This window comes from Nyctereutes procyonoides, unplaced genomic scaffold (genome assembly GCF_905146905.1).
Source record: "Nyctereutes procyonoides isolate TBG_1078 unplaced genomic scaffold, NYPRO_anot_genome, whole genome shotgun sequence".
In the NCBI taxonomy this organism is placed as follows: domain Eukaryota; kingdom Metazoa; phylum Chordata; class Mammalia; order Carnivora; family Canidae; genus Nyctereutes; species Nyctereutes procyonoides.
Window position 1 is genome coordinate 68,201,341 of NW_026575146.1, and position 72,089 is coordinate 68,273,429.

The 72,089-nt window shown below is 43.0% G+C and overlaps 2 protein-coding genes across 9 annotated transcripts in view; one reads left to right on the forward strand and one right to left on the reverse strand.

The window, feature by feature from the left end:
• The window catches only part of ZNF583 (zinc finger protein 583), a 16,231-nt gene extending 12,317 nt beyond the window's left edge, over window positions 1-3,914 (forward strand). For all 3 annotated transcript variants that reach the window (XM_055309495.1, XM_055309497.1, XM_055309496.1), the window contains one exon: window positions 1,778-3,914. In XM_055309495.1, the coding sequence (XP_055165470.1) occupies window positions 1,778-3,252 (1,475 nt within the window). In that variant the 3' untranslated portion in view covers window positions 3,253-3,914. The remainder of the gene's footprint in view (window positions 1-1,777) is intronic.
• Window positions 3,915-18,009: 14,095 nt separating this feature from the next.
• On the reverse strand, window positions 18,010-50,848 carry ZNF667 (zinc finger protein 667). 6 transcript variants are annotated; one of them, XM_055309481.1, is made up of 5 exons: window positions 50,746-50,848; window positions 28,719-28,810; window positions 26,849-26,975; window positions 26,249-26,341; window positions 18,010-20,321 (listed from the first exon to the last, which is right to left on the reverse strand). In XM_055309481.1, the coding sequence occupies exons 2-5, from the start codon at window positions 28,749-28,751 to the stop codon at window positions 18,742-18,744; spliced, it is 1,833 nt and encodes a 610-aa protein (XP_055165456.1). In that variant the 5' UTR covers window positions 28,752-28,810; window positions 50,746-50,848; the 3' UTR covers window positions 18,010-18,741. The 6 variants fall into 6 exon arrangements, with proteins under 6 accessions (XP_055165456.1, XP_055165458.1, XP_055165455.1 ...); XM_055309483.1 differs by lacking the exon at window positions 50,746-50,848 and adding an exon at window positions 50,551-50,643; XM_055309480.1 differs by lacking the exon at window positions 50,746-50,848 and adding an exon at window positions 50,365-50,527.
• Window positions 50,849-72,089: the final 21,241 nt, after the last annotated feature.

Below are 72,089 nucleotides of genomic sequence, written 5' to 3' on the forward strand. Positions count from 1 at the left end.
AGGCAGAGAGCCCGATGCAGGACCCAATCCCGGGACTCCAGGATCACGCCCTGGGCCAAAGGCAGGCACTAAACCGCTGAGCCACCCATGGATCGCCTGTAAATTGATTTTTATATTAACTTTGTATCTTACTATCTTATAGGTTTATTTAATAGCTGTTCTAGTACTTCTTTGTAGGTTTCTGAGGATTTTCTGCATAGACCATCATGTTATCTGCAAACAGTTTATTTCCTCCTTTCTGATCTTATAGCTTCTTTTTCTTGACTCAATGCAATAGTAAGGACATCCTCTACAATGCTGAATCAAATGATTAAGAAGAGATACACTTGCTTATTCTCAATATTAAGGGAAAATGTATTCAGTCTTTCACCATTAAGTTGTTTCATAGATGCCCTTTATCAGTTTGATATTTTTCTTTTAAAAATTTTATTTATTCACGAGAGACAGAGAGAGAGAGAGAGAGAGGCAGAGACACAGGCAGAGGGAAAAGCAGGCTCCCACAAGGAGCCCGATGTGGGACTTGATCCTGGATCTTGGGATCAGGACCTGAGCCAAAGGCAGACACTCAACCGCTGAGCCATCCAGGTGTCCCAATATATGATATTTCTATTCCTGGTTTGCTAACAAGTTTTATAATAAATAGATGTTGAATTTAACCAAATACTCTTTATACATATATTGAAATGATTATATGATTTTCCACCTTTAATCTGTTAATGTGGTGGATTACACTGTTTTTCACATATTAAACCAATCTTGAATTCCTGGGATAAGTTCTACTTGGTAATCATGATGCTTTCATAGTTCCTGGACTGGATTTACAGTAATTTTATTAAAGGTTTTACATTCATGTTCATGTATTACATTGGTTTTGTAAAGCATAATAGGAATTTTGGCTTTATTATAAATGTGAGAAACCATTGGAAAGTCTCGAGCAGAATAGATGACTGGTGAATGGAAAGAAGGCAACAAATTAAGACCTGTGGCAGGTTAATAAAAATCAAACAGTTTGATACAAACAAAAAAAATTTTTTTTTTTTTTTAAGTAGGCTCCACACCCTGGAGCCCAGTGTGGGGCTTGAACTTCATGACGCTGAGATCAAGACCTGAGCTGAGATCAGGAGTCAGACACTTAACTGACTGAGCCATCCAGGCACCCCTAATCAAAATTGCTTTTATGTGAAGGCATTTTAGCTTTGGGATCAATTAAAAGTTTACATTTGGTTGGAATATATCACATAGGAAAAGCCTGGCAAGAGACTTTTTTAAAAGTAGGCTGCATGCGCAATGTGGGGCCTAAACTCATGATAAAGAGTCGCATGATCCACTAAGCCAGCCATGTGCCCCCAAAAGACAGTTTTTAGGCTACAAAAGTTTAGCCATAGTTGCATGTACAACCTAAGGCAACCAATATTATCTGGTATATCTTTGGGTATATCATAGGGATCTTATATGGAAGTTTTTAGTCACATTAACATTATGGAATTGGCTTTTTAAAAGATAATGAACTTAGCTTGAATTCAGGATAACCTGAGGCAAGACAGGACAGTTGTTTGGAAACTGTAATATTAGATATAAAATTATTGTTTTTAGATAACTTCTTCAGTTCCTATTTATATCCTAACTCTTAAGTTTTTATTCTTTATAATCCCATACTTTTTAGACTACATCTTACAACTATTAAGTCCCTAACCTTCCTATTTTCAATTTTTGTTTGGAAGTTCTTCTCTTCGGATGAACAAATACAAAAAACCTTTGTTTTCTTGATACCTTTTAGATTGGGAGTATATATTGAAAAGCAATGAATTTTCATCAAAGCAAGTTATTTATGAAGAAACATCCAAAGTAGTGAAAATGGGAAGAAGCCATCTTACTTATAGCCTTGACTGCCCCAGTTTGAGAGAAGACTGTAAAAGTGAGGACTGGCTTAAGAACCAGTTAGGAAGTCAGAAGGTACATTCCAGACAACTGATCATCACTCATAAAGAAACCCTCACTGAAGATCAAAGTAATGAATATACTAAATCTTGGCAAACTTTCCATCAGGATGCAATATTTGATATAAAAAAGACCTGTCCCACCAAAGAAAGAGTACATAAGCATGAACCACAAAAGAGAAGTTACCAGAAAAAATCAGTTGAAATGAAACATAACGTTTATATACAAAAGAAACTTTTGAAATGTAATGAATGTGAGAAAGTTTTCAACCAGAGCTCATCCCTTACTCTTCATCAGAGAATTCATACTGGAGAGAAACCCTATGCATGTGTTGAATGTGGGAAAACATTCAGCCAGAGTGCAAACCTAGCTCAACATAAGAGAATACATACTGGGGAGAAACCTTATGAATGTAAAGAATGTAGGAAAGCCTTCAGCCAGAATGCACACCTTGCTCAACACCAGAGAGTTCATACTGGAGAGAGACCTTATCAGTGTAAAGAATGTAAAAAAGCCTTTAGCCAGATTGCACACCTGGCTCAACATCAGAGAGTTCATACTGGAGAGAGACCTTTTGAATGTATTGAATGTGGAAAAGCCTTCAGTAATGGTTCATTTCTTGCTCAGCATCAGAGAATTCATACAGGAGAGAAACCTTATGTGTGTAATGTATGTGGGAAAGCCTTTAGCCATCGTGGATACCTAATTGTACATCAAAGAATTCATACTGGAGAGAGGCCATATGAATGTAAGGAATGTAGAAAAGCTTTCAGCCAATATGCACACCTGGCTCAACATCAAAGAGTTCATACTGGAGAAAAACCTTATGAATGTAAAGTATGCAGGAAAGCCTTCAGCCAGATTGCATACCTTGATCAACATCAGAGGGTTCATACTGGAGAGAAACCCTATGAGTGTATTGAATGTGGGAAGGCCTTTAGCAATAGTTCATCACTTGCACAACATCAGAGAAGTCATACTGGAGAAAAACCTTATATGTGCAAGGAATGTAGGAAAACATTCAGCCAGAATGCAGGCCTTGCTCAACATAAGCGAATTCATACTGGAGAGAAACCTTATGAATGTAATGTTTGTGGGAAGGCCTTTAGCTATAGTGGATCTCTTACTCTACATCAAAGAATTCATACAGGAGAGAGACCCTATGAATGTAAGGATTGCAGGAAATCTTTCAGGCAGCGTGCCCATCTTGCCCAACATGAGAGAATTCATACTATGGAGTCATTCTTGACTCCTTCCTGTCCTTTACCCTCCATGTCCAGTCAGTTACCAAGACCTGTAGGTTTTATCTCCTAAATATGCCTCAAATCTGATTCCTTTAATCCATTTCCATCCCATCCTCTTTATCCAGTACACAGTATTGGTAGTCCTATTTCAGTATGGACTAAGGAAATACATTTCTGATTGGTCTCCCTGTATTTACCATTTCCTCTGTCAGTTGCCTATGAAGCAGTCAAACTTGTATTTTAAAAGTTTGATAATATCACTTCCTCATTGATACCCTTCATTGGTTCCCCCATAGTTCTTGGGTTGAAGAATATATTTCTCAAAATAGCCTAAAAGACCGCCCTGCCCCAAATTCTTTGGATACGTATCCGGAATTAACTCATATTCCGGAATTAAGAACTCGTATTCTAGCATCAAATAGATCTGGGTTCTAATCCTTGCTCTTTCCATTTTCTAGCCCTCTAGTTTCAGGGAAACATTTTGTTATTTTTAAGGTTCAGTCTTCTTATTTATATTATGGGAATAATAATGGTACTACCTCAAAAGTTGATGGGAGAATTAAATGAAAGAATGCATGTAAATTGCTCACAGTGCCTAGCATAAACTTAATAAATGTTACCATAAAATGAAAAGATACTGTGGTATACAAACAAGACTTGATCATCTCAGCAAGATTCATCTGAGAAGCAGCAGTTCAACACTTAAGAGATTAAAAGATTTCTGATTAGGAACAGTAGTTATTGTTCTAAAGGTGGGTAATAAGTGTATCTAATACAGTAGCATTGATGTTAAAGTCCATAATGATATAGAGTAAGATTATCTTTGTTCGTAAGAAAAACTAACTTCATTAGATACTCAGCAGTTCTAAGCCAGATTTTAAAAATTACTAGTGAGAAGTAGAACTTACTGAGATGTATTCATTTACATTTACACAAAGGCAAAATAGGTATTTTTAAAAAGAAAAAGATCAACCACCAAAGAATAGAAAATATAAGTTTGATGCCCTCTCTTTCATGTGGTTGAACTGTATGAAATCTATGTCGTTTAAAACTGAAAAAGTTGTTAGGCTAGTCCTAATCTGTAATTCCAAAACTACAGGGGAAAAGAAAACTATAGATCAAAACCAAAGAAAACTATTCATAAACTGGAGCCCCACAAACATGTTTGATTTGGTACTCATCAGGTTTAAAATGAATACAAAAAATATATATATCTTTATGTGGATATGTGTTTTCCAGTTATCCAGTTAAAACCACTCCTTCCCTTACATCTGACTTATTTTATGCTTTATGTTACTGCCTGAGTCCTGGAGGCTTTGAATATACAATCAATTCAGTAACCAATTCACATATAAATATAGGTACAAATAAAATAATGAAATGGAGGATAAAAAGGAAGACTTGAATAGACAGTTTATCCTTCTGCAGGGGAAGACTATTCTCAAGATGTTGGAGGCCCAAAATTAATCTGCAGATTTTCTGTACTTAACAAAATCCTAAGAATATTTTTTTTAAGGTTTGAAACATTGTGTGCATGTGAGTATACACACACATACATTCATACAAACACATAAAATACATAAATAAAGGTAATTTGTCACTGGCTTCACAGTATTGGTAAAATTGATTCTGTCCTGTACAAAACCAATTCCTTCATTCTTTTATCCAAATGTGAAAAAATTATTAGAAGACATAATAATATAATTTATAATCACAGAGTGAAAACAATCTTCCTAAACAAGACATGAGATCCAGAAGCCACACAGATTTAGATTCGACTGCATAAGATTTATGCTATATTTTATGCTATACTTTGACTACAGTCAAAGACAACAGTATTGCAGATGATTATTACAACATATATGAAATTCATACCCTTAACATAAAAGTGCTCCTACAAATCACTTAGAAAATGACATTATTCCCATGGGCAAAGGATTTAAAGAGGCAACAGGTGACTGATGAATATGTGATGAATACATATCTCACTAGACTTGGAAGAAATACAAGTTAAATCAATGAACTATCCATCTGTCAATATCAGATTGATACTGATTCCTGCAAAAGCAGGAAAGGAGATACATGTATGAACTGATGTGTGGGAGTATGAATTTGTATAAATTTTCAGAAAGTCAACTTGTCAATATCAGAATTTTCACTGGGGAAACCCAAGATTTTTTTTTTGCACTTAACAGCATACGAATTTATCTTTCTTCCATATCCCATAAAGTAGATAAAACAATGTAAGAGATAACAAGGATCAAAAAGGAGAGGGTCATCAATGGATGAAAAGAATTGAGCAAGTAAAAGACAAAATGGAGGAAAAATGTTCATTCATGAAATGTAGCAGAGGCTGCTTTGACCTGAAATGTTTGAATGACAGGGATTTCAATAAGAGGAACTACTCTGCCCAAATGCTGTGTACAGAGCATCCCTAGACAAGTTAAGGCTTCAAGCTGGTCGTGTATAGAGGCTGGGGAAGGGAAGTTGGAAATAAGGAGAAACAATGACAAGACTATTAAATGCTTTTCTATTTGGAAGCCAACAGCTTCTTCAGTCTACCCTCTTCTGTAAGTAAATGGATAGGATCCTTACATCACACCATCCACAAATAGATCCAGTTAGGGCAGCCCGGGTGGCTCAGCGGTTTAGCGCTGCCTTCAGTCGAGGGCATGATTCTGGAGACCCAGGATTGAGTTCCACGTCGGGCTCCCTGCATGGAGCCTGCTTCTCCTTCTGCCTGTGTCTCTCATGAGTAAATATATAAAACCTTAAAAAAAAAAAAAAAAAAGATCCAGTTAAAGAAAATCCTAAATGTAAAACTAATGAGTAAAAGTATTGTAGTATAGTAGGATATGTTTACTAACTCATGTTGAACATGTTTCTAAAAAAGAAAATGCTCTTAAAATTCAAAACAGGAAGAGAAGGGATCCCTGGGTGGTGCGGCGGTTTAGCGCCTGCCTTTGGCCCAGGGCGCGGTCCTGGAGACCCGGGATCGAATCCCACGTCGGGCTCCTGGTGTGTGGAGCCTGCCTCTCCCTCTGCCTGTGTCTCTGCCTCTCTCTCTCTCTGTGACTATCATAAATAAATTAAAAAAAAAAAAACAGGAAGAGAATATTTGTAACATAATACATAGGGAAAGATGTAAGAACACCTATAAAAAAAGGACACCTAAGCAATTATAAAAATGGACAAAATATGAGAATAGGCAAATCACAGAATACAGATGGTTGATAAATATAAGTCCCTGCTTAACCTCACTTTTATTGAGATGCAAATTTAAATAACGTACCATTAAAGTGATAGCTGTATGGAGCAATGAGTACTCCTCACTCACTTTGGAGGCAATGAAGTTTTTTCACATGTTCAGTATAGTACCTGTGGAGGGCAGTATGGTTAGTACATGAAACGGGAAAAAATCTAAATTTCTATGAGGGATGACTGGAGATATTAGTAGCAGTTGGAAAGAATGGACCGGTGATATTGACTGACATGGATGGATTTGACTAAAGGACATTGAAACAGCATATTCTGCAGATTTGCATGGTATTATATATTTTTAAAACATTTCTGGGCAGCCCTGGTGGCACAGCGGTTTAGCACCGCCTGCAGCCCAGGGCGTGATCCTGGAGACCCTGGATCGAGTCTCGCGTCGGGCTCTCTGCATGGAGCCTGCTTCTCCCTCTGCCTCTCTCTCTGTGTCTCTATGAATAAATAAATAAAATCTTTAAAAAATAAAAAATAACATTTCTAATATATTTAGATAAGTATGCAAATGCTTAGAAAAGGTTCTGGAGAGACACACCCAGAGAAGACCTAGTGTTATCTGTAGTATTTGAAGTTCTAATAATGTAATAATATAAGAAACTATGAAAAAATGAACTTCTGGAAACTTGGGTAGCTAGCATGAGAGATGGTGGCTAAGTCAAAATCTTTTTGGAATTTGGAGAATCTCTGACTTGCCAGCCTTTCCCATGCATACAGAGACCCCAGTAACCCTTCCTCTTCAGGAAAAATCATCTACAGCTTCCTGGGGTAATCAAGCCATATTTTTTAAAGTAATTTTTACACCCAGCATGGGGCTCAAACTCAAAGTTGAGATCAAGAGTAACATGCTCTGCTGACTGAGCCAGCCAGGCACTCCAAGCCATTCTTCTTCTTCTTCTTCTTCTTTTTTTTTTTTTTTAAAGATTTTATTTATTTGTTTGAGACATAGAGAGAGGGAGAGAGGCAGAGACACAGGCAGAGGAACAAGCAGGCTCCATGCAGGGAGCCTGAAGCGGGACTTCATCCCAGGTCTCCAGGATCACACTCTGGGCTGAAGGCAGCGCTAAACCGCTGAGCTACCCGGGCTGCCCATGCCATTATTCTTAAATGCTTACTAGACAGTTAAGGATCGTAACATATGAAGAAAACTATCAGCATAATAAGGACCAAGAGACAGAACTAAACCTACAGTCGAGAAAGTTTCTGTAATGACAGAAGAAAACTAAAAATTTATGTTAGGTTCCAACAGGTAAAAATGGAAAGCTATCAAAAAAGAATTCGATAATAGTGTATACTTGAAATTAATTTTTAAAATATTTCATCCATTTATTCATGAGAGACACAGAGAGAGGCAGAGACATAGGTAGAGGAAAAAGCAGGTTCCCTCCAGGGTGCCCAATGCAGGACTTGATCCCCATCCTGGGACTCTGGGATCACGCCCTGAGCTGAAGACAGACACTCAACCAACCACTGTGCAACCCAGCCGTCCCAAAACTAGTATTTAAATACTGTTAACTATACTGGAAATTAAAATGTTTAAAAATCACTTTTTTAGGGCAGCCTGGGTGGCTTGGCCGTTTGGCACCGCCTTCAGCCCAGGGCATGATCCTGGAGACCTGAGATCGAGACACATGTCAGGCCCCCTGCATGGAGCCTGCTTCTCCCTCCTCCTGTGTTTCTCTGTGTGTCTCTCATGAATAAATGAAATCTTTAAAAAAATGACTTTTTTAAAGAAAAACATGAATACAAAAAAAATTCATGTTTTCTGGAAAGAAAAAAGAGAAGTCAGAACTCCTGAGAATGAAATACTATTGCTGAAATAAACTTAATAAAAGTTTTAAAGAAAACAGAGGAAACTTTACAAGCTCATAAATTAAAAAGAAAATAAGAAACAAAAAAGACATAGAAGTTTAATCAATAGGAATTCCAGAAAAGTTTACATAGAAAATATAAGGGATATATCAAATAAATGATTGAGAATCTTTCTAAACTGAAGCAAGTTATGAATATTCAGCTTAGAACAACTCAGTGTTGGGCAGACTGAACTGGCAAAAACCACAATTACAATGGAAAAGAAGATATCAAGAATTATGCTTGTGAAATTTCAGAATACTGAAGATGAAACCATCCCAAAAAGCTTTTAAAATATGTGAATGTCTCCTAAAAAGAACATTAAAGTTAGTGTTAGTCTTCTCTCCTGTTAGCAATATTAGATAACAGAACATAGAACAGGATCTTCCAAGTTATAAGGTAAAATTACTTTGAATCTGGAAATCTATACCCAAAAGCATGAGGCCAAAGACTGATACTCTGTATATGCAGTTTGCTTCAGTTTACTCTCATTTACCCTTCTCTAGGGTATTAAAGGATTAGGTTTAGTAAAATTTGGATAGAACAGGAAGGCAGTAGCAAGAAAGGCTTCAATAAACAATAGATCTAACCTGAGAAAGTGGTATTGAGGATGATGAAGATAATTGTTTTTACAACCATCAGACCACATTACTGGTAGGGAAGGAATCCAGGGACTCAGTGAAGAAAATCTTCAGAAGGATTGGAATAGGTTACATTACATAAGTACGAAGTAGGATCATTTTAGCAATATGGTAAAGGCAAGTCTGTCCTTAGGAAAACGGAAAGAAAGGCAATTACTGGCTCTGGGAAAAACAGAGGAAACCATAGCAGTTGTCAGATCTGAATACAAAACAAGCCCCCATGAAATGTGGTATGATTTTGGAAAATAGAATATAAAAAAAGAAAATCCAGGGCACCTGGGTGGCTCAGTTGGTTGGGGATCTGCCTTTGGCTTGGGTCATGTCCCAGGGTCCTGGGATCAAGCCCTGAATCGGGGGTTCCTGCTCAGTGGGGAGTCTGATTCTCCCAATTCCTCTCCCCCTAATCATGCACTCTCAAATAAGTAATCTTTTAAAAAAACTCCATTTGATTGGGCAGCCCAGGTGGCTCAGCGGTTTAGCACCACCTTCGGCCCAGGGCCTGGTCCTGGAGACCCAGGATCGAGTCCCACGTCAGGCTCCCTGCATGGAGTCTGCTTCTCCCTCTGCCTGTGTGTCTACCTCTCTCTCTCCTTAATAAATAAATGAAATCTTTAAAAAAAAATTCCATTTGATTGATATTAGGAAGAGACTCACTCCTTTAAGCACATACCGGGATAATAACATTGGACCTACAGAGGATATGTAATCACATATTGCTTGGCTCTGACGCTTCAGAGAATATTTACATTGTGATAATGATCAAGTGCTATTTTATTTCCAGCTTTATAATATATAGACAAATCACTTAAGTCTGTCTCTGTATGTATATAGACCTACTGTCTACTTAATGTAAAAGGCAAAATGCAGCTGATAGACTGGATGGTGGGAGGTGGATAGTAATAATGAGACTGAATAAAGCAAGGGTAAGGGGCAATATTCCCAGAGAAGGGATTCAAGAGATCTAAAATTGAAGAAATTAAGAATGAAGATTAAGAAATATAGGTTAGTTATGTTTCAAAGTAAAATACAACACAGTAGTGAATATATAATCCATAATCATAATATATGATTATGAATATATAATCATAGTAAAGATTACTAAAAGGGTGCCTGAGTGGCTCAGTTGGTTAAGCGTCTGTCTTTGGTTCAGGTCATGATCTCAGGGCATCCTGCTCAGCGGGGAGTCTGCTTCTCCCTCTCCTTCTCCCTCTGTGTCTCTCAAATAAATAAAATCTTTTAAAAAATATTACTAAAGAGTCTATAAAGTTGATAAATGGAGAACAAGCAACTGTCATAAACATTCTGACAGAGGGGTGCACAAGTGGCTCAGTTCAGCATCTGACTTTGGCTCAGGTCATGATCTCAGGATCCTGGGATCAAGCCCTGCATCAGGATTCCCACTCAGGGGCAGTCTGTGTCTCCCTTTGCCCCTGCCCCTGGTCAGCTCATGCTCTCTCTCACAAATAAAAAATCTTAAAAAAAAAAAAATTCCGATGGAAACCTAATCCCAATTAGCTTAGAATAAAGGTTTTTATTAGTACCTTTAACTGAAAGGTATAATGTATATATTGTATAGCTTCAGGCAAGTACTAGACTCCTGAGATTAGTACCTCTGCTCTGTTTCATACTCGGGCAAGCTCTCTCTTTGTGAGGGAAAAAAATGGCATCTGATATTAGACTTAAAATATCCTTCGAGCTTTTAGTCTCAAAAGGAAGGTGATTTCATTTCTCTTAGCTTCCATGTCAATCAGAGAAGAAAAATACAACTTGTTCCAGTTTAGGCTATGTGTCCACTCTGGATCAATGACTGGATCCATGATATGAGATACTCTGGCCAGTCTAGGTTAAGTGCACATACCTCCAGCAGCAGGACAGGATCACTGGACTGAACCGTTCACAAAAATTCACATGGAACGGAGGCAGTGTGGATGAAGGTTAAGATTCTGTTCGTGTAAAGAATAAACTTGACCAGAACTGACAGGAGGGCATTTATCAACTCACAAAATATGTGAATATTCCTATCTTTTGCTACAGAAAGACTGTTTGATTAGGTGGTGCTGACTCAGATCCTGTAACAAAGGTAAGTTAAATTGCCAAGAGTGAAGTGGACTCAGTACACTGTAACTTATAATTTAGCTATCTTGCCAGTAATCCTAAAACAGCTGCATGCTAGTTAAGGCCACTTCAAGAGCCTAGGGCTTGGGTGACAAGTGGTTGAGCCTCATCACCTGAACCATTCATGCTAGAAGTTCTTTTAAAACCCTGCAAAGGGAGTACCTGGGCTCAAGCCTTGGGCTCAAGGCGTGATCCCAGGATTCTAGGATCAAGTCTTGCATTCATTTCCCGACAGGGAGCCTGCTTCTCCCTTTGCCTATGTCTCTGCCTCTCTGTGTCTCTCATGAATAAATAAAATCTTTAAAAAATAAAGAGGTGGAACCAAGATGCATCCAGCCATTTCTCCCTTTTGTAACCAAATTAAAACAAGGAGAGTAAGAAACATGTAAGAAAAAAAAGAAACATGTAAGAACTCCGTCTTTGATGAAGTAAAAAAATATCTACAATTCTGAGCTTCAAAATCCATAAGGAAATACTGCTAAAATGTGGCAAATTGATGCTGTATAGAAGAGTATGATATCCCTCCAAAGCAGTGTCATATCTGGAAGGACAAAAGAAAAGGCACCTTGAGGGGTGCCTGGGTGGCTCCAAAGGTTGAGCAGCTGACTCCACATTCAACATGGAGTCTGCATGAGATTCTCTCTCCCTCTCCCTCTGCTTCTCCTGCCCCCATGCTCTCAGATATAAATAAAATCCTTTTAAAAAGGCACCTTGATTGGAACCTTCAAAGTGTTACTTCAAAAAGTCTTACTTTAAAAGCCTTCCTAAACTGTTTACAGTTGCAGAGTGGCAGGGTGAGTAGCTGACGGGTTCAAGGAGGAAACACTTGGGTTTTGAAAAGGATCTATCATGTCATGGGAGAAAAACTATCAATGATATGCAAGACAGCAAGGCAAAGGCTAAATCTTTACTACTTAAGATGTGTGGGCTATGGACTGGCAGCATCAGCATTACTTGATAATTTGTCAAAATTCCAGAATAGTGGGCCCTAATCCAGACCTAGTGATTCACAATCTACATCTCTATAAAATCCCCAGGTGATCTGAATACACAGTAACATTGAGAATCACTGGGCTAGGGATCCCTGGGTGGCTCAGCAGTTGAGCATCTGCCTTTGGCCCCAGGGTGTGGTCCTGGACTCCCAGGATGGAGTCCCACATTGGGCTCCCAGCATGGAGCCTGCTTCTCCCTCTGTCTATGTCTCTGCCTCTCTCTCTGTGTGTGTGTCTCTCATGAATAAATAAAATCTTAAAAAAAAAAAGAGTCACTGGGCTAAAAACAAATTTCCTGCCAGGCTGGAGTTCTGACCTTGGATAAATAGCTAGATAAAGAAGAGCTCTATTTATTCAAAGATTTAAAAGTCTAGCCTTTCAAAGACCCTATGGAATAATGTTAGACTCAGACTTAACAGAACTTCCTTCTACCAACACTGAACAAAATGAACAGCAACAAAAAATCTCAGCACCTAAAAGAGCAAAGTGATACCACCTCACATCACACTATGAAAAGTTGAATACAGAAACAACGGGACCACACTAAAAGGACCTGCCAGGATCTTTGGCACTTTCTGCCCTCTGGTAAGACTAGGAATAATGGAGAAAAGGCAGGTAGAAGAAATTCTGAAAAACTATACTAATATGTATATATTCTAAATTGAATATTAGAACTTACCTGTTTTTTGATCCAGGAACTTCTCCAAAAATATTGGTAAAAATTTTCAAGTTTATGTACAAGAATATGAACTGAACATTGTATTTTATTTAAACTCTACATCCATAGGGATTCCTGTTCTCACTAAATGTGTACTTGAGATAATGCACCTCTGGTGAAGATGGAATTATGGGGGAATAGTTTACCCTACCGTCTGAAACACTATAAAAACTGGACAAAATATATGAAACCTTGGTTTCAAGACACTGGGCATCATTTCAACAAAATGAAAAAATGGGAAACAAATGAAAGGAGTACTAGGACTTATCCAAATAACTGCATGAAGAGTTTCCAGACTATGGTCACTCTGAGTTGAGAAGACAGATCTGGGAGTCAGGGAGATTGGGGTGGCTAGAGTTCCCAGGATGAAGTGCCTGAGAGCTCTTAGAGAAAAAACAAAAAAACCTAGACATAGAATTTTTCATCTGTGTAAAAACTCTAGTTTTTACCAGAACAATGATCAGTGTGCATGCATGTGAGGAGGAAATCACCTGAATTACCTGGGGAAAGAATGGAAATAACTACAAAGAGAAATGAACAAATCCAAAATTATAATAAGAGATTCTGACACAGATCTCTCATAGCAACAAGCAGAGAGAAATCATAAGGCTACTACACAACCAACCAACTTTACCTAATTGACATTTTGAAAACCCTCCACTCAAGAACAGAACACAAATTATTTTCATATATACCAAGAATAGTTACCAAAACAGATCACATCCCAGGCTTCAAAATATAGCTCAATTAACTTAGAAGAATTCAAGTCGTACAAAATATGTAATATGTTTCCTGACCAGAGGGGATTAAATTATAAATCCAGTAACAGAAAGATACTTGGAAAATCTCCTAATGTTTGGACCTAGGTAGTATCCCATTGGTCAAGAGAGAAATCTACGGGAAAACAAGAGTTATTTTAAGTTGAATAAAACTTAAAACAGGCTTACAGCATGTCAGAATGTGTGGGATGCAAATAACAGTTCATAGAAGGAAATGTAATAAATAGTACCGTTATAAAATTTTGAAAGATCTTAGTGACTTCAATTTCCACCTAACTAGAATATGAAAAACAATGAAATGCAAAGTTAGCATAAGAATGGAAGTAATTACTAATAGAACTCAATGAAATAGGAAGCAAAAATAAAAGCAGGTCAATAAAACCAGTAAATCTTAAGAATATTGGAAAAAAAATACTCAAGGTACCAATATCTAGAATGCCAGAGGTGACATCACCACAAACTCTGTTATGAAATGGGTTAAGAGAATGTTGTGAACTTTATGTAAATAATTTAACTAAGATGAAATGGGAAATTTTCTTGAAAGAAAATACCAAGTTTCTCAAGAAATAATCTGAACAGTTATTTAAAAACATATTTGTGAGGCACTTGGGTGGCTCAGTGGGTTAAGCATCTGCCTTTGGCTAAGGTTATGATGGGGGGTGGGGGGGGAGTTCTGGGATCAAGTCCTGCAACAGGCTCCCCTGCTCAGTGGGGAGACTGCTTTGCCTTCTCCCTTTGCTGCTTGCCCTGCTTGTGCTCTTGCTTTCTCAAATAATCTTTTTTTAAAAAAAGGAATCTGTAATTTAACTCTCCCAAATATTTCCAGATGTTATTGCTAGTTTAGTTCTGCTACTAAATAGCAAGGAATATACTTTATATAACGTTTTATTTTATTTTTTGTTATTATTTTTTTAATTTTTATTTATTTATGATAGAGAGAGAGAGAGAAAGAGAGAGAGAGAGGCAGAGACATAGGCAGAGGGAGAAGCAGGCTCCATGCACTGGGAGCCCGACGTGGGTTTCGATCCTGGGTCTCCAGGATCGTGCCCTGGGCCAAAGGCAGGCACCAAACCGCTGCGCCACCCAGGGATCCCTATATAACGTTTTAAAACTCAAAATTTGTTGTATGGTCTTGTGTACTCCTTCATGTGTAATTGAAAAGAATGTATTCTGCTCTTGTGGTGTTTTATAAATGTCAACTAGTTAACATGGTCAGTTGTGTTGTTCAGGTCTATATTCTGATTTTGTGTCTATTTGTCTTATTAATAGCTGAAAGACAAAGGAGAAATCCCCTGTAATAGTGGGTTGATCTATTTGGCCATTTTGTTCTTTTTTTCACTTGTGTAATTTGCACCTCTGTAGTCTAATACATAAACATTTAGGATTGTTACATTTACCTGGAAATTGATCCCTTTATTATGTAATGTTTTTCTTGATCACTGAATACATTTGTTGTTCTAAAGTCAGCTTCATCTGACATATTTCTATAGTGACTCCGTTTTTTAATTTTCAAAATATTTTAATTTATTTATTCATGAAAGAGACAGAGAGGCAGAGACACAGGCAGAGGGGGAGGCAGGCTCCTAGTGGGGACCCCGATGTGGGACTCAATCCTGAGCTGAAGGCAGACACTCAACTGCTGAGCCACCCAGGTATCCCTCAACTTTTTAATTTAAATTCAATTTGCCAACATATAACCAATCCAGTGCTCATCCCATCAAGTGACCCCCTCAGTGCCTGTCACCCACTTCCCCCAACTGTCTTTTTGTTTGTATGATCTTTTTCCCCACTATTTAACTTTTAATTAACTATGCCTGTATAAAGTACGTTTCTGCTAGCATCTAGTTGGGTCCTGCTTTTCCGTTCAGTCTTAAATGTCTTAAGTATGCTTAGAGTATCTGCTTTTGATGTAATTAAAAAGTATATTTGCATTAAAATCAACCTACCCTCAACCACTTTCTAATTGCCCTTTGTCTTTTGTTCTTTTTCTGCCCTCAACTAAAGACTTTTAAATTATTCCATTTTATTCTATTAACAAATTTACCTCTTTAAAATATTTCAGGGGTTATCCTATGTTTAGAATATATACCTTTAATTAGCCAGAATAGATCTTCAAGTTATACATCACCTAACAAGATCCTGCACAACATATTCCGTTTCTCCTTACCTTTTGTACTTGTCATGCATTTTGCTTTTATATGTGATAAACACACAAAGCATGTTACTGTTTTAAAGTTATCTTTTAAATATTTACGTAAGTGAAGAAAAATTATTTTACCTTCATTTATTCCATTTCTCTTCTTTCCTTTGTGTATATCCAAGGATCTGTTGTGATTTCACATTCCTTCCGCTTCAAGAACTTCATTTAACATTTCAATTAGAGTAGATCTTATGGCAATGTATTGTCTTTATTTTGAGAAAGTCTTCATTTCTCTATCAATTTTGAAAGAGATTTCCATGAACAGTTTCACAAAGACAGCTTTTCTTCCAGGACTTTACAAATGTCATTATCCTCCAGTTTGCATGATTTCTAAGTCTATTGTAATTCTTTTTCTCTAAGTCTGCTGTAATTCTTATCTTTGTTCCTCTGTAATTAAAAAAAAAAAATCCTTCTTCGTATTCTGAGCTTTATATATGCATGTTCTGGTGTCATCAGCCATTGAATTTCCAAATATTTCTTCTGCTTCATTTTTTCTATGCCTTTTGGGATGCTAGTTATGTGCTGACCAGATCTTTCCCCACAGCACTTGGATGTTCTTTTGTCACCTCCTTCCACCCCACATCCCCCTTTGTTTTGGTTTGGGTGATTTTTATTCCCCTATCCTCAAGTTCAATTATTCTTTCCTTGGCTGTGTCAAGTATGTTGAAGGCACGGTTTGTGTTCATTTCTAGTATTTCCATGATTCATCTACTCAAATGACCCATGTAATTTGCCTGTTGTGCAACTTTATTAGAACCTTAAACATTACTTATAGTTTATTTTTTTTCATTACTTATAGTTTAAATTTTGTCAGTCCAAGTGATCTGTGTCACTTCTGAGTAGTTCTAGATTGTTCTGTCACTTGGTGGGGGTGGGGGGTGATTTTTTTTGTTTTGTATGCCTTGCGATTCCACACCTCCCCCCAGCCCCAAAAGCTAGGAATCTTGTGTAGGACAGTAAAGAGGTAGATTTCTTGGAAATAGTCATTCCTTCTGTTAAGCCTATGTAGGTGTGTGGAGTGGGGTCATTAACAGAAAGGAATCAATTAGGTTTAAGTTTGGTTGGATGTGGTTACCCTGAGTTCAAGACAGTTTTAAAACATTAGCGATTCCTTCAAACAGGAGCCTGTTTTCCAGTGGTTTATCTCAATATCTGGGTCGCCTTCAGGGTTGTTTTCCTTGTTATGTCTCAGGGAAAATCCGGTTATACTAAAACATTTTCATTAATTCATTTATTCACTATTTAATGAGCACTGATAACTTATTTACTAGTCACTGTACTAAATACTGGATTACAATTCCTTTAATATTCCACAACCCTCTGCCATTATGTTGTGCATCTGTACTTCTCTTTGGCTTCAGTAGCCTTCCAACTTTTGTGTACCTAGTCATCTTTCAAGTCCTGTTCTTCCTTTAATATGGTCACTATCTCCAAGTGATCCCTGTCCACATATCCTCCATTTACCGGAGTTCACCATTCTCTCCGTATTACCTGTGTATATGTCTCCACATTTCAATATCCTGTATGCCCTTATAAACTGTGTCTGCAGGCAAAAATACCTTATTAGTTTATATATATTAGGTTCATGACCAATGATTTGGAACCATCTTTATGGTAGAGCTGCAGAGTAATTAAATAGAGGGGTGTAGAAGGGGAGGGAGACTAGACATGCCTCTCCATGAGCATTGTTATGTGCTCCCGTATTTGTATGTTCACTCTTCACAAATCTGGATATTTGTCTCTCATGAATAAATACACAGTCTTTAAAAAAAAAAAAGAGCTATTACATATAGTGATTAGCTGACAGGAAAATAGCCAGGTACATAAATCCAGGGTTTTCCCCCAGGGATTAGTCAGCTTGGGCTACCATTACAATATACCACAGACTAGGTGACTTAAAAGAAACTGAATTTTTACTTTTGGAGGCTAAAAGTTTGAGATCAGGGTGTCATATGGTTGGATGGTACTGAAGGCTAGGTTCCTGGCTTGTAGACACCCATCTTCTTGCAGTATCTTCACATGGAAGAGAGAGCAAACTCTCTGGCATTCTTTCTAAGATACTAATCCTATCATGATGCACCCTCATAACCTCATCTATCACTAAATATTTCCCAAAGATCCCATTTCCAAATACCAACCACATTAAAAATAGGGGTTTGAAATCTGAGAGGACACCTTCAGGGAATTGCATCTCATTCTCCACCAATCACTTATTGCACACCAGTATTCTTACATGAAAATACCAACGTTTATTCATATAAATATAAACACATTTATAAACACATTTATTTTCAAACAAAACAGTAACAAATAATTTTTCCCTGCTTTTAAGTTCTCATTCTTCAGTATATCCTGGTTTCCTTTTTCCCATTAGCCCACCACAGGCTTGTTAGATTTTACACACAATGAACATCATATATCTTCATATGGAGACAATATGGTAATGATTCACACATTTATGAGTGATACCTTTACTTCAAGACTCACTCTTTTTTCTCAGCCATAATTTTCTGTCAGCTGGAAGCAGCACACTGGTTTGCCCAAGAAATCTCTTATATGTGATAGTTCCAGGCCTAAGGGACAACCTCAAACTCTTTCTTCATGTGACCTTAAATCAGGCTCAAAGACCCATCTACAAATATGGACTTAGCAGATGTACCTTGTTTTATGTGACTAATGAAATACCTTTAAATTACAATGGAAATAAAATATCAGTAATTCTTATCAAGTGAAGAGTGGTCTTCATTAAAAATGAGTGCTCCAACTGTCTGACCTTACTACTTTGAAGTTAAGATCTTTGATAAAGTCACTGCCTCACTGATTACAAATCATCTGGTCAAAGTCACCAATGACTTTTGTTCTTTGGCTTTCAAAATGAGGCACATTATCAAGTGGTCTCATTTTTACAAAATTTATCTTATAGACAAATGCATTTTCCATGCCTTGGTCTCTGCTACTTTGACAGCCTCACTCTATGCTTTCATATATTAAAACACTTAGGCTTTGGCTTCAGAATGTGTATTCTGATGTCGGATCAGGGATGAACTCCGACTATATGCCTTCCCACATTTACTACATTCATATGGTTTCTCTGAAGAATGACTTCTCTGATGCCGAATAAGATCCGAGCCACTGCTAAATGCCTTACCACATTCATTACATTCATATGGTTTCTCTCCAGTATGACTTCTTTCATGTAGAATAAGGGATGTGCGTTGACTAAAGGCCTTCCCACATGTTTTGCACATATATGGTTTTTCTCCAGTGTGAATTCTTTCATGTTGGGCAAGGTGTGCACTCTGGCTGAAGGCCTTCCCACATTGATCACATTCATAGGGTCTGTCTTCAGTATGAATTCTCTTATGTCGAGTAAGAGATATTCGATGACTAAAGGCTTTTCCACATTCCTCACACTGATACGGTTTTTCTCCAGTATGAATTCTCTGATGTTCAATAAGAAATGACTGACGGCCAAAAACTTTACTACATTTATTGCATTTGAAGGGTTTCTCTTCAGAATGAATATTCTGATGTATTTTAAGGTTGGCAGTTCCAGAAAACATCTTCCCACATTCCTTACATTCAAACAATTTCTTTTTCCTTGTATGAACTTTCTGATGTAGAATAAGGGATGAATGCCGATTACAAACCTTCTCACATTTACTGCATCTATACAGTTTCTCTCCATTATGAATTCTTAGATGTAGAATTAGAGTTGAAAGCCGCCTGAAGACCTTCTCACATTTATCACATTTGTAGGGTTTCTTTGACATGTGACATCTCTGATGAAGCATAATGGATGAAATCCTATTAAAGGATTTTCCACATTCTCTGCATTTATAAGGATTCTCTAAATGATAAATTTTCTGCTGTGGACTCAGACTTATAGCCTTCTTACTTTCATGGGTTTTCTCTCCACTATGAATTTTTTTATGTATAACAAGGGCTGATTTCTTATTGAAGCCTCTCCCACATTTATTGCATTTGTGTATTTTCTTTCCACTGTGAATTTTCTTATGTAGTAAAAGGGATGACATCTGAATGAAGTCTTTCCCACACTTTCCACACTGGTGGATGTTCTCAACAAAATTAATTTTCTGGCCCACAGTGAGAGGTGGGCACCGACTCAAAGGCTTCCCACAGTCTAAAGTTTCCTTTCCATTATGAACTTTCCCATGTAGAATAAGAGATGTTCTTTGAATGAAGCTTTCTCCACATTTATCACATTCATAGCTTTTTCTTCCATTGTGAATTTTCTGATGAAGAATGAGGGATGAGATCTGCCTGAAAGCTTTTCTACAACTGCTGCATTCATAAGGCTTCTCTCCAGTATGAGATTTCTGATGAAGTTGAAGGGATAAACTGTGACCAAAGGTTTTCCCACAGTCACTACATTTTAAAGATTTCTTCCCTGAATGCACATTCTTGGGTTTCATCAGGACTGAACTTTTCTTGCAGCTTCTCTTTCCTGTGGGAATGTTTTGTGATGCAGAAACTTGTTTCTGATAGATACTTTGCCCAGATTTGATGTCTAGATTTGGAGGTAACTTCTTGGTCTCACATTTAAACCCTGAGTCTGAAAGATAGCAAGAAATTCAATATTTGTTTTTCTATGCTGAAAAATGAAGTTTCTGTGCAGTCATTATCAATAATAATAATAATAATAACCATTACCATACATAACAATAAAGACAGTCAGTATAATTTTATCATAGTAAGAACTTTATAGAAATATTTAATAATTAGAATTTAAGAAATCTTGGCAGCCCCGGTGGCTCAGTGGTTTAGTGCCGCCTTCAGCCCAGGATGTGATCCTGGAGAACCGGAATCAAGGCCCACGTCAGGTTCCCTGCATGGAGCCTGCTTCTCTCTCTCTGTCTCTCATGAATATATAAAATCTTAAAAAAAAAAAAATACAGGCATACCAAACGGCAAAAAACACAATTTGAAAAGATAGAGCAAGCATCAAAACCAGACTCAGATATGGCAGGGATGCTGGAATTATCAGACCAGAAATTTAAAACTAATATGTTAAGAGCTCTAATAGATAAAGTATACAGCATATTAGAACAGATGGGCAATGTAAGCAAGAGATGGAAACCTAAGAATCAAAACAAAACATTAGATAAAAGACACTAACAGAAATAAAGAAATGCCTTGAATGGCCTTATTAGTAGATTCCACATAGCTGAAGAAAAATTCTGTGGGCTAAAGGATTCAATCAACAGAATCCTTATGAAAACCAGAAAGCAGGGGCGCCTGGATGGCTCAGTCGGTTAAGCGTCTGCCTTCAGCTCAGCTAGTGATCCCAGGGTCCTGGGATGGAGCCCCACATCCAGCTCCCAGCTCAGTAGGGACCCTGTTTCTCCCTCTCCCCTTGCCCCTCCCCACTACTCATGCTTGGTCTCTTTCTCTTTTTCTCTCTCAAATAAAATCTTTTTTCAATGATTTTATTTATTTATGAGAGAGGCAGAGACATAGGCAGAGGGAAAATCAGGCTCCCTGCAGGGGAGAATTTGTTGCCAGTAGCCCTGCCTTGCAAGAAATGTTAAAAGAGGTCTGTTAGAAGGAAAATAATACATCAGAAACTTGGATCTATATAGAAAAGGGAAAAGCAATAAAGAAAGAATAAGTAGGGATGCCTGGGTGGCTCAGTGGTTAAGCATCTGCCTTCGGCCTAGGGCATGATCCTGGAGTCCCGGGATCAAGTCCCACATCAGGCTCCCTGCATGGAACCTGCTTCTTTCTCTGCCTCTCTGTGTCTCTAATGAATACATAAATAATAATAAAAAAAAGAAAAGAAAAGAAAAGAAAAGAAAGAAAATAAGTAAAGGCAAAAAAAAAAAAAAAAAACATTTTTCTTCTTAATTGACCTAACAGTTTGTTCAAAATAACAGCAACAATGTATTCAATTGTGTATGCTTATATATTTATTTGATGTATACACGTAAATATATATATATATATATATATATATATATATATATATATATATATATAGGGAACCCTGGGTGGCGCAGCAGTTTAGCGCCTGCCTTTGGCCCAGGGCGCGATCCTGGAGACCCGGGATCGAATCCCACATCGGGCTCCCGGTGCATGGAGCCTGCTTCTCCCTCTGCCTGTGTCTCTGCCTCTCTCTCTCTCTCTCTCTGTGTGACTATCATAAATAAATGAAAATTTTAAAAAAAATTATATATATATATATATATATATATATATATGCTTGCTTACATGTATTTTATATATAAATGAAGTGAATGATAGCAGTGATACAGGTGAGGAAGGAATCAGCATTATTTTGTTATTGTAAGGTACTCACACTACCCATAAAGTGGTATAGTGTTATCTGAAAGTGGACTTGGATTAGCTGCAAACATATAGTGTAAATTCTAGGGCAACCATGTAAAAAAAAAAAGTATGTGCGCATACACACACACACACACACATATATGATATGATAAGGAAGAACAGAAAATAGAATCATATAAATCTTCATTTAAAACCACAAACAAAAAAGTAAAATCACAATAACCAGAAAAAGAGTAGAAGACAAACAAAAACAGGAATAAAGACATCAAATAAAATATTTATTTTATATATAGTAAATATCATCCAACTGTATCAATAATCACTTTGAATGTCAATCAAAAGTCTAAACCAATCAAAAGAGATTGAATTTGATTTTATTCAGAGTGAATTAAGAACCATGGCCCAAGTATGTGTTGTCTCTAAGAAACTCACGTTAGATATAAAGACACAGATTAAAAGTAAATGCAGAAAAATAGACCATGCTAACACAAATCAAAAGAGAACAGGAGTAGCTCTATTAATTCTGGACAGAGCAGACTTTTAAAAGCACAGAAGTTACCATGGGGAAAAAAAGAAAAAAAAAAAAAGAAGTTACCATGGATAAAATGAGGCATTATATAATGACAAAGGAATCAATTCTTCAGAAGCTATAAATTCTTACTGGGTATATGCCAAGCAACAAAACATGAAATAACAAGAGACAAAAACTGATAAAACCGCAAGGAGAAATATACGAATCCACTATCATATTTAAGACACTTCAACATCCCTCTCTCATAAATGAACAGATCCAGGAAGCAGAAAATCAGTTAGTAGAATTCAACCATACCTTCTTTCAACTGGATATAACTGGCATCTATAGACTATTTCATCCAACAATTGCAGAGGTCACATTGTTCTCAAGCTCACATATAACATTCACCAAGTGGACCACATTCTGGGCCTTAAAAACACACCTTAACAAATAATAGAAATCACACAATGCTCTCAGATCACAGTGAAATTAAACTAGAAATCAGTTAACAGAAATATGACTGGAGGGGTATCTGGGTGGCTGAGTCAGTCAAGTGTCTGCCTTTTGCTCAGGTCATGACCTGGGTCCTGGGATTGAGCCCCACATTGGGCTCCCTGCTCAGCAAGGAGTCTGCTTCTCCCTCCCTCTGCCTCTCCCCCTACTTGTGCACGCTCTCTCTCTATTTAAATAAATAAATAAAATCTTTAAAAAAAAGATCGATCAATCACTAGAAAATCCCTAGCTACTTGAAAGTTAAATAGTACATTTCTAAATAAGTGTGAAATCACAAAAGAAATTTTTAAATATTTTAAACTCAATGAAAATAAAACATAACATCAGAATTTGTGGGATGCATCGGAACCAGTGTTTATAGAGAAGTCTGTAGCACTATATGCATGTTAAAAAAGGAACAAAGATCTAAAATTGCTAATCTAAGATCCCCTCTTAGGAAATCAGAAAAAGAGCTAATTAAATCCAAAATAAGCAGAAAAAATAAACTGAAATCACTGAAATTGAAAACAAGAAATAGAAAAGTACAACAAAACCAAAAGCTGGTTCTTTCAAAGTCATTAAAGTTGATAAGCTAAGAAAAAAGAGAATTCTGACACAAATTATTAATGTTAGAAATAAAAATTAGGACAGAAATATATATTTCATGGAAACAAAAAGAATAAAGGAAAATTACAATTTCTTTGCCCATAAATCTGAAAACCTAGATGAAAGAAACCACTTTGTTGAACAGTCTTCCAAAAGTCACATATGATAGACAATGTGAATAGGCCTATATGTATCCAAGAAATTAAACCAATAATCAATAACTTCCAAAACAGAAAGCACCAGGCCCAGATTCATCTGCTAGTAAATTCTACCAAAAATTTAAATAAGAAACCATACCAATTTTTTATCATCTTTTTCAGAGGATAGAAGCAGAAAGAATACTTGCTAACTCATTATATGAGGTCACCATTACCTTAATACCAAAATCAGACAAAGGCAACACAAGAAAAGGAAACTACAGGCCTATATCTCTGATGAATATTTTTTTAAAGATTTTATTTATTTATTCATGAGAGACACAGAGAGAGAGAGAGAAAGAGAGAGGCAGAGACACAGGCAGAGGGAGAAGCAGGCTCCATGCAGGGAGCCTGACATGGGACTCAATCCTGAGTCTCCAGGGTCACACCCTGGGCTGAAGGCGGCGCTAAACCGCTGAGCAACCAGGGCTGCCCAACAGCCCTATTTTTAAAACTGGGCAAAGCACTTGAATAGACACTTCTCCAAGGAAGATAGACACATGGCCAATAAACATATGTCAATATGCTCAATATCATTAATCATTAGGAAAATACAAATCAAACCCACAATATCATCTCACATCCATAAGGATGGCCACTATCAAAAAAAAAAAAAAAAAAAAAAGACAACTTGACAGGAAGTCAAAACACTTGTATACTCTTGGTGGAAACGACAAATGGAAAACAGTATGGAGGTTCCACAGATAATAAAAAACAGAACTATCATATGATCCAGCAGCCCCACCTCTGGGTATATACCCAGAAAAACTGAAATTAGGATCTTAAATACATCTGTATTCCCATGTTGATTATTGCATTATTCATAGCAGCCAAGAAGCAAAACAACCCAAATATCCATTGATAGATAAAGAAAATATGATATAAACAATGAAATATTATGCAGCCTTAAAAAAAATCCTGGCACATGCTACAACATGGATGAAGCTCAAGGAACGAACACTCAGGAAAAAAAAAAAAAAAGATTACAAAAGGACAAATACTCGCTGGAGTTGGGGAGAGTAGAGGGGGGATGGGGTAAGTGGATGATGGACATTAAGTAGGGCATGTGATATAATGATTGCTGGATATTATATAAGACTGTTAAATTACTGATCTCTACCTCTGAAACCAGTAATACATTATATGTTAATTACCTGAATTATATTCAAAAAAAGGGGACAAATACTCTTTGATTCCATTCATATAAAGTATCCATGGGTAATCAAAATCAGAGAAATACAAAGAAAGGTGGTTACCAAGGACCAGGTGGAAGAGAGGAGGAATATTAGTGTTTAGTGAGTATAATTTCATAAGTTATGACAAGGTGGAAGAGTTCTGGATATCTGTTGCACAACAATGTGAATACACTTAATTATACATTTAAAAATAGTTAAGATGATAAATTCAATGTTATGAATTTTTTACAATTAAAAAAATTCAGGGGTGCCTAGGTGGCTCAGTCAGTTAAGTGTCTGGCTCTTTTGATTTCAGGGTTGTAAAATCAAGCCACAAGTTGGGCTCCACACTAGGTGTAGACCCCACTTAAAAAACAAACAAAACAACAACAACAAAAAAAAAACCACTCGTAGGGATCCCTGGGTGGCTCAGCAGTTTAGCACCTGCCTTCTGCTGGGGCGTGATCCTGGAGTCCCAGAATCGAGTCCCACGTCAGGCTCCTTGCATGGGGCCTGCTTCTCGCTCTGCCTCTCTCTGTGTCTCTCATGAATAAATAAAATCTTAAAAAAAAAAAAAAAACTCATAGAACTGTTAAGTAAGTAAGTAAAATAAAGAAATCTATCAGAAAAGGGACTGAGTTCTTGGAAAGTAGTCAAAATGAACAGTAATGGAAAATATTTTCATTTTTTTTTTAAAGAATGAAGAAAATGATGCATGTTTGAACATTATCAATGCTATCATGAGAGAAGTTGGAATATGCTTTCTCTGAAGGAAAATGCTGAAGCAGGGAATATGATAGGTACATCATGAGGGCATTAAGAGCTGAGCTTCTGAGACAAGAAGTTGGGGTTCAAACCAGGCTCTGCTGCCACTTCCTAGCTGGGTTACCTTAGACAAGTTATTGAACTCTGATTTTTGGTTTCCTCATATATAAAACAGGAATAATAATAGTACCTACCTTATAGGACTGGGAGGAACCTGTACTTAGAAGTTTGTCTGGTACCTAGTAGAGGGTTTATTAAATGTTGGTTATTTTCCTTCTAGGAGCTCACACTGAAAGAGACCAGAATTTTTATCACAGGACTGTGGCCTTTAAGGCAGGGAAAGCGGCAGCTTGCAAACATCTTTAAGAGGTTGCCTTCTCAAGATAGAGAGTGCTCTTAGAAACAAACAACAGCAACATGTAAGCCTTGGTTCTCTGTCACTCACCCAAGCCCCGGCGTTTCCTCACTGGCTCCACCACCCAAGGTGCTTTCCCTTTCTCCAATAAGGTGATCACATTTGGCCTCCGAAAGGAAAGTCCTGCATTCAGGAAAAACAACAGAACTGAGCATGATATGCATGCCACAGATGTCAGAGCCAAGCCCCATGTCAACGGGAATGAGGGTTTATGAACACAAAGGGAGTACAAAGGATGTGAAGGGCAGGCGGTGGAGGAGGAAGATGAAAGTTCAATTACAGTGAGCTGAATTGTTCATTTCTAACTCTACAAATTGCTCATTTCTAACTCTACAAACCAACTATTCTCTTGAAAAATCAGACCACAGGGGCATCTGGGAGGCTCAGTGGTTGAGCATCTGCCTTTGGCTCAGGTTGTGATCCTGAGGTCCTGGAATCAAGTCCTGCATCGGGCTCCCCGCAGGGAGCCTAATTCTCCCTCTGCCTATGTCTCTGCCTCTCTCTCTCTGTGTCTCTCATGAATAAATAAAATCTTTAAACAAACAAAGCTGCAGTGGCTTCTATTTTCATAACTAGACTGATTTCTGTCCCACAAAGCGTTGGTTGTGGATTACGGAGAGAGAGCCTTACCGAGAGAAACCAGGTTCTGGTAGTTCTCCAACATGACATCTTCATACAGATCCTTCTGAATGGGGCTCAGCCATTCCCACTCCTCCTGGGAGAAGTAGATGGCCAAATCCCCAAATGTCACTGGCACCTGAAATAGAAGATCACATGTCTTTTCACCACAGGCTTACTTTCCCTCCGCTGGAGACAACAAGGAACTTGTCCCAAATACCAGAAATCTATGGTGCCAGGAATCTCTTCAGAAACATTTGAGGTTCTGAGGCCAGGACGAGCAGGTATATAAAATAAAATAAATACAACACAATACGATATGATATAGCTATCAATTAAGGACAATGTCCCATAAAAAGCATTATCAATTTGGATTTACTGGGCATTGACAAAAGCCATTTTTCTAAGCACTCTACAGGTACTGACTCATGTTAGCCAGTGACCTGGCTGGGGCACTGCTAAGAGAATCACAGTAATGTTACAGATGAGGAAATGAGATGCCCAGAGAGGGGAGATGATGTACGGAAGGTCCACAACTAGTGAACGGAGGAGCTGGAGTTCAATCTGGGCAGCCCGACTTCTGATTCATGCTTAAGTTCATACTCTCTAAGGAGCACGTGACTCAACTACACAGGGCCAAAGGTTCTTTGTAGATGTAATCAAGGTTACTGATCACTTGACATTAAATGGGAAGATTATCCTAGATTTTCTAGGTGGGTGATGTAATCACAGAAGCCCGTAACAGTGGAAAATTTTTCCCCTACTGGAAGAGGAGAGTGGAAAGAGAAGTCAAGATATTGGAAGCCTGATTTGACCTGCTACTGCTGGATTGAAGATGGAAGAGGGCCACATGGAAAGCAGAAGAAACTGAATATGCTAATAAACAAAGAGTTTAGAAGAGCCTCAGATGGGGATCCCTGGGTGGCTCAGCGGTTTAGCTCCTGCCTTCAGCCCAGGGCGTGATCCTGGAGTCCCAAGATCGAGTCCCACATCGTGCTCCCTGGATGGAGCCCGCTTCTCCCTCTGCCTGTGTCTCTGCTTCTCTCTCTCTCTCTCTCTCTCTGTGTGTGTGTGTCTCATGAATGAATAAATTTAAAAGACTTTAAAAAAAAAAAAAAAGAGCCTCAGACGTGATCACACACCCAGCTAATACCTTTTTTCAGCCTTGTGAGACCCAAAGCAGAGGACCCAGCCATGCACTGTGCCTGATTCTGACCCACGAACTATGAGCCATAAATACATGCTGTTCTGAGCAGCCAAGTTTGTGGAAATTTGTTATAGCATTGACAGGGAACACATAACTTAGAGGACAAAACTGGTACAGAAATTGTGTTCAAGATATTTATTTTAGAAAATCACTTCATCATCTAAAGTAGTGAAGCAGGTTTTTTAACAGAAGGTTGACTCACTGGCCTGGTTCCAATTAACCCAACCTAAATACAAGGTTATATGGGTCTCTTAAAAAATCAAATTTCCTTCTTGTAAATATGAGTTGTACAAGTAAAAATAGAGACATTAACAGATTAACTTTAGAGCACAACCTCAAGTCCTCCTCTACCTCAGCAGATCCCATGTAGGCACTCATGTCTACCTTGAGAAATCACAGCGGCTCTCCTCTTCCTTCTAGGGAACAGCCCAGTCAAACACTCTGGATATACTAAACAAATAGGTCAGTGGCCATGTGCACACAGAAAAAAAGGAGAGGGCGCGGAGTGGTTACATGGGTTCCTAGAGCTCTTCTCATGTTCCTACCCTCCACGGTGATGGGAGGAAACTGACCAGGTCTTGGATGGGATTCCGTCAGGCAGAATTTCCATGGAAGGAAAGCAATGGCCCCTATCTTACAAGATGGAACTTCCTTCCAGGAAGAATCACTATTTACCTTAGACTTGGACTTCCCTCGTGCAGCAGGCATCCTTTCCTCCCCCTTGAGAGTCCAAACTTGAAGAAGGGCAGAGTGCTGAGAAGGTAGGGCTGTGGGAGAAGAGAAGTCATGAGGATGACAGGGCCTTTTAGGTGGTCCTGGAGTCTCTAGGATATCTTATCCCCTGCTCCTTCATCCTGGTCACACATGCACATGCATGCACACATACAAACACGTACACAGATACACATCGAGAAAGGTCAGAACATCTGCAACATTTCTGCCCCTTCTCAGGGTCAGGAAGGGGCAATGGCCAATGTTATCTGCTCCCAAGATCACAAAAGGCTCTAGATCAGGAGGCAAATGAAACATGAAGACACCTATTCATCCATTTGACAAGCATTTGTTGTGTCTACTATGTGCCAGGTAATGTCCCAGGTGCTGGGCAAAGAGCAGATTTACCACAAAGAAGGACCAGCAACCCTGTACCTTACATTCCAACAGGGATAGCAAGTTTATATAGAAAAAGTGTCAGTTATGGGATCCCTGGGTTGCTCAGCGGTTTTGCACCGCCTTCGGCCCAGGGCATGATCCTGGAGTCCCAATATTGGGTCCCACATCGCGCTGTCTGCATGGAGCCTGCTTCTCCCTCTGCCTTTGTCTCTGCCTCTCTCTCTCTCTCTCTCGAATAAAAATCTTAAAAAGGGGGGGGGAAGGTCGGCTGAGATCACTGCTACTTAAAAAAAAAGGATCAGAGCCAGAGGGTGGAACGATGGGATGGTTGAGGGAGGCCTCTCAGAGGATGCAACATTGAGTTCAAGTTTGAATGTAGTGCAAGTATGAGGCACTTGGGGAAAAGCATTCTGGGTAGAGGTACAACAGGTACAAAGGCCCTGCAGCAGGTGTGTGCTTGGTATATGGATACAGTGAATGGTGTGCTGAAGTAGAACAAGTAAGGTGGGGAGTGGTGGTCTGTGAGATGGCTTAAATCAGGAAGGCCACATCATGAGGGGGTCATGAGTGGTTTGGAACTGAACCTAAGTGTGATAAGACATCACTGAGGGAGCAGGAGTCTGAGGAGTGACATACCTGACTTGACATTTAATAAAATTTGTTGGGCGGCTATGTGGTGAATAAACTGTGTATGACTGATAAGAAGTGGAGGGGATGCGAGAGCTGAAGAGGGAACTCAGTAGGCAGGTATGTGTAAATCCAGCAGGGAAATTCAGTGGGGTGGATTAGGCCCCTCTATCACTGAGTCACTCGGCACATATGCTACTCTATATGCATGCCATTAGCTACAGGTGACAAGTGAGTTCTGGAAATAGGACTAGTGCAACTGAGTGTTTAGTGTTATTTAGCTTCAACTGATTTATTACTAAAGTCATAATTTGGGATGCCTGGGCGGCTCAGCAGTTGAGTGTCTGCCTTCAGCCCCAGGGATGATCCTGGGGTCCTGGGATCGAGTCCCACATCAGGCTCTCTGCATGGAGCCTGCTTCTCTCTCTGCCTATCTCTCTGTCTCTCTCTCATGAATAAAATAAAATCTTAAAAAAAAAATAAAGACATAATTAAAGGGATCCCTGGGTGGCGCAGTGGTTTAGCGCCCGCCTTTGGCCCAGGGCGCGATCCTGGAGACCCAGGATCGAATCCCATGTCGGGCTCCCGGTGCATGGAGCCTGCTTCTCCCTCTGCCTGTGTCTCTGCCTCTCTCTCTCTGTGACATCATAAGTAAATAAAAAATTTAAAAAAAAAAAGACATAATTAAATATTAAAATCAGTGAATTGTTTTATTAACCTAAAATTAAAAACTAATCCTCGATTTAGTTAACTTTGAAGAATATTTGAAACAACTGAGTGTGTGAATCTACTTTTCCAGTGATAAGTTTTATGAAATTTAAATATAGATCAAGGGATGCCTGGGTGGCTCAGTTGCTGCTTAAGGGTCTGCCTTTGGCTCAGGTCAATGATCCTCAGGTCCTGGTATCGAGGCCTGAGTCAGGCTCCCTGCTCAGCAAGAAGTCTGTTTCTCCTTCTCCCTTTGCTGCTCTCCCTGCTTGTGCTGTCAGATAAATAAATAAAATCTTAAAGAAATGAAGAGATTTAATAAAGCGTCTGAACCAAGGTGTACTACATGTGTAAAACACAGATTTCAAAAACTTAGTATGAAAAAAATATAAAATACCTAATTGATAATTGTTTATACTGACCATAAGCTGGTATTTAGGATACACTAAATTAAATAAAATGTGCTGAAATTAACTGCAATGATTGTTTTTTTCACTTTTTTCAATACAGCTGCTAGAAATTTAAAATTTAAAATCTATGTCTTGCATTACACTTCCACAGGACCACACTGCTTTATACTAGAGTCTACACCATTCTATTGCTGCATTTTCTTCACACCACAACCTGCCTCCCGAAAACGGCTTATTTACATTTTTGTTTGTGCGGGACAATTTCCCACACCTTGACAGGGGCTTCATGAAAGCAAGCACTTTTAGACTGTTTCACTGTTCTCCTAGGAATTGAGAATGTACCTGGCACAGTGCAGTGCTCAAGAAATACTGGCTGACTGAATCAACAACAGTCCAGAATGCTTCCTGGCATGCTGAAATTGGGGTGGAGTTTAACCATTTTATGCCAATATCATCCTACAGAGAAACACTTGCTGACAGTCACTCCAAGCTCTCTAAACTTGTCTTTTGGAAAAGGTCAGGGTATAGAAAAGGCAGAAATCAGAGTATACTTTATATATTCCCTTTTGAAAAAATTTGAAATTCAGAGAAAAGAACAGTATAATGAACACCTCATTACCTTTCACCAAATGTCAATATTTTCCTTTTTTCTGAAATCATTTCAAAGTTATAGACATGATCAAAGTTCATGCCTAAATGGCTCAGCACATACCTCTAAAGAATGCCATCAACCCACTCCAGGGCTAACAATAGTAAATATTTCATAAAAAATTTTTGGTGACTTTTCTATGAAAAAGGTATATAGCAGCACAGTCTGGAAAATGGAAATATGAATGCTTCTCTCTACAGCTGTTCTGTTTTTTTCTCCCTTAAGGGTGCAGTTAGGGAGGATATATGAAACCCAAAGTCATAACTGAGTTCAGAATTTGAGGGACGCCTGGGTGGCTCAGCAGTTTTGGTTTGTTTTTTTTTTTAATCTTTGTATTTGGTGGATTATTTCCTGAAATGGTCATTAAAGAGGTTTATGTCAGGACACCTGGGTGGCTCAGTGGTTGAGCATCTGCCTTTGGCTCAGGGTATGATCCTGGGGTCCTGGGATCAAGTCCCGTCACTGAGCTTATTACAGGGAGCCTGTTTCTCCTTCTGCCTGTGTCTCTGCCTCTGTGCGTCTCTCATGAATAAAATCTCATGGTGCTTACACCCTGTTATGATGCCCTCTGGCAGAATGCTGCAGGCTCTTGATATGCTTCTAAAGAATAGGATATGGCAAAGCAGTGGAATGTAACAGATGAGGTTGTGTGTTGGTTGCATCCCTCTCGCTGGAGTCTCTCCCACCATCACTTGATGTGTATGGGTGCTTTTGGAGAGGCCTCTGTTCACCGACCACAGTTCTTGCCCATGCTCCAGTAGGTAGATCAGCTCTGGTTTGGGAACAGGATGCCCCAGTGAGACCAGGAGCCCACAAGTCTCCAGCATCACCTCCCGGTTATAAGGTCCTCTGGGCCAGATCCAGATGTCTCCATTCCTCCCCAGTGAAGCTCAGGGCGTGATCCTGGAGTCTCAGGATTGAGTCCCACGTCAGGCTCCCTGTATGATGGCTGCTCCTCCTTCTACCTATGTCTCTGTGTCTCTCATAATAAACAAATCTTTTTAAAAAGAAAAAAGTTTGGAGATTGATAATGGGTATGTTTTGATTCAAAATTCAAGTCCTAAAATGACCTTTTACTATACAAAGGAACCCAGCCAGAAGAACATTTGGTTTATCATGCTTCTCTCTTTACAAAGAGAAAAGCAAAGTAATAATACTAAGATTAATACTTAAATGAATAAATACCGAGTGCTTAAACATGCTAGGTACCACTTTATGAAGGTAACAATTGAATCTTCACTCCTACCCTGGTGGGGCAGGTACTCTCACTGACACCATTTCCAGACGAGTAATATAAAGCACAGAGAAGTAGGGATCACTTGCCCAAGGCTATAGGGCAGGAAGTGGCAGAGCCAGTATTCAAGCTGATGTTGACCCAGATACCCTGATAACCCTCTGGGTCAGGGGCAGCCCGGGTGGCTCAGCGGTTTAGTGCAGCCTTCAGCCCGGGGCCTGATCCTGGAGACCCAGGATCGAGTCCCACATCGGGCTCCCTGCGTGGAGCCTGCTTCTCCCTCTGCCTGTGTCTCTGCCTCTCTCTGCATCTCTCATGAATAAATAAATAAATACATCTTTAAAAAATATTAAAAAAAAAAAACCCTCTGGGTCAGAGGTAAGGACTGTATTAAACATACCACTTTTGATTTCGGCTCAGGTCATGATCCGAGAGTCCTGAGATGGAGCCCTGTGTCAGAATCCACCTTCAGCAGGGAATCTGCTTGAGATGCTTTCCCCTTCCCCTGAGTTCTTGTGTACTTGCTCTCACTTCTAAAATAATCTTATTATTTTTTAAAGATTTTATTTATTTATTCATGAGAGACACAGAGAGAGAAAGAGAGGCAGAGACACAGGCAGAGGAAGAAGCAGGCTCCCTGCAAGGAGCCCAATGTGGGACTTGATCCCGGATCCCGCCCTGGGTCCAAGGCAGAAGCTCAACCGCTGAGCCCCACAGGCGTCCCAATAAATAATCTTTAAAAAATAAGTAAATAAACATATCACTCTGGAGTCAGACCACCTGGGTGTGATGACTATTTTCATTAGCTGTGTTACCATGGGCATGTTACTTAACCTCTATGCCAGTTTCCTCCTCTATTAAATGAGAATACAGAACTACTGGAGTTGTCGTGAGGATTAATAAAAGTTAAACTCCGGTCCTCCATCTCTCTCCTTCCTTGTGAAGTCCTTCTTGCTGGCCTCAGAACGTGCTAGAACAGCCTGACCTCAGTTCCTCACTCCTTTTGCTCTATGCTCCAATCTCACTTCTCTGCCAGTTTTACTGTAACCTTTCTAATAACACTACAAACCTGCCTTCCACCCTCCTATCACTCCCAGTCTCCCTTGTCCAGCCTTGACTTCTCTTTTCTCCATAGCTCTCATCACTAATGCTCTAGGTTTAAGAGAATAAAAAAGATAATATAAAGGGTATATTGGTCTCTGCCCCCTTCCTTGGTAGCACAGAACTCCTAAAACCCTTGTAAATTCTTAAGTGATAAGAACACTAAAAATGTCTGTTGTTCTAATAAAGTGACTCTGGGTGGTCTCCAGGACAGGGCCTGGTCACCAGAAAGACCAAGTCATGAGCAGAAGCTTGAAATTTTCAGGCTTACTCTGCCATCTTCCAAGAGAGAATCTGCAATTAATGTCTGATCATGCTTACAAAATGAAGCCTCCATAAAATTCCTACACAATGGGGTTTGGAGAACTTTCGGGCTGGTAAAGACATCCACACTGGGAGGGTAGCACAACCCAGTTCCACAGGGACAAAAACTCCTGCACTTGGTACCCTCCCAGACCTCATCTATATAACTTACCTATGTAGCTCTTCATGAGACTATTAATCTATATTCTTCATTATAGCCTTTAATAAAAGGGCAAATGTTTCTGAGTTTGATGGGCTACTCTAACAAATCTTGAGAAGAGGGTCACAGGAACCTCTGATTTGTAGCGAAGTTGGACAGAAGGTGTGGGTAGCCTGGGGACCTACTATTGTGATTGGTCTGTGAAGTGGAAGGCCAATCTCATGGACCTGAGTCATAAGCCTGTGGGATCTGGCACTCTATCCAGGGAGATAGGGTCAGAATTAAGTTACACTGTAGGACAGCCAGTTGGTGCTGCAAAATTGCCTCACGGAAAAAATCCACACACCTGCGCCAGAAGTGTCATGCTGCAGCACTGTGAGAGTTAAGGAGACACACACACACACACACACACACACACACACACACACACACACACACAGGGGAAGACTGAGTTCTTCCCAAAACACTATGTAACTTGTTTTTTCTGTTTGGTGCTATAGTCTGTCTCCAAGTGCCCTATATCAGTGCCTTCACTTCAAGAAGCCATCCTGGCCCCATTGGTTGGGGCAGGGGGGCCTCTTCAACCTGGGTGCAGTTCATTGTGTGGGATACCAATATCATGGTCAGTGCTCATGTAAGGAGAGCTGTATTTATCATTATTGTTTTTGTTAGAGTGGGGGAGGGGCCAGTGTTATGGGCTGAGAGTCTGGAGAAGGCTGAGTCAACTGTGCTGTCCACTTGCTCTGGGGAAGTACTCAGGTGTGTATGTTGAATACACTCATCCCTGGGTGACATCGCCACCTCCTAATTAGTAAGTACAAGAATAAGGGATGTACTAAATATTTTTTTTAAGATTGATTTATTTATTTATGATAGACATAGGGAGAGGGAGAGGGAGAGGGAGAGGGAGAGGGAGAGGGAGAGGGAGAGGGAGAGGGAGGGAGGGAGAGAGAGAGAGAGAGAGAGAGAGAGAGAGGCAGGCAGAGACACAGGAGGAGGGAGAAGCAGGCTTCATGCCGGGAGCCCGATGCGGGACTCGATCCCGGGACTCCAGGATCGCAACCTGGGCCAAAGGCAGGCGCTAAGCCGCTGAGCCACCCAGGGATCCCCTGTACTAAATATTTTAAATGAATACATGAACTCTTTTCACCTTTAAAGCAAACTGACCACCTGGGGCTAACATTTTTCATTTTGAGAATGAAAACGGAAACCTCAACATGGGCCTGCCTATCGACATGTAGCACAACCTGCCCTCCTGGTACGAGACAGGACTCTACACAGGAAGTATCCCCGCTGTCCTCTATGGCAGGGTCTAAAAGACATCAGTACATAACCATGGTTATGAGCCGTAAACCATTGTTCTATCAGAATGGCCACAGGACTTGGGGAGATTTACAGCACAGGACATTAAGGTGAAGAGTTGTGGCTCAGTGACAGACTAAGTGGCCTGGCCTTCCATTCTGTGACTGTGCTAAGTAAGCAAGGCTGCCCTCCTCCAGAAAATGGAGCCAAAGGGGCCTACCCAGAGTTTTGTGATGCCTGAATTATCTCTGCATTAGATTCCAAGGCAGGGGTATGCTGGGTGATCTGTAGCATCTGCCAATTTCTATGGTGTAAACACTACCATGAGGGCCCCACTCTAAGCTATCAACTCATGTCACTGAGCATAGAACTAGGGAAAGGTGTACACTACAGGTTTGTGATCTGGTGTGCCAGCCCCAGCACTCCACTGCCACAGTCTCTGAGAACAAAGCTCTCTTCTTTGCCTGGGAGTTCTTCTACTTTTATCTTTTTAAAAGATTTTATTTATTTATTTATTTATTCATGAGAGACACACAAAGAGAGAGAGACAGAGACAAAGAGGGAGAAGGAGAAGCAGGCTCCATGCAGGAAGCCCAATGCAGGACTCGATCCTAGGACTGCAGGATCACGCCCTGAGCCAAAGGCAGAGGCTCAACCGCTGTGCCACCCAGGTGTCCCAAGTTCTTCTACTTTTAACTAGTATCTCCAAACTATAGAGGTAATGCCTAGTTCTGTGGTCTGGGCATAACCCAATGCAGCTTCTTCATTACAGAAAACTTCTGCTGGTTGGTTCTGTTTCATTTTGAAACATCCACATGCCTTTGGCATCCTGTATCTTAATAAATCTGAGCTTGTGTCAATATAAACATCATATTTTAAACTATTTATCAGATAAGTACATCCCATGGCTTTCGCTTTCCGATTCCTCAGGTAGAACAGATTATTGCAACAAATGGCACCCTGTCCATCCTGTGATTTCTTGTAACTGTACTCAGCCATGCACCCCAATTAGAAAAGCACAATTCCTGCCCACAGTTTTTTTTTTCTAAGGAACTCAGCACTGCTGGGGAGGAAAGAACGGCAGTTTGATATTATATAATTCTGGATTCAAAACTTGCTTCTGCCAGGGCACCTGGGTCACTCAATGGCTAAGCATCTGCCTTCGGCTCAGGTCATGAACCTGGGGTCCTGGGATGGAGTCCTGCATCGGGATCCCTGCAGGGAGCCTGCTTCTCCCTCCACCTGTGTCTCTGCCTCTCCGTGTGTCTCTCATGAATGAATAAAAAACCAAAACAGGGATCCCTGGGTGGCAGAGCGGTTTAGCACCTGCCTTTAGCCCAGGGCGCGATCCTGGAGACCCGGGATCGAACCCCACATCAGGCTCCCGGTGCATGGAGCCTGCTTCTCCCTCTGCCTATGTCTCTGCCTCTCTCTCTCTCTCTCTCTCTCTCAGTGTGACTATCATAAATAAAAAATAAAAAATAAACAAAACAAAACAAACAAAAAACTTGCCTCTGCCAATTATTAGGGTAAAGAAAATCTACCTCATCCTTAGCTGTTAGGAAGTGTACATGAACTACCTTTACAAGAGCTATCTTCAGCCAGAGGCACACACTAATTTCTCACCTTCCTTATCCTTTTTTTTTTTTTTTTCAGTATACACCAAGCATCCAAAGGACCAAAGAAGGGGACGCCTGGGTGGCTCAGCAGTTTAGCGCCTGCCTTCAGCCCAGGGCGTGATCCTGGAGTCCCGGGATCGAGTCCCACATCAGGCTCCCTGTGTGGAGCCTGCTTCTCCCTCTGCCTATGTCTCTGCCTCTCTCTCTGTGTGTGTTTCTAATGAATAAATAAACAAAATCTTAAAAAGAAGCCCAAAGGACCAAGGAAGCCTGAGACCCATTCAGAAGGCTGTGAGTAGAATTCTCATATACTGCAGGCAGGAAAGAAATTAGCACAACCTCAGTGGAGGGTAATTTGGCAATCTGCAAAAATTGGAAGGACACACACCCTCTAACACAGTAAACCTCATTTCTGGTATTTGTCTTTGGAAATCCTTGCATGTGGATAAAATGAAACACAAAGGTATTCACTGTGGCAAGGCTTGTAGGCAGGGGTAGTAGAGTCCTACACTGAATGGCATGAACCTGGAGGCTGCCTGGGTTCAACTTCCAACTCTGTTACCCTTGTCTGAGTGACCTCTCATGTCCTCTTCTCTAGGCCTCAGCTTCCTCAATTGCCAAATGGGGCAAATAACAATGACTTCACAGGATTGTTAGGATGATTAAGTGTGAAAACAGGTAACAAGCTTAGAGCAGTGCCAGTGCTTACCAAATATAAGTTATCAAGAGAATGGAGATAACCAAAATGCTCACCAATAGGAAAATGGCTGAGTGTTATGTACACACAATGGGATACCACGTAGAACTTAAAAGGAACAAAGTAGCACTACAGTGCTTCTTCACTGGGGGCAACTTTGCACCCAGGGGACACCTGCAATGTTGGAGGACATTTGTGGTTGTCACAACGGGGGGGGGGGGGTGTTCCTGGCTTTTAGTGGGTAGAGGCCAGGATGCTGTTCAACACCCTACCTTCCACAGGATGGCAAACTCCCCCCCCAAAGCAAAGAACAATCTGGTCCAAACATCAACTGTGCCAAAGTTGAGAAACCTACTCTACCGGCATTGTGTGAAATGATCTCCATGATGTGGTGTAATGATAGAAGAAAGGGTGGAGGAAAACTCAGAAAAAAGGAACATGGAAAACCAATTCATGGGGCAGCCCACGTGGCTCAGTGGCTTCGCGCTGCCTTCAGCCCAGGGTGTGATCCTGGAGACCCCGGATCGAGTCCCACGTCAGGCTCCCTGCATGGAGCCTGCTTCCCCCTCTGCCTGTATCTGTGCCTCTCTCTGTGTGTCTCTCATGAATAAATAAATAAAATATTTGAAAAAAAAAAAGTAAAAAAAACCAATACATGAGTGTGAAAAGGCAGACAAGTTCTGGAAAAATAATCAAGAAGTTGGTAGCACTGATTGTCTCCGAAGAAAGGAACTGGGTCACTTGGCATGGGAAAGGAAACTCGAAACTCAGTTTTCCTTATCTACACTTTGGCACTTGTGTTTCATGCATAGTAACTACCTCTTCAAAACAACACAAATAAAATAGCATGAATCTCATACTACCTCAGGCTAGAGCTATATGCCTGGCCTGTCTTCTAAATCTCCAACATAGTGTGAGAAAAGGGCTCTGCCATTTAAATTCAACACTAGATATATAGATAGATAGATAGATAGATAGATAGATGATAGATAGATAGATAGATAGATAGATAGATAGATAGATAAATTTAACACAAAGCTAAATGCCTCATACTAAAGAGAGCACAGCAAAAATCTGGATGGAAACAAGTTTCAAAGATGTACTGGGAGTGGTCATGCCTCCCCTCAGAGGAAGACAACTAGGTTCCTTCCTCTCAGCCCCAACATTTCTGTGACCCTGGGGGGATGTTTGTGTTAATATAAACATATTTTAAACTATTTATCAGGTAAATACATCCCATGGCTTTTCCTTTCTGATTCCTCAAGAACTGATTATTGCAGCTGAGCACTGAGTACTTGAGAACTCAGTCAACTCTCAAAGTACTTGAGAACCAGTCAATTAATGTAGTCTCACTGCTTCCTTTCAAAGTTTGATTTTGCTGTACCATCTGTCAAATATTTGAAGATCATCCCTACTCTGAACCTGCCAGCCCCAAAGGCCAAGAATATTGAAGACACTTTCCTTAAAGACGCAAATCCAACTATAACAGGAAACACGGGCTTTGAATGTGATGTGAGCCCTGATGTTTCTCTGCTTTACATGGTAATAGATCTCCTCACTCAGAGGACGGAGCTAGGAATATCCTTATTGCAGGAAAGCACAGCTTTCAGGACTGCCTTAGACAAAATACTGAAAGCACTGGTCACTCATAACCCTCCCCTCCCTCTACCAAATTAATTTACCTTATTCCTCAATCCAGCTCTCAGAGCTAAAGCTCTCAACCTTGTATATACTTTAGAATGTCTCAGGAGGGGGGAGGAGGGGCAAGATGGCGGAAGAGTAGGGTCCCCAAATCACCTGTCCCCAACAAATTACCTAGATAACCTTCAAATCATCCTGAAAATCTACGAATTCGGCCTGAGATTTAAAGAGAGACCAGCTGGAATGCTACAGTGAGAAGAGTTCGCGCTTCTATCAAGGTAGGAAGATGGGGGAAAAAGAAATAAAGGAATAAAAGGCCTCCGAGGGGGAGGGGCCCCGCGAGGAGCCGGGCTGAGGCCGGGCCAGTGTCCCCAGGACAGGAGAGCCCTTCCCGGAGAAGCAGGAGCTGCACCAACCTTCCCGCAGGGAGTTAGAGCAGGACCCAGGAGGGCGGGGATGCCCTCGGGCTCCCTGGGACACTAACAGACACCTGCGAGCGCAGGAGAGTGCGCCGAGCTCCCAAAGGGCTGCAGCGCGCACAGCGGAACCCGGCGGGACCCGGAGCAGCTCGGGACCGGAGCAGCTCGGAGGGGCTCGGGAGCGGCTCCAGGGAGGGAGCTGCGGGGCGGGAGCGCAAATCCAACAGCGCAGGCCGGGAGCACAGGGCGCCTGGACACAGCCCAGGATCCGGCCTCCCCCCAGGACAGGCAGAGGCCGGGAGGGCCCAGGACAGCAAGGACGCTCCTGCCCCGAGCTGAGCAGATCAGCGGCCCCGCCCCGGAGCCTCCAGGCCCTGCAGACGGAGAGCGAGAGCCCCGAGCCCCGTAGTTCCTGCAGAGGCTGAATCCAGGCTTCCAGAGTTGCCATAGCAACTGCGGCTATTCCTCCTGGGGCCTCACGGGGTAAACAACCCCCGCTGAGCCCTGCAGCAGGCAGGGGCAGAGCAGCTCCCCCAAGTGCTAACACCTGAAAATCAGCACAGCAGGCCCCCCCCCAGAAGACCAGCTGGACGGACCAGTTCCAGGGGAAGTCAAGGGACTTAAAGTATACAGATTCAGAAGATACTCCCCTGTGTTTTTTGTTTTTTTCTTTTTTCTTTTCTTTTTGATTTCTGATTGCTTCCCCCATCCCCCTTTTTTTTTCACCTTTCTTTCTTTTTCTTTCTCTTTTTCTTCTCTTTTCCTTTTTCTTTTTTCTCTTTCTCTTTCCTTTTCTTCTCTCTTTCTCTCCTTTTCCCAATACAACTTGTTTTTGGCCACTCTGCACTGAGCAAAATGACTAGAAGGAAAACCTCACCTCAAAAGAAAGAATCAGAAACAGCCCTCTCTCCCACAGAGTTACAAAATCTGGATTACAATTCAATGTCAGAAAGCCAATTCAGAAGCACTATTATACAGCTACTGGTGGCTCTAGAAAAAAGCATTAAGGACTCACGAGACTTCATGACTGCAGAATTTAGATCCAATCAGGCAGAAATTAAAAATCAATTGAATGAGATGCAATCCAAACTAGAAGTCCTAACGACAAGGGTTAAGTTAACGAGGTGGAAGAACGAGTGACATAGAAGACAAGTTAATGGCAAAGAGGGAAACTAAGGAAAAAAGAGACTGACAATTGAAGGACCATGAAGACAGATTAAGGGAAATAAATGACAGCCTGAGGAAGAAAAACCTACGTTTAATTGGGGTTCCCGAGGGCGCCGAAAGGGACAGAGGGCCAGAATATGTATTTGAACAAATCCTAGCTGAAAACTTTCCCAATCTGGGAAGGGAAACAGGCATTCAGATCCAGGAAATAGAGAGATCCCCCCCTAAAATCAATAAAAACCGTTCAACACCTCGACATCTAATAGTGAAGCTTGCAAATTCCAAAGATAAAGAGAAGATCCTTAAAGCAGCAAGAGACAAGAAGTCCCTGACTTTCATGGGGAGGAATATTAGGGTAACAGCAGACCTCTCCACAGAGACCTGGCAGGCCAGAAAGGGCTGGCAGGATATATTCAGGGTCCTAAATGAGAAGAACATGCAACCAAGAATACTTTATCCAGCAAGGCTCTCATTAAAAATGGAAGGAGAGATAAAGAGCTTCCAAGACAGGCAGGAACTGAAAGAATATGTGACCTCCAAACCAGCTCTGCAAGAAATTTTAAGGGGGACTCTTAAAATTCCCCTTTAAGAAGAAGTTCAGTGGAACAATCCACAAAAACAAGGACTAAATAGATATCATGATGACACTAAACTCATATCTGTCAATAGTAACTCTGAACGTGAACGGGCTTAATGACCCCATCAAAAGGCGCAGGGTTTCAGACTGGATAAAAAAGCAGGACCCATCTATTTGCTGTCTACAAGAGACTCATTTTAGACAGAAGGACACCTACAACCTGAAAATAAAAGGTTGGAGAACCATTTACCATTCAAATGGTTCTCAAAAGAAAGCAGGGGTAGCCATCCTTATATCAGATAAACTAAAATTTACCCCGAAGACAGTAGTGAGAGACGAAGAGGGACACTATATCATACTTAAAGGATCTATCCAACAAGAGGACTTAACAATCCTCAATATATATGCCCCGAATGTGGGAGCTGCCAAATACTTAAACGAATTATTAACCAAAGTGAAGAAATACTTAGATAATAATACACTTATACTTGGTGACTTCAATCTAGCTCTTTCTACCCTCGATAGGTCTTCTAAGCACAACATCTCCAAAGAAACAAGAGCTTTAAATGATACACTGGACCAGATAGATTTCACAGATATCTACAGAACTTTACATCCAAACTCAGCTGAATACACATTCTTCTCAAGTGCACATGGAACTTTTTCCAGAATAGACCACATACTGGGTCACAAATCGGGTCTGAACCGATACCAAAAGATTGGGATCGTCCCCTGCATATTCTCAGACCATAACGCCTTGAAATTAGAACTCAATCACAAGAAGAAGTTTGGAAGGACCTCAAACACGTGGAGGTTAAGGACCATCCTGCTAAAAGATAAAAGGGTCAACCAGGAAATTAAGGAAGAATTAAAAAGATTCATGGAAACTAATGAGAATGAAGATACAACTGTTCAAAATCTTTGGGATGCAGCAAAAGCAGTCCTGAGGGGGAAATACATCGCAATACAAGCATCCATTAAAAAACTGGAAAGAACTCAAATACAAAAGCTAACCTTACACATAAAGGAGCTAGAGAAGAAGCAGCAAATCGACCCGACGCCCAGCAGAAGAAGAGAGTTAATTAAAATTCGAGCAGAACTCAACGAAATTGAGACCAGAAGAACTGTGGAACAGATCAATAGAACCAGGAGTTGGTTCTTCGAAAGAATTAATAAGATAGATAAACCATTAGCCAACCTTATTAAAAAGAAGAGAGAGAAGACTCAAATTAATAAAATCATGAATGAGAAAGGAGAGATCACTACCAACACCAAGGAAATACAAACGATTTTAAAAACATATTATGAACAGCTATACGCCAATAAATTAGGCAATCTAGAAGAAATAGACGCATTCCTGGAAAGCCACAAACTACCAAAACTGGAGCAGGAAGAAATAGAAAACCTGAACAGGCCAATAACCAGGGAGGAAATTGAAGAAGTCATCAAAAACCTCCCAAGACACAAGAGTCCAGGGCCAGATGGCTTCCCAGGGGAATTCTATCAAACGTTTAAAGAAGAAATCATACCTATTCTACTAAAACCGTTTGGAAAGATAGAAAGAGATGGAGTACTTCCAAATTCATTCTATGAGACCAGCATCACCTTAATTCCAAAACCAGACAAAGACCCCACCAAAAAGGAGAATTGCAGACCAATATCCCTGATGAACATGGATGCAAAAATTCTCAACAAGATACTAGCCAATAGGATCCAACAACACATTAAGAAAATTATTCACCATGACCAAGTAGGATTTATCCCCGGGACACAAGGCTGGTTCAACACTCGTAAAACAATCAATGTGATTCATCATATCAGCAAGAGAAAAACCAAGAACTATATGATCCTCTCATTAGATGCAGAGAAAAGCATTTGACAAAATACAGCATCCATTCCTGATCAAAACTCTTCAGAGTGTAAGGATAGAGGGAACTTTCCTCGACATCTTAAAAGCCATCTATGAAAAGCCCACAGCAAATATCATTCTCAATGGGGAAGCACTGGGAGCCTTTCCCCTAAGATCAGGAACAAGACAGGGATGTCCACTCTCACCACTGCTATTCAACATAGTATTGGAAGTCCTAGCCTCAGCAATCAGACAACAAAAAGACATTAAAGGCATTCAAACTGGCAAAGAAGAAGTCAAACTCTCCCTCTTCGCCGATGACATGATACTCGATAAAAAACCCAAAAGCCTCCACCCCAAGATTGCTAGAACTCATACAGCAATTTGGTAGCGTGGCAGGATACAAAATCAATGCCCAGAAATCAATGGCATTCCTATACACTAACAATGAGACTGAAGAAAGAGAAATTAAGGAGTCAATCCCATTTACAATTGCACCCAAAAGCATAAGATATCTAGGAATAAACCTAACCAAAGAGGTAAAGGATCTATACCCTAAAACCTATAGAACACTTCTGAAAGAAATTGAGGAAGACACAAAGAGATGGAAAAATATTCCATGCTCATGGATTGGAAGAATTAATATTGTGAAAATGTCAATGTTACCCAGGGCAATTTACACGTTCAATGCAATCCCTATCAAAATACCATGGACTTTCTTCAGAGAGTTAGAACAAATTATTTTAAGATTTGTGTGGAATCAGAAAAGACCCCAAACAGCCAGGGGAATTTTAAAAAAGAAAACCATATCTGGGGGCATCACAATGCCAGATTTCAGGTTGTACTACAAAGCTGTGTTCATCAAGACAGTGTGGTACTGGCACAAAAACAGACATATAGATCAATGGAACAGAACAGAGAACCCAGAAATGGACCCTGAACTTTATGGTCAACTAATATACGATAAAGGAGGAAAGACGATCCACTGGAAGAAAGACAGTCTCTTCAATAAATGGTGCTGGGAAAATTGGACATCCACATGCAGAAGAATGAAACTGGACCACTCTTGCACCATACACAAAGATAAACTCAAAATAGATGAAAGATCTAAATGTGAGACAAGATTCCATCAAAATTGCAGAGAACTCAGGCAACACCCTTTTTGAACTTGGCCACAGTAACCGGAGAAGGACAAACAGTGTATGTTCTCATTCATTTGGGGAATATGAATAATAGTGAAAGGGACTATAAGGGAAGGGAGAAGAAATGTGTGAGAAATATCAGAAAGGGAGACAGAACATAAAGACTTCTAACTCTGGGAAATGAACTAGGGGTGGTGGAGGGGGAGGAGGGCGGGGGGTGGGGGTGAATGGGTGACGGGCACTGAGGGGTACACTTGACGGGATGAGCACTGGGTGTTATTCTGTATGTTGGTAAATTGAACACCAATAAAAATTAATTTATAAAATTTAAAAAAAATAAAAATAAAATGACCAGCTTAAAAAAAAAAAAAAGATTTGTGTGGAATCAGAAAAGACCCCGAATAGCCAGGGGAATTTTAAAAAAGAAAACCATATCTGGGGGCATCACAATGCCAGATTTCAGGTTGTACTACAAAGCTGTGGTCATCAAGACAGCGTGGTACTGGCACAAAAACAGACACATAGACCAATGGAACAGAATAGAGAACCCAGAAGTGGACCCTGAGCTTTATGGTCAACTAATATTCGATAAAGGAGGAAAGACGACCCACTGGAAGAAAGACAGTCTCTTCAATAAATGGTACTGGGAAAATTGGTCATCCACATGCAGAAGAATGAAACTAGACCACTCTCTTGCACCATACACAAAGATAAAACTCAAAATGGATGAAAGATCTAAATGTGAGACAAGATTCCATCAAAATCCTAGAGGAGAACACAGGCAACACCCTTTTTGAACTTGGCCACAGTAACTTCTTGCAAGATACATCCACGAAGGCAAAAGAAACAAAAGCAAAAATGAACTATTGGGACTTCATCAAGATAAGAAGCTTCTGCACAGCAAAGGATACAGTCAACAAAACTCAAAGACAACCTACAGAATGGGAGAAGATATTTGCAAATAACATATCAGATAAAGGGCTAGTTTCCAAAATCTATAAAGAACTTATTAAACTCAACACCAAAGAAACAAACAATCCAATCATGAAATGGGCAAAAGACATGAAGAGAAATCTCACAGAGGAAGACATAGACATGGCCAACATGCACATGAGAAAATGCTCTGCATCACTTGCCATCAGGGAAATACAAATCAAAACCACAATGAGATACCACCTCACACCAGTGAGAATGGGGAAAATTAACAAGGCAGGAAACAACAAATGTTGGAGAGGATGCGGAGAAAAGGGAACCCTCTTACACTGTTGGTGGGAATGTGAACTGGTGCAGCCACTCTGGAAAAATGTGTGGAGGTTCCTCAAAGAATTAAAAATAGACCTGCCCTACGACCCAGCAATTGCACTGTTAGGGATTTACCCCAAAGATTCAGATGCAATGAAACGCCGGGACACCTGCACCCCGATGTTTCTAGCAGCCATGTCCACAATAGCCAAACTGTGGAAGGAGCCTCGGTGCCCATCGAAAGATGAATGGATAAAGAAAATGTGGTTTATGTATACAATGGAATATTACTCAGCCATTAGAAACGACAAATACCCACCATTTGCTTCAACGTGGATGGAACTGGAGGGTATTATGCTGAGTGAAGTAAGTCAATCGGAGAAGGACAAACAGTGTATGTTCTCATTCATTTGGGGAATATGAATAATAGTGAAAGGGAATATAAGGGAAGGGAGAAGAAATGTGTGGGAAATATCAGAAAGGGAGACAGAACATAAAGACTTCTAACTCTGGGAAATGAACTAGGGGTGGTGGAAGGGGAGGAGGGCGGGGGGTGGGGGTGAATGGGTGACGGGCACTGAGGGGGACACTTGACGGGATGAGCACTGGGTGTTATTCTGTATGTTGGTAAATTGAACACCAATAAAAATTAATTTATTAAAAAAAAAAAATAGAATGTCTCAGGAGGGCAGCTCCGGTAGCTCAGCGGTTTAGTGCCTGCGTTCAGCCCAGGGCCTGATCCTGGAGACCCGGGATTGAGTCCCACATTGAGTTCCCTGCATGGAGCCTGCTTCTCCCTCTGCCTGTGTCTGTCTCTCATGAATAAATAAATAAAACCTTAAAAAAAAAAAAAAGAATGTCTCAGGAGCTTTTTATTTTTTTTTAATTTTTATTTATTTATGATAGTCACAGAGAGAGAGAGAGAGAGGCAGAGACATAGGCAGAGGGAGAAGCAGGCTCCATGCACCGGGAGCCCGATGTGGGATTCGATCCCGGGTCTCCAGGATCGCGCCCTGGGCCAAAGGCAGGCGCCAAACCGCTGCGCCACCCAGGGATCCCTCAGGAGCTTTTTTAATACATACCAATGACTGAGCCCGATGGCAGATCAAAATCTCTGGGGACCAAGCCTGGAATGTTTTTAAGTAGGCTCCGAATCCAGTGTGGAACCCAACTCAGGGTTTGAACTCACAGCTCCACAATCAACACCTGAGTTGAGATCAAGAATCAGACACTTGGGATCCCTGGGTGGCGCAGCGGTTTGGCGCCTGCCTTTGGCCCAGGGCGCGATCCTGGAGACCGGGGATCGAATCCCACGTCGGGCTCCCGGTGCATGGAGCCTGCTTCTCCCTCTCCCTGTGTCTCTGCCTCCCTCCCTTCCTCTCTCTCTCTCTCTCTCTCTATCATAAATAAAAATTTATTAAAAAAAAAAAAAGAATCAGACACTTAACCAATTGAGCTACCCAGCTGTCCCTGGACATTTTTTTAAAAAGATTTCCAAGGTGATGGAGTGCCTGGGTGACTCAGTTAGTTAAGCGTCTGCCTTTGCTCAGGCCATGATCCAGGGGTTGTGGGATCAAGCCCCATGTCAAGATCCCTGCTCAGCGAGGTGTCTGCTTCTCCCTCTGTCTCTGCCCTCCGCCCCCCATCCCCAGCTCGTGGGCGCCAGGGGGTGCACTCTCTTTCAAATAAATAAAATCTTTAAAGAATAAATAAAAGCCATAGTTTATTTTATTAAGATTTATCTACTTAAGAGACAGAGAAAGCACAAGCACCTCTGCACATGAGAGGGAGGAGGGCCAGGAGAGGGAAAAGCAGCCTCCCTGCTAAGCAGGGAGCCTGATGGGGGGGGGGGGGGCTCGATCCCAAGACCCCAGGACCCTGGGAGTGGGGTCAGACACTCAACTGACTGTGCCACCCTGGTGCTCCAGGAAGCCATAGTTTAGAACCATTCCACCAGGGCAGCCTGGGTGGCTGGCTCAGCAGTTTAGTGCCTGCCTTCAGACCAAGGTGTGATCCTGGAGTCCCAGGATCGGGTCCCACATCAGACTCCCTGCATGGAGCCTGCCTCTCTCTCTGCCTATGTCTCTGCCTCTCTCTGTGTGTCTCTCATGAATAAATCAATAAAATTATTATTTTTTTTTTTTAAAGAGAACCATTCCACCAGTCTCTATGAGCCTCAGGGAGCAGGGCTGAAGATCTGACCTCCCTCTGCTGAAACTCAAACCTCAGTGCTGAAGAAGAAAAGTCTGTGGTAAGGTCAAAACCAAACTCTTGGATTCCCAAAGGATACCAAGTCACTGCTGGTGGACATTACTGGCTTTGGAGTTAAATGAGATGGGAAGCCTGGGTGTTGATCCTGTTCTTAATTCATAATCCCTTCACTCTGCCTTATTTCTCAAAACACTTATGACCACTTAATATGAACTGAATTGTCTTCCTATCAAATGCAAACTCCAGATGAGTGGTAATCTCTGTCTTGTCAGTTAAGCACAGTGCCTGACCCATTGCAGTCCGTTACACTACAAAATGAGTGAAGCCTCTCAGAACCTACCCAACCCGCAGAACACACTCTTTTCATCTAGAGATCATCCCTTTATTACCTCTTTCCTCCAGCCCCTTTACTCTCCTCCCCATCCTCACACCTTCGTATAGTCCATAGTGTGCCCTTATCAAAGCTCTATACACCAGGGATTCTCAACTGGGGTGATTTTGCCCTCCAGGGTACACCTGACAATATGTGGAAACATTTTTAGTTTCACAGTTGTGGGGGGAGGGTATGCTCCGGCCATTTGGTGTATAGAAACCATGGATATTGCTAAACATCTTACAACATGAGGGCAGCCCCTGCCCACCATATACACACCCTAAAACAAAAAATTATCTGGCCCAAAGTATTCACAATGCAAAGAATGAGAAACCCTGGTCTAGACACAGAAACATCTCCAGATCCCTGTGTTATTGCAAAATACTCCCCCCCCCCCCCGGGGCCCAGCTACTACTTCCCAACCCAGGTTATTCACCCCACAGGTTTCCTAAGGACATCTTCATCCTGGAAGACCCTGTACTCCTTGTCTCCCCTCCCACAACCAACTACCGCCCCCTCAGGACTCTGAACAGAAAATTCTGAACCTAAGCTCCTCCAGCCTAGACTTCAGGATTATATATATTGACCTGAAACGTTTTACTCTGGGCTCAACTTCTGCTTTTCTTCCCCTAGCTTTTACTAAGTGGGTGTGAGATCCTGGGGGTCATTATTTAATAATTACACATTCATTTATGTGTTGCTTTCTGTGTCAGGCACTGTTCTACTTAACACTGGCCACAAGCCTAGGATCAGTAGGACTACCAACCCCCGTTTGGGGAGTGAAGGGAGGGGCAGATTTCAGAAACCTCTCCTGAACTCTCAAGATTGGTGAGTGATGGTTCCTGCAGCCCTCCGCAGCCACAGGTCCCAGAGGCCACGGTGGGCCTTGCTGGCCCTCTAAATGCACACTAAGGCCGTCTGGGCTGCTGGGGCACCGCTGCTGCACTGGGGGAGGTCGGACCCTCATCTCAGGTTCTAAGACAAATGTTGCCTTAGCATTCACCACCACGCCCACGCCTCCGCCCAGGTAGGGGACACGCGACCCCCAGCACTATGACCCACCGCACCAACCAGCTCTGCCCTGGGTGTCTCACCCGTGTCACCCCCTTACTTCTCGCTCGCTGGGGCGCCGCCGCTGCCCGCCCTCCCTCCCTCTCATCGCTGCCTTACTTCTCATCACCCACGGTCGTGGGCTGAAGCCCACACCGCCCCGGGACCTCTCACCGCCTCACAATCCCGCGCGGCATCACCACCCTGGGACTCCTCACCGTCTCACGACCCCGTGCTGCGTCACCACCCCGGGACCCCTCACCACCCCGGGACCCCTCACCGCCTCACCACCCTGAGCTGCGTCACCACTCCGGGACCCCTCACCGCCTCACCACCCTGAGCTGCGTCACCACCCCGGGACCCCTCACCGCCTCACCACCCTGAGCTGCGTCACCACCCCGGGACCCCTCACCGCCTCACCACCCTGAGCTGCGTCACCACCTCGGGACCCCTCACCACCCTGAGCTGTGTCACCACCTCGGGACCCCTCACCACCTCACCACCCTGAGCTGCGTCACCACCCCGGAACCCCTCACCGCCTCACCACCCTGAGCTGCGTCACCACCCCGGGACCCCTCACCGCCTTGAGCTGCGTCACCACCTCGCGACCCCTCACCGCCTCACCACCCCAAGCCCCATTACCACCCCCAGATCCTTCAACACCTCACCATCCCTCACCGCCTCACGACCCAATGCCGCACAACCCCACCATCTCACAGCAGATACTTACATTCCCCTCAGTCCTCAGGGGTCGCGGCCCCACGGCGCCCACTAAGATAGCTGCGCAGCACCAGACCCTGGCGCCTGCGCACTCCCCTCCGCAATCCCAGGCGCCACTACCGGCCCCGCCTCCTCACGCGAGCAACGCGTAGACCGGCCACGGCCCCGCCCCTAAACAAAGCCACGCGGCGCGCACTCTCTCACGCATCTCTCCCGGGATCTTCCCACCAACAGGGCTTGAGGTCGTTCCCGTCCCCGGCCCCCAGCCATTCGAAAGCACGCTCACGACATCAGAGCCATGCGGGGGCCGCCGCTGCGCGCGCAACGCCGAGACCCGGCCCCCTCACGTCCCCACGCAGCTCGCCGGGCCCAGCGCACGCACAGACCGTACCGTGCACTGCAGGAGTAGTGTACTCTTTCTGAGTCACGTAGATGCACTCGGCGCTGTCTTCCTGTGATCCGCGGACTAAACCCAGCCTCCGCAGTAGGCTGCCCTCCGGGCTTGCACACCCGCCGATGAGGCCCCGCGCTTGCGCACTGCGAGCTCCGTCTGCAACCTCCCCCCCCCCCCCCCCGCCCCAGGAGCCTTTGGGGGCCGTGCGCTGCAGCCCTGGTCGGCCAGGCCCCAGACGTGCGATTGAGGGACCCGGGCCTGCGGTGGCAGAGATCTGTGCGGCCTGGAGTCTAAATGACTCGCACGAGGCACGTAAGGAGGCTGCACCAGACTAGCACTGGAATCTCACTTGCCCCCAAGTAGATCGAAGGACCCCCAGTGTCCTTTGCGCCTTCCCGGCCCGCTGCCTACATTTTTTTTTTTTTTTATGATAGTCACAGAGAGAGAGAGAGAGGCAGAGACACAGGCAGAGGGAGAAGCAGGCTCCATGCACCGGGAGCCCGATGTGGGATTCGATCCCGGGTCTCCAGGTCCCGGGCCAAAGGCAGGCGCCAAACCGCTGCGCCACGCAGGGATCCCGCTGCCTACATTTCCCAGGAGGCCCCGCAGCGCGTGCGGTCGGGGCCCAGAGCGTCCGGGGCGCGCGCGGTAGTCGGGAGTCTCAGAGGTCGGGAGTCTCAGAGGTGTGTAGTGTGGCCGCCCTGCTCCGCTTGGGGGTCTGCGTCGTGAGGCCTGAGTTGTGTCACTGTGTTGTGAGACTGTTTTTGTGATCCTCTTGTTTTGCGTGTATGTCACCCGAAGGTATGTCGTCTGTGGCTGCTTTTACACAACGGCAGCGTTGCGTAGTTCTGTTATGAGTTGTATGGCCCACAGAAGTGTGTGTGAAACCGCTGTTTGTGACTGTGGTGTAGACTGTTTTTATGTGTGTTTTAAGATTATATTCATTCATGAGAGACCAGAGAGCAGAGACAGGCCGAGGGAGAAGCAGGCTCCCTGTGGGGAGCCCGATGTGGGGCTGGATCCCAGGACCCCAGGATCAGGACCTGACCCGAAGGCAGAGGCTCAACCACCGAGCCCCCAGGCGCCCCCCATTTTTCCGTTTTTATTCCTGTTGCGGTGTGTGGATTTTCTCCCCATCGAGCAAATCTCCTCAGTCCTGGACACGAGCGAGGTGTCCTACAGCTGTACTGGATTCTGACATGACCTCTCTGGGCCAGCTCAGATGCCCCAGGTCAAGAGCACCGTCCACAGGACTGCTCCCACATTAGACGCTAATTACCAGTCCGCAGGTCAGAGTCTCCGATGGCCCGCCTCCTTGTTTGATTAATAGGCTAAGAGCGGTGCGCAGAACTCAAGAAATGTTTTACTCACCGGATCACCAGTTGTTCTAAAAGGATGTAACTCAGGGATGGCCAAATAAAGTACGTGGGAAGGGGCTCCGAGCCTCCACTCTTTGAGGACCCCTGCTTATTCACCAGCCCGAAAGCTCTCTCAACTCCGCCTTTTTGGGATGGAGGCTTTGTTACATAGGCATGATTGATTAAGCCATTGGCCATTGGTGATGGAACTGAATTTCCAGCCCCTTTCTTCCTCCAGGAGTGGGGGGTGGGACTAAAATTTCTAACCCTCTAATCTCTTGGTTGGTTCCCCTAGCAACCAGCCCACCTGGTTAGGAGTGGTAGCCCCCACCACCAACACTCCCGCATTCCAGTTCCTTAAGTAGCAAAATACGCCCTTCACGCTCTCATCACTTAGGAAATTCCAAGGGTTTGGGGAGCTCAATGCCAGGAAGGTGCAAACAACAAATGTATTTCTTATTATAAAGCACAATATTACAGCACGTATGGGGGAAACAGGATTTGTGATCGTGCTGGTGTGACCCTATGAATGAATGAGTTCCTGGGGCTATGTGTTAAGAGTGAATGCATAAGGGACTAATTTTTGGATTCCCATTTGTATGACAAGGTAGTGGTAATAATCAAAATAGTTAACAAGTATTATTATAGGACTTTTACTACCACCACTGCTAGCAGCTAGCACATTGCAGTCACTGGTGAAAGGTGTCATTTCCACTTCAGGTCTCATTAATCCTTTTAACCCTATTTGTGGAGGCTGAGAAAATTAAGGCCATTCCACCTCAAGTTTAGCATTAGCACAAGTACAGCCATTTTAAGCCCCTGTGAATAAGAGCTGAACTTTACAGGAAAAACTGCAGAATGTCCTCCGCAGGGAATCCCATATCAGAAAGACAACAGAGCTCAGAATGCCCTTGGCAGAGAATCCCATATCAGATCTTAAGAAACTCCCCCACCCTTTCCCCCATATTGGAACGGGAAAAAAATTCCTCCACCTCTTCTGAAAATCCCCTAGACTAGCCTATAAAAAACCCAGCTATAACCCATTTTGGCATCCAAGCCCCTGCACTGCTGTGTGGAGTATACTTGGACCCAAGCTCAAGCTTGCTAATAAACCCTCGTGTGCTTGCATGGGTGTCAGCTCCTTGGTGGTTGCTCAGATTCGCAATCTTGGGCACAACATATTCAGAGTTGTTTCTCCCAAATCCAGGTGCATAAACAGGCACAGGGAGGTTAGGTAACTCACCCAAAATCACACATCTAATAAAGGTCAGAGCTGATTTTTTTTTTAAGATTTTACTTATTTATTCATGAGAGACATAAAGAGAGAGGTAGAGACTTGGGCAGAGAGAAGCAGGGTCCATGCAGGGAGCCAGATGTGGGACTCAATCCTGAGACTCCAGGATCACACCCTGAGCCAAAGGTGGCTCAACCGCTGAGCCACCCAGGCATCCCAGAGCTGATTACTTAATCCAGGTCTTGCTGGCTCCAAACCGCACCCCCCACCCCACCCCCCCACCCCGGCTCTTTCCACTCCTTCAGGGTTTTTTTTTTTCCCTACAGCAAGCTGCTGCTTGACCCGGAATTCTTCTGAGTACCTGGTGGTGCTGGAACAAAGGGGATGGCCAAGAGATTGATGTAGGAAAGATGTTAAGGTTCAAAACCGATAGCCAAGAAAGAATTCTTGAGACGTCTCTTTGGTGCAAAAAGGTGATTTTATTAAAGCACAGGGACAGGATCCAAGGGCAGAAAGAGCTGCACTAGGTTTTTGAGGACTGATTATATAGTTTCATGTTGGGAGGTGATTAGGGATAGCATAAACTTCCCAGGTATTTTGGAATCAAGGTTTCCAGCACCCTGAGGGGGCTGGCTATTGTTACGAAAAGGTCATTTATTACTGTTTAGTAAAAACTCTGTCATGAGACACTTCAGATGTGTATCAGTGGGCCATATGCTTAGAAGATGATTCCTAACATTGTTGGGCTGACGACATCAAGGGGGATCAGGAGGCACCAACAAAATGGCGGCAGACCCTCCACCTTGTTGCACCACCTCAGAACTTTCCCATCACCAGCAGACCACCGAAGACACGAAGACACGTCATCAGGGAGACACTGGACCTATGCAGGAAACCTGAACCTACCTTACCCAGACCCCATAAGGGCATAAGCAGTTATCACTCCATACTAATTTCACCACTAATATGCCCTAATACCTATCATCCCCTATGGACACACAACCGCTTACCCCTCCCCTCTTAAAAAGCCCGCTTGTCCTCCCAGGCCCGCAACTCCCTGCTCTCCCTCCCCTGCCGGCCACAGAACCTGGCCAGAGAGTGCATCCCATTAAAAGCCTGTTTTGGCCAACTTTTGCCTGGCCTCTCTATTTCATTTCACTATTGTATTAGACCTGAAAAACATGTATTTTGGGAGGGGGATGTAGAGAAAAAGGCTCTTCCAAAGGAATTTCTTTTTTTCTTTTTCTTTTTTTAGGAATTTCTTTTTTAAAAAAAGATTTTATTTATTTATTCATGAGAGACACAGAGAGAGAGAGAGAGAGAGGCACAGACACAGGCAGAGGGAGAAGCAGGCTCCATGCAGGGAGCCCAACGCGGGACTCAATCCCTGGACTCAATCCCAGGACTCCAAGATCACACCCTGGGCCAAAGGCAGGTGGTAAACCACTGAGCCACCCAGGGATCCCCCCAAAAGAATTTCTGTATGTTTAAAGTAGACTCATATGACCCTGGAGGGCCAGGCTAAGATTGCCCTTTGCCCTTAGCAAAGTATTAACATTGAGGCAGCTGAGTCCCTAGAGGAATGTCACTCTGCCTGTTTCAAGGACTTGACAACAAGCTGTAAGTATTAAGGAAATTTAACAATTTTTCTTTTCCCTTTGTTTCCCACATAGGAGATCGCAGTCAAATAAATGACCCTTACAGTAAATAAACAAAAAATAGAATTGGAGTACAACATACATATAACACACTCTGATATAAGAATATTCTGAAAAAAAAAAAGAATATTCTGGTAGGTGGGGCACCTGGGGGTCTGCCTTTGGCTCAGGGCATGATCCTGGGATCCCGGAATCGAGTCCCATATCATCAGGCTTCCTGCATAGATAGAGCCTGGTTCTCCCTCTGCCTATGTCCCTGCCTTTCTGTGTCTCTCATGAATATATTAAAAATCTTTTTAAAAAATTATGATAGTTTATCCAATACCTCATCACATAAGATGGTTTGAGAGAATCTCATGCAGTTTAGATAATGTTTTTTAATCATGATGTAAAACAGAATCTAAGACATTCACATTTATATCCCTAGGGATATTCAAAGTTAGCAACTTTCTTTAGAGCTCCTGAAATTATGCATTATGGTTTTGGAGCTAGTGGGTGGGAAAGACAATCCCTACATAGATGTCATGATTAGAGGAGCCCACCTGGGTTTCAAATGTGAACCAAACCATGCTTCCTCTGAATTAGATGATGGTTTATAATTGAGTGGCTTTCCACATAAGCAACTCAATGTCAGGCACTTTATACCAGGATGAAGCAGAGATACACTTAACAAAAACTTCTCTAGAGCAATACCAGGGAGAGTAACTAATATATGAATATGTAGCTTTGAACAGAGTTTTCTGATATGTGCACTTTAATGAATCAAAGTTTAACTCCATTCCACAAATACAGGCATTCAGGACACCCTGAGAAGTAATCCAAACTGCCATTACACTGTTAGTGCACCTTGGCCTTGGCCTTGAAGAATGACTTGGGGGATAACTGAATAGGGAGAGAGGACACATAGAAGTGTGGGGCTGATTTTTTTTCTTATTCTCACCTAGATTTATTTTCTATCTGTGGTGATTGATCCCAGTTGATCACAGATTTTTCCTAGCTGGGATCTCCCTTGGAGTGGATGACCTCCACTGGTTCCTGAATAGGGAAGAAGAGAGTGTCATCTATGTCATCTATTTCAACATGGCTTTTCACCCTAACACTGCATTTGTTTTAAATGATACCTTTAGGGATCCCTGGGTGGCGCAGCGGTTTGGCGCCTGCCTTTGGCCCAGGGCGCGATCCTGGAGACCCGGGATGGGGGATCAAATCCCACGTCGGGGTCCCGGTGCATGGAGCCTGCTTCTCTCTCTGCCTGTGTCTCTGCCTCTCTCTCTCTGTGTGTGTGACTATCATAAATAAATAAAAATTAAAAAAAAAATAAATGATAGCTTTATTGAGCTAGAACTCCCATACCATACAATTCATCCATATAAAATATCCATATAAAATATACAATTCCATAACATATTTTTAGTATATTCACAGGTAGGTGGTAACCATCACCACAGTTAATTTTAAAACATTTTTATTGCCTCAAAAAGCCACTCCATTGTCTTTTTTTTTTAAGATTTTATTTATTTATGATAGTCACAGAGGGAGAAGCAGGCTCCATGCAGGGAGCCCAACGTGAGATTCGATCCCGGGTCTCCAAGATCGCACCCTGGGCCAAAGGCAGGCGCCAAACCGCTGCACCACCCAGGGATCTCCACTTCATTGTCTTTGGCTCATGCTTCTTTCCTCCCACTCCCCCATTTTAAGCAAACAGTAATCAACTTACGGTATCTAAATATTTGCCTACTCTGGAGATTAAATATAGATGGAATCATATACTATGACCTTTTATGTCTGATCTCTTGGGTTGTTTTCCATATGGTGTTTTGAAATCTTGGGGGGCCTAGCTTGCTGGGGAGAGACTGCCCCTTCCAGGGCAAGCTAATTCCTGGAGATAGTAAACTACACACGTCTCACATGCAAACCAACTAATCCCTAGGAACTCTTATTCCTGCCCATCTCCTTTACCTCACTCTTAATCAGCAAACCAATATTTTCCCTGTCCTAAATCAACCCAGAGCCAGGTGCAAGACAAGAGACCAGCACTATAGCCCACAAGCCACCAACGTGAAACTATTTCCCCTGCCCTGCCTTGCCTTTCCCTTGGAAAACACAGAGAAGGTTGTGGGCCATGCTTTTCCTTCATTCCTTTCTGCCTGCTGCCCAAACCTGGGGCATCTCCACCTTGCCCTGTGTGGAGTGGTGTGTCTTCTTCTCTTGGGATATATGAGTAGTAAACTCTTAAAGATAGTTGCCTTTGGGATCCCTGGGTGGCGCAGTGGTTTGGCGCCTGCCTTTGGCCCAGGGCGCGCTCCTGGAGATCCGGGATCGAATCCCACGTCGGGCTCCCGGTGCATGGGGCCTGCTTGTGTCTCTGCCTCTCTCTCTCTCTCTCTCTCTCTCTCTGACTATCGTAAATAAAAAAAAAAAGATAGTTGCCTTTGCGCCTGTCACCATATGATACCCGATTAGAACAAATCCTGGGTACATTTTAAAACATCTCCTGGTGATGTAGTTTTGGAATGTTGGAGAGGTTTGGAGTCAATAACCAAGGAAGAATTCTTGAAACATGTTTGGTGCAAAAAGGTGATTTTATTAAAGCACGGGGACAGGACCCATGGGCAGAAAGAGCTGTTACACTGGGGTTGTGAGTGGTGATGGATTAGGGACCTGGGAGTTGGGGGGAGGTTAAGGAAAAGGGGAGGTTTCCAAAAGGACTTTCATATGCTAAAGACAACCTACCAGATGCTGGAGGCCCTGCCATCATCATCAAACTAAGGTTGTGGGCAGCCTGGGTGGCTTAGCGGTTTAGCGCCCCCTTCAGCCCAGGGTGTGATCCTGAAGAACCCGGATGGAGTCCCACATCGAGCTCCCTGCATGGGGCCTGCTTCTCCCTCTGCCTGTGTCTCTGCCTCTCTCTCTCTGTGTCTCTCATAAATAAAATAAAAAATAAAAAATAAAGAAGCTAAGGTTGTTTATCCTTCTACCAAAGCATTAACATTTAGTTGGAAGTTTCCTGGAGGAATGTTATACTCTACCTGACTCAAGTATTTGTCAATGGGCTGCAGATTATAAGGCAATTTTTAATTTACATTATCTTCTACCTTTGTTTCCCACATCATTGCGGAGGGAAGGGTGATGTTAGGGCTCCCAGAAATTGAGTTATGGGTCTCTGAAAATTAGGCTATTGATGACTTTTTCCTTGTAAGTCACGAAGACTTTTGTAAACTGATGGAGACTCTCATCCCAAAGGACTGTGATCCCTATTAGTTAATCATTTGTTTTTCCCTTCTCTTAGTTTTAGGGCAGCCAGGAGTCCCTGAGAAATGTCACACATACCCCACCTGGGAGTGGGAGGTTTGCTTGTGCTTTGCCCTCAGCTTACCTTCTGCTTTCTCATCAACACTGTACCCAAGTTGAGGTTCCTGCCACATGAATGGGAGCTAGTAGAACAATCAAGTGCCCATATCTTGACCTCACCTGCCAGAGAACTAGGCATCAGCAGCAGATAGCTGGGGGCATGGTGAGAAGCACTGCCATTCTGGACCTCTTGGGAAGATAGCCATCTGACTGGGCACTAGCAGGAAGGGAAGAACCAAATTCTAGTAGGTTATCTTGAATCAATGTTTCTTCATTTGCTGTATGTTCTTTGGACTACTTCCAAGACATCTAGTGGATGTTTTCTTTTTTAAAAATAATTTTCACCATTTTCCTGGGGTGCAGGTCTGCAGTGCTGTCATGCCAGCTATGGAGCCTCCAGCCCCATCCCACCAACTAGTGTATCTTAAAATCACTTTGTTAATTCACCAGTGAAGCACATGTCCACGTGATGTGTTTATTCCTCATCCTGTTTACTCAGGAAGATTAAACTAATTATTCATTCTTGAGATACTCTATTCTTTTGGCTTCCATCTGACCACACTTCTCTTTTGTCCTGCTCTTCTGGCTTCTGCCACTCAGTATGTTTGCGTCCTTCTCATTCCGCATTTAACATCTGACCCCACCCCCCACTCCACCCAACCACTGATGCTATTTCATACATAGGATGTGACTGCTTGGAGAGAATTATCAAAGCAGAAAGCTGTTGTAGACATTCTGAACTCTACCAGGAGAGTCAGCCCCACCATCTTCCAGGTCTGTGTGTCCCCCTCTGAAGCAGCGCTCATAGATGGTGCATGCAAGGAAAGTGACACAGATTCTCAGTGAAGCACATACCAGTTTTTTTTTTTAAGATTTCATTTATTTATTCGTGAGAGACAGAGAGAGAGAGAGAGGCAGAGACACAGGCAGAGAGAGAAGCAGGTTCCACACAGGGAGCCCGACGAGGGACTCGATCCTCCGTCTCCAGGATCACACCCTGGGCCGAAGGCGGCGCTAAACCGCTGGGCCACTCAGGCTGCCCAGCTACCAGTTTTGACTACAAAAGCCAAACATTGATTTTCTTCTCTCTACTCAATTTGAGCTAGTGTTGAACATGTGACTGAATACCTGAAAATCACCTGATGTAGGAAAGATCCAAAGCTGACAGCCAAGAAAGAATTGAATTGAGATGTTTGTGGTGCAAAAAGATGATTTTATTAAGCACAAGGAAGGACCTGGGGGCAGAAAGAGCTGCCCTGGGGTCATGAGCAGTGGCTCATATACACTTTCAGGTTCAGAGGGGGTTGGGGAATAACCTATGTCTCTAAGGAATTTTAGAAGCAAATGTTCCCAGGACCTTGAAGGGGCTAGCTATTGTTGGGAAAAGGTCATTTATTACCCTCTAATAAAACCTGAGTCGTGCTCGCTTCGGCAGCACATATTAAAAAAACAAAAACAAAAACAAAAACCTGAGTCATGAGACCTTCAGATGTATATTGGTGGGTCATATGCTTGGGGGATGATTGCCAACATGTACTTGGTTGGGCGGTTGGGGGTAGAGATAAAGGAATTTTTATATGTTAAAGTAAACTCACAGGATCCTGGAGGGCAGAGCTAAGATTGCCTTTTGCCTTTAGCAAAGTATCAACATCCGGTCAGCTGAGTTCCTAGAGAAAGGCAACTCTGTGGCAGCCCAGGTGGCTCAGTGCTTTAGCGCCGCCTTCAGCCCAGGGTGTGATCCTGGGGACTCGGGATCGAGTCCCATGTCGGGCTCCCTGCATGGAGCCTGCTTCTCCCTCTGCCTGTGTCTCTGCCTCTTTCTCTCTCTCTGTGTGTCTCTCATGAATGAATAAATAAAATCTTTAAAAATAAATAAATAAATAAATACTTTAAAAGAAGAATCCACACGAAAAATTTAGAGGATTTTAGAATTCAATTTAAGTCTCTCACAGAGAACTCTAGATTTCAGGTTTGTCCCAGGGGAAAAAAAAATTTGAATAACCTCTGCCATACTCTTTGTACTGCTGTCAGCCATGAAGAATTGTGAGGTCATCACTCTGAAGTACAAGCAGTGATTTCAGAGTGTGTATATGTGAGTGCTTCATTTGAATTTTCTGGTCTTGAGGACCAGGAAGGATGACATTTTAATCCAGGTATCATGAAATCAATGGTGGCTTTGCCTGCAGACGGAGCTCACTGAAACAGTTGTTAGGCATCTGCTCTCTGAAATAACTTAAAATTATTTAAGCTCTCTTCACAAAAACTATCCTGGCTCTTTCTTTCTTTCTTTCTTCTTTCTTTCTTTCTTTCTTTCTTCTTTCTTTCTTTCTTCTTTTTAAAGATTTTATTTATTTATTCATGAGGGACAGAGAGAGAGAGAGAGAGAGAGGAAGAGACACAGGTAGAGGGAGAAGCAGGCCCCATGCAGGGAGCCTGATGTGGGACTCGATCCCGGGTCTCCAGGATCACACCCTGGGTGGAAGGCAGACTCAACCGCTGAGCCACCCAGGGATCCCCAGAACTTAGGGTCACAATTTTGCCATGAGAAAATGAAAACAGGATCGAAAAAAAAGTGCTTGACTTTGTGAAACACAAAAGTTGTTTTGACTTCCAGCTATGTGTCCAAAACTTTTCTCATTGCTTAAGTTTGTTTCCCTTGTTATTTCTTTTGGTTATAGCCAAAATATCCTAAATTACAATTAACATTGTATTCACTGAATGGATATGGCTCCTGACCCTGATTAAGAGAAGAATTGAGAATTGTGAAAAGTGGTTCTGACTTCCTCTGGGATGCCCAAAGATCTAATGTTCAGAGTCTGCTTTCCTCATCTTCCCTGCTCTGTCTACAGTGTGAGCTGTTCTCCCGGATCCAGTCAGGTCCCCTGTCAGGCTCACCCCACTGCTGCTTTGGGTGCAGCCTCTGCTCAGAGGGAACAGGTGATAGGAAGACTTTAAAACCATACCCTCAGGCACCTAGCTAGCTCAATTGGTGGAGCATGTAACTTGTTGATTTCAGGTTGTGGGTTCAAGCCCTACAACGGGTGTAAAGATTACTTAAAAAATAAAATCTTAAAACAAAACAAAACAAAATACCCTTCAAGGACGCCTCCATTCTGCAAGTTCTGAGAAGCCACCATCCTTCCAGATCCCATTTGACCACAAAATAGGGTTTCAGGGCATCTCCTTAGACATCTTGGATTTCCACTTGGGTGACAGTCCGGGCTTTTTTTGTCCAATTTAGATTTGAATGTAAGAGGAAATGCCCAGGTTCACCTCCAAATTCCAGGGCTTATGAAACAATCCTCACAAACAGCTCTTCTGGACCAATGTGTTGGGTTCTTGGAGCCATGTGGAGGAGTGGATAAACAGTGGCCCACAGGCCAAATTGTTTATCTATTGTCTATGACTGTGTTTGCACGTCAATGACAGAGTCGAGTAATTGTAATGGAGGCTGTGTGGCTGACTAGGCTGAAAATATTTACCATCTAGCCCTTTATTTTTTTTAATTTATTTATTTATTTATTCATGAAAGAGATAAAGAGAGAGAGGCAGAGACACAGGAGGAGGGAGAAGCAGGCTCCATGCCAGGAGCCCAACGCGGGACTCCATCTGGGGACTCCAGGATTGTGCCCTGAGCCAAAGGCAGGTGCTAAACCACTGAGCCACCCAGGGATCCCCCCATCTAGCTTTTTATAGCAAAGTTTGATGACCCCTGATTTGCACAGGTGAGCAAAGTCTATTTACAAAGGAAAAGATTGGAACATCCAGTGCTTTATTCTTTGGGTCCTTCACATTTCATGTTTACAGCGAATTCCCTACCCTGATTTTTGCACCACTAATACAATATGGCATTGTAAAATCTCCTATCCCGTATGTGTTTCATATTCTGGAATACTTCATCACCAGATACATGTGGAAAGAGGGGGTAGATATTGTCAAGTCCCCTCATCCCCTCTATGTGTTTGCATCTGGGGTGTTTATTAATAGTAACAATAATGAGTGTCTACAGTGTCATGCCTTTTGGATAAGAAGCACAGAAATGATAAAAACAAATAGAAATGGTTACTTGGAGAGGATCCATGGGAATGAGATGTAAGTAAAACCTCCTTTCATCTTTTTTTTTTATTTTATTTATTTATTCACAAGAGACACACACACACACACACAGAGACAGAGACACAGGCAGAGGGAGAAGCAGGCTCCAAGCACGGAGCCCAATGTGGGACTCGATCCCGGGTCTCCAGGATCAGGCCCTGGGCCAAAGGCGGTGCTAAACCGCTGAGCCACCCGGCTGCCCTTCGTATACCTTTTATTTTTTTTTAATATTTTATTTTATTTTATTTATTTTATTTAATTTTTTTATTTAATTTTTTATTTTATTTTATTTTTTATTTTATTCATGACCGACACACACACACACACACAGAGAGAGAGAGAGAGAGAGAGAGAGAGAGAGAGAGAGGCAGAGACACAGGCAGAGGGAGAAGCAGGCTCCATGCAGGGAGCCCGACGTGGGACTCGATCCCGGGTCTCCACGATCATGCCCTAGGCTGCAGGTGTTGCCAAACTGCTGTGCCACCGGGGCTGCCCTCGTCTACCTTTTTATATAAATTTGACTTTTGAATCATGTGGACATTGTACGTGTTAAGACATAAAAACCAATTTTATTTTATTTATTTTTATTTTAAAGATTTTATTTTATTTTTAAAGATTTTATTTGTTAGGGTGTCTGGGTGGCTCCGTTGGTTGAATATCCAACTCTTGATTTCAGCTCAGGTTATGATCTCAGAGTCTTGAGATGATGAGCCCCTAGTCTGGCTCTGTGCTCAGCATGGAATCAGCTTGTCCCTCTCCCTCTGCTCTTCCTTGAGCTGTGCACCTTCTCTCTCTCCTTAAAATAAATAAATAGGGATGCCTGGGTGGCTCAGCAACCAAGCGTCTGCCTTCGGCTCAGCATGTGATCCTGAAATCCTGGGATCAAGTCCCACATCGGGCTCCCTGCACGGAGCCTGCCTCTCCCTCTCCCTATGTCTCTGCCTCTGTCTCTCATGAATAAATAAGTAAAATCTTAAAAATAAAATAAAATAAAAATAAAAACTCTAAAGATTTTGTTTAGAGAGAGGGCAAGCAAGTTGCAGGGGAGGGGGGAGCAAAGGAAGAAGGAAAGAGAATCTCAAGCAGACTCTACATTGAACACAGAGCCCTGTGTGGGCTTGAACTCAAAACCCTGAGATGATGACCCACGCCAAAATCACGAGTCAGACACTTAACCGACTGAGCCACCAGGCACCCCAAGATACAATTTCATATACAACCAAAGCTGTGTGACCCTAGATAGGGCACTCAACCTTCCTGGGTCTGTCTCCTCCTATGCAAAATGTGAATAACAACAGAATCCACCTCAGTGACTTGGTGAAGAAACTCAGTGAAGTCATTTATATTATTGCATTTAGTAAAACCTCTAGCATGTGCCTAGAGCTAAATAAATGCTCGCTATTATAAATTACTGATTTATTTTATTCTCTATAAATTATTGATTTTAACATTGAGCTAATAATCACTACCCTTTCAAGTTGCAGGGAAAATGATACAACAATAATGCAAGTAAAGCATGGGAAACATAATAGGCACTTAATAGAAAGCCGCTGTAATTTAAGGTTCTACAGAGAAACAGACTAATAGGGTATATATTTTTTTAAAGATTTTATTTATTTATTCACGAGAGACACAGAGAGAGAGAGAGGTAGAGACACAGGCAGAGGGAGAAGCAGGCTCCATGCAGGGCATCTGAGAGTGGGACTCGATCCCGGGACCCCAGGATCACGCCCTGGGCTGAAGGCAGGTGCTAAACTGCTGAGTCACCTGGGCTGCCCCTAATAGGGTATATTTAAGCAGATACTTATTATGACAAATTGGCTTATTAGTTTATGGGGTCTGAGAAGACCCACAGACTGCCATCTGCACACTGGAAACCCCGGAAAAGCCTGTGTTGTAAATTACAATGCCAGGGTCAGTCTGAGAGAATCTGCCCTCCTTCCAGTTTTTTGTGCATTTTTTTTCTACTTGGGCCCTTGGTGGATTGGGTGATGCCCACCGAGCAAGAGAGAGGGCCTTTGGCTTTATTCAGTACGCCTATACAAATGTTAAGGTCTTCTGGAGATACCCTCACAGACTCACCCAGAAATCACCTTTAACCAAATATCTGAGCTGTCCATGATCTAGTCAAGTTGACACATAAAATTAGCCACCACTGTCACCAAAAAAGAGGGTGAGGGTATGATTCATTTTAAAAATGATAGAAGACCATATGAATAAATGTCACAAAATGGTGGGCTATGGGCTATATGGCCAGCCTCCAGATGTCTGGCCAACAGTGTTTGAAAAACAATTTTGATTAGAACCTGTCTCTAAAAATAGAGACACTTTCCACATAGAATTGGGATATCTTGGGGGAGGGGCAAGATGGCGGAAGAGCAGGGTCCCCAAATCACCTGTCCCCACCAAATTACCTAGATAACCTTCAAACCATCCTGAAAATTTACGAATTCGGCCTGAGATGTAAAGAGAGACCAGCTGGAATGCTACAGTGAGAAAAGTTCGCGCTTCTATCAAGGTAGGAAGACGGGGAAAAAGAAATAAAGAAACAAAAGGCCTCCGAGGGGGAGGGGCCCCGCGAGGAGCCGGGCTGAGGCCGGGGCGAGTGTCCCCAGGACAGGAGAGCCCCGTCCCGGAGGAGCAGGAGCTGCACCAACCTTCCCGGGCGGGCGGAAAGGGGCTCGCAGGGAGTTGGAGCAGGACCCAGGAGAGCGGGGATGCCCTCGGGCTCCCTGGGACACTAACAGACACCTGCGCCCCGGGAGAGTGCTCCGAGCTCCCTAAGGGCTGCAGCACGCACCGGAGCAGTTCGGAGGGGCTCGGGAGCGGCTCCAGGGAGGGAGCTGCGGGGCGGGAGCGCAAATCCAACAACACAGGCCCCGGAGCACAGGGCGCCGGGACACAGCCCAGGATCCGGCCTCCCCCCGGGACAGGCAGAGGCCGGGAGGGCCCAGGACAGCAAGGACGCTCCTGCCCCGAGCTGAGCAGATCAGCGGCCCCGCCCCGGAGCCTCCAGGCCCTGCGGACGGATGCCGAGAGCCGAGAGCCCCTAGCCCCGTAGTTCCTGCGGAGGCTGAATCCAGGCTTCCAGAGTTGCCATAGCAACTGCAACTGTTCCTCCTGAGACCTCACGGGGTAAACAACCCCCGCTGAGCCCTGCAGCAGGCAGGGGCAGAGCAGCTCCCCCAAGTGCTAACACCTGAGAATCAGCGCAACAGGCCCCTCCCCCAGAAGACCAGCTAGAGGGACCAGTGATACTCCCCCGTGTTCCAATACAACTTGTTTTTGGCCACTCTGCACTGAGCAAAATGACCAGAAGGAAAACCTCACTTCAAAAGAAAGAATCAGAAACAGCCCTCTCTCCCACAGAGTTACAAAATCTGGATTACACTTCAATGTCAGAAAGCCAATTCAGAAGCACTATTCTACAGCTACTGGTGGCTCTAGAAAAAAGCATTAAGGCCTCACGAGACTTCATGACTGCAGAATTTAGATCCAATCAGGCAGAAATTAAAAATCAATTGAATGAAATGCAATCCAAACTAGAAGTCCTAACGACGAGGGTTAACGAGGTGGAAGAACGAGTGAGTGACATAGAAGACAAGTTAATGGCAAAGAGGGAAACTGAGGAAAAAAGAGATAAACAATTAAAGAACCATGAAGACAGATTAAGGCAAATAAATGACACTCTAAGGAAGAAAAACCTACGTTTAATTGGGGTTCCCGAGGGCGCCGAAAGGGACAGAGGGCCAGAATATGTATTTGAACAAATCCTAGCTGAAAACTTTCCCAATCTGGGAAGGGAAACAGGCATTCAGATCCAGGAAATAGAGAGATCCCCCCCTAAAATCAATAAAAACCGTTCAACACCTCGACATTTAATAGTGAAGCTTGCAAATTCCAAAGATAAAGAGAAGATCCTTAAAGCAGCAAGAGACAAGAAGTCCCTGACTTTCATGGGGAGGAATATTAGGGTAACAGCAGACCTCTCCACAGAGACCTGGCAGGCCAGAAAGGGCTGGCAGGATATATTCAGGGTCCTAAATGAGAAGAACATGCAACCAAGAATACTTTATCCAGCAAGGCTCTCATTCAAAATGGAAGGAGAGATAAAGAGCTTCCAAGACAGGCAGGAACTGAAAGAATATGTGACCTCCAAACCAGCTCTGCAAGAAATTTTAAGGGGGACTCTTAAAACTCCCCTTTAAGAAGAAGTTCAAGTAACTCTGAACGTGAATGGGCTTAATGACCCCATCAAAAGGCGCAGAGTTTCAGACTGGATAAAAAAGCAGGACCCATCTATTTGCTGTCTACAAGAGACTCATTTTAGACAGAAGGACACCTACAACCTGAAAATAAAAGGTTGGAGAACCATTTACCATTCAAATGGTTCTCAAAATATACCCTAAAAACTACAGAACACTTCTGAAAGAAATTGAGGAAGACACAAAGAGATGGAAAAATATTCCATGCTCATGGATTGGCAGAATTAATATTGTGAAAATGTCAATGTTACCCAGGGCAATTTACACGTATAATGCAATCCCTATCAAAATACCATGGACTTTCTTCAGAGACTTAGAACAAATTATTTTAAGATTTGTGTGGAATCAGAAAAGACCCCAAACAGCCAGGGGAATTTTAAAAAAAGAAAACCATATCTGGGGGCATCACAATGCCAGATTTCAGGTTGTACTACAAAGCTGTGTTCATCAAGACAGTGTGGTACTGGCACAAAAACAGACATATAGATCAATGGAACAGAACAGAGAACCCAGAAGTGGACCCTGAACTTTATGCTCAACTAATATACGATAAAGGAGGAAAGACGATCCACTAGAAGAAAGACAGTCTCTTCAATAAATGGTGCTGGGAAAATTGGACATCCACATGCAGAAGAATGAAACTGGACCACTCTCTTGCACCATACACAAAGATAAACTCAAAATAGATGAAAGATCTAAATGTGAGACAAGATTCCATCAAAATCCCAGAGAAGAACTCAGGCAACACCCTTTTTTAACTTGGCCACAGTAACCGGAGAAGGACAAACAGTGTATGTTCTCATTCATTTGGGGAATATGAATAATAGCGAAAGGGAATATAAGGGAAGGGAGAAGAAATGTGTGAGAAATATCAGAAAGGGAGACAGAACATAGAGACTCCTAACTCTGGGAAATGAACTGGGGGTGGTGGAGGGGGAGGAGGGTGGGGGGTGGGGGTGAATGGGTGACGGGCACTGAGGGGTACACTTGACGGGATGAGCACTGGGTGTTATTCTGTATGTTGGTAAATTGAACACCAATAAAAATTAATTTATAAAAAAAAAAAAAAAGAATTGGGATATCTTGGGCAGCCCGGGTGGGTCAGCGGTTTAGTGCCGCCTTCGGCCCAGGGCCTGATCCTGGAGACCCGGGATTGAGTCCCACATCAGGCTCCCTGCATGGAGCCTGCTTCTCCCTCTGCCTCTGCCTCTCTCCTCTCTCTGTTTCTCATAAATAAATATATAAAATCTTAAAAAAAGAAAAAAAAGAATTGGGATATCTTCAGAAAAAAATCACAATTTAGGGGAATTCTAGATCTGTCTCCCCATGTGGCAGCACTCTGCTGGAGATTTGGGATGGATTCCATCTTCAAGGATCCCCATCGCTCCCTGTGTCTCAGAGCCTGCCAGCATCCTCCGGCTGGCTCCCACAGGGAACCCAGTTTGAGAATCCTGCGTTGCCAGATGCTCTTTGACCTTGAGTCGGCCTACAGGCCTTCAACCCCTTCCTGCATGCCAGAGGCCTCCCGTGCTGGGGGCTTGGGGGTGAGGGCATTCAGGCGGGCCTGGACGGTCTGTATGTGTCTCCTGCCCATGTGTCAACTCTGGAGCCCCCTGCCCTCCTCACAATAAAGACGCTGTCTGACGCCCTCACCCACCCTGAAAGAGAATCCTGCATGCTAGCAACACCCCTCAGCGTTTGGCCAAGCAATTGAGGGATGTGGCCACCAGGTGGCACCACGGCTGTGTGCTGTTCAACCACTAGATGGCGCGCTAGTATTCCCCGGGCCAGACAACTTTCAGAAGTGACCCCCCCCTGAGGTACTACTGTGTGCTGGGGGCATCCGGGGTGACTTCCTTAATCCTTACAAGTGCACATAGGGAGCTGTGCCTCCTACGTGGCCGTGGAAGTAACTGAGCTCAGGGGCCCCATATATAAGACCAGGCAAAGCATTTCTCCAGGGCAGGAAGGTTTGACATGCTGTATGTGTCCTGTGTTTGTCAGAACTTCTGCTGCACAATGTTTTCAGCACATGGCATTTAATTGTTTTTGTTATCGGAGTTGCTTAGTTATGATTATTAAATGTATCTGACCACCAGTTCTGCTGGTTGCTCCCAGTAGCAATGGAACCCTGACACTGAGCTGGTCCCCACAGAACCCTGAGTCAAGACCACCCTACTCTGCCTCCTTTGCAGTCACTGTTGATTAAAACATGGGGCAGGGTGATGTGCCACCTTTACCTATTTTCACCCAACCTTCCTTTGGATGGCACTGCACTTCTTCCCAGAAATCCTCCTGGGGTAACCCTGGCCCTGCCTCCCCTGTCCCCAGCTTAGGTGAAGGAAGTACTTGCTTGTGGTCCCTTGGGATCATATGCTTTTCTTCATCCTAGCACTTTCCACACTCATGGTTGCCCACACAATTGTCTGCCTGCCCCCTGCCCATGCCACCCCATCCGAAACTGGTACCCTTGTCCCAGTGTGGGGGCTCTGAGTTCCACAAATGAATGAGGTTCTTCTTGGGGTAAGATGCCTCTCAACCTGCACTGAGCACCTGAGGAGCTATTTCTCCTTTCCAGTTCAGCTGAGACATAATCAACATATAATACTAAGTTTAAGGCGTACCATGTGAAATGATGCACTTGTATTGCAAAATGAGTATCACCACTGTTAGCTAACATCTCCATCCAACCAATCATGCAATAACCATTTTAAAAAACTGGAGTGGCACTGATGTGGGAAGCAAAGGCTGTACTACTTGCAGCCCACTGACAAGTCCTTGAAGCAGGCAGAGTGACCCTCTTTTAGGGACTCAACTGACCGGATGCTTACACTTTGCTAAGTGCCAAAGGCAATCTTAGCCTGACCTCCAGGATCCTGTGTCTACTTTAACATATAAAAATTCCTTTGGAAAATTCCTTTATCTCGGGATCCCTGGGTGGTTTAGCGCCTGCCTTTGGCCCAGGGCCCGATCCTGGGGACCTGGGATCGAGTCCCATGTCTGGCTCTGACATGGAGCCTGCTTCTCCGTCTGCCTGTGTCTCTGCCTCTCTCTCTCTATCATGAATAAATAAATAAAATCTTTAAAAAAATTGCTTTATCTTTATCTCCCAAATATAAATTGGCAATCATCCTCCAAGCATAGGACCCACCAATATACATCTGAAGGTCTCATGATTGAGGGCTTACCAACAATAATAAATGACCTTTCCCAACAAGAGCTAGCTGCCTTAGGATCCTGGAAACCTTGCTTCCAAAATTTCTTAGACTTTTTTTTTTTTAATTTATTCATGAGAGACACACAGAGAGAGGCAGAGACATAGGCAGAGGGAGAAGCAGGCTCCTAGCAGGGAGCCCAATGCGGGACTCCATCCAGGACTCTGGGATCACACCCCAAGTGGAGGGCAGACACTCAACCGCTGAGCGGTTGACAGACTTTTGCTGTCCCTAATCCCCTCCCAACTTGAGAGTATATAATGGGTCACTCCTCTTGACCCCAGTGCAGCTCCTTCTGCCCATGGGTTCTGTCCCCGTGCTGTAATAAAACCACCTTTTTGCACCAAAAATGTCTCAAGAATTCTTTCTTGGCTGTCAGTTTTGAACCCTAACATTTTTTCTACCTCAGCACCACTTGGGATGGATTCCCCCTTACTACCCGCCCCCCCCCACCCCTACCCCCAGGAGATTCAAAAGTGCATGAAGTAGAGCAAGTGTTTTGAGTGCTGAACAGACCTTGATTATTCTGTCATAGTCTTGCTAGAGTCAAAAGAAAGAAAAGGCCTTTCTTGGGGGAATGGGGCCCCAGGGATCTAGATGGAGCTACATGTTCTGATTCTGACGCCAACTGCAATGTTTGGGGGTTTTCTGCACTGGCCATCGCTAACGAGTCTCTGATATCAGCAGGAAGTCCTATGACTCAGCTCAGTTCTAACACTGTTTACCAGACATCGCATTACATCCCACAAGTGAAGGATCCAGTCCGACGAGATTGCCCACCCCCCCTTCAAAGACCAATCTAGGCTGTCACCAGTGCTTCTGAATGACCAGCTACCAATCAGAGGGTCCCATGACCTCCTCCTCAGACTCAATTAATTTGCTAGAGCGACTCATGGAATTGAAAGAGACCCCTTACTTGCTAGATTACTGGTTTATCGAGAACAGCCAGATGTAAGAGATGCATAGGGCCAGGCATGGAGAAAGGGTGTATAGAGCTCTTCCCACATCTGCTTTTGTTCACCAACCTGGGAGGCCATCCTTCTGGGTTTTTATGGCGGCTCCATTACTGGAATGATTGATTAAATCATTGGCCATTAGTTTTCAATTCAACCTCCACCCCAAGAAGTGAGGGGATTGATGGGACAGGAAGTTCCAGCCCTCCAAAATGGAATTGGTTCCCTTGGCAACCAGCCTGATCCCCAGCTGTTTTCCAAAAGTCACTTCATTAACATGTTAAAGGCACCTTTCTCACTGTCAATTCTTAGGAATTCCAAGGTTTAAGAGCTCTGTGCCAGAAATGTGGATGAAGACGAAGTAATTGTTATTATAGATCACTAACATTATAATATCAAGGTAGGAAGATAACATGGCTAGCCTGAGGTTCTGACATTCAGCAGAAGTATTGGGCTATACACTCGTTTCGTGTCCCTGCCCACTGAGAAGGCCTGCTCCAGGCTTGATTTTCTTATTGGTGAAGTGGGCACTGTCGAGGGTAAACTACATTAGTGGTGAAGAAACCTCCCCCCTTGTAAGTAGGGCCAGCCCTAATCCAGAGGCAGCCCATCCAGGCGCCTTCCTGAAATTTTAGCAACTAAAAGCATTCTGTTCACAATAAGAAAACCATTTCCCCCCACACCCTGATTGGAATGTCCCTGAATAGGTTCATGTTGACCCTCTGTGAAATCAACCTGGATGCTATGCGACTCCCGCGGTTCTTTTGTCTTTAGGCGGTTTCTTTCCTTTTGCCTTTAAAAGATCCCTGTAATTGCTAATCGGGGCTCTTTTCCTCCTCGGAGGCGGAGAGCCCGTTTGCGCAAACGTTCAATAAACCCTCTTGCTAATTGCATCTGCCTGTCTGGGGTCTGAGTCTCTGGGGCGTCCACCGGGACACGTTGGCACCCGTGAGCCAGGGTCCAACATTTGGGGGCTCGTCCGGGATCTGAGACGCCCCAGACTCAATCCTAAGACCAGCAGGAGGTAAGACCGAGCTCGCTAAATGTCATATCTGTCTCGTCCGTTTGTCTGACTGGCCGGGTCTGTTTTGTGCCGGGTCTGTATTGTGCCTGCAGGACGCTGTACTCTGTATTCTGTATTTGGACCAGCGGGGGAGGCAGACGTGCCCGAGACCCCTGGTCCCCCTCCGGAGTCGGACTCCGGAGTGGTCT

Bases quoted from the DNA above. Each gene is read 5' to 3' on its own strand.
- ZNF667 (XM_055309478.1), bottom strand. From the start codon at position 32,236: ATGGTGGGAGAGACTCCAGCGAGAGGGATGCAACCAACACACAACCTC. The intron at 28,811-32,097 runs GTAAGCACCATG...CTTCTCCCACAG, and splicing joins AGAGGGCATCATAACAGGGT to CCCTACCTTCTCAGCACTCT. The intron at 20,322-26,248 runs GTGAGTGACAGA...GCTATCTTTCAG, and splicing joins GAGGAAACGCCGGGGCTTGG to ACTCAGGGTTTAAATGTGAG.